The 62,326-nt window shown below is 44.2% G+C and overlaps 2 protein-coding genes and 1 non-coding gene across 4 annotated transcripts; 1 reads left to right on the forward strand and 2 right to left on the reverse strand.

The window, feature by feature from the left end:
• Window positions 1-28,566: 28,566 nt before the first annotated feature.
• Window positions 28,567-30,652, reverse strand: LOC119654963 (actin-5, muscle-specific). Its single transcript, XM_038060624.1, has 3 exons — window positions 30,431-30,652; window positions 28,948-29,885; window positions 28,567-28,879 (listed from the first exon to the last, which is right to left on the reverse strand). Exons 2-3 carry the CDS (start codon window positions 29,870-29,872, stop codon window positions 28,674-28,676), a joined length of 1,131 nt encoding a protein of 376 aa, XP_037916552.1. The 5' UTR covers window positions 29,873-29,885; window positions 30,431-30,652; the 3' UTR covers window positions 28,567-28,673.
• Window positions 30,653-33,215: 2,563 nt separating this feature from the next.
• Window positions 33,216-60,362, reverse strand: LOC119655194. 2 transcript variants are annotated; one of them, XM_038060963.1, is made up of 5 exons: window positions 60,188-60,362; window positions 59,686-59,815; window positions 45,094-45,275; window positions 33,471-33,574; window positions 33,216-33,402 (listed from the first exon to the last, which is right to left on the reverse strand). In XM_038060963.1, exons 1-5 carry the CDS (start codon window positions 60,224-60,226, stop codon window positions 33,288-33,290), a joined length of 570 nt encoding a protein of 189 aa, XP_037916891.1. In that variant the 5' UTR covers window positions 60,227-60,362; the 3' UTR covers window positions 33,216-33,287. The 2 variants fall into 2 exon arrangements, with proteins under 2 accessions (XP_037916891.1, XP_037916892.1); XM_038060964.1 differs by having other exon boundaries at window positions 59,686-60,122; window positions 60,188-60,324.
• A 128-nt stretch (window positions 60,363-60,490) lies between these two features.
• On the forward strand, window positions 60,491-60,563 carry Trnar-ucu. The gene has a single exon. It is a non-coding gene; the product is annotated as a tRNA-Arg (tRNA).
• The last annotated feature ends 1,763 nt before the right edge of the window (window positions 60,564-62,326 follow it).

Here is a 62,326-nt window from a genome sequence, read left to right on the forward strand (position 1 = left end):
CGCTACAAATTGTCGTTCAAATCCTCTTTCCTAATGGAACAAAGGACTCTCCTGTGCATGTCATAAACCACGCTGTTAGCCTTGTTAGTTGTGTTTTTGGCATTGTCACTGGCAATTGTATAATGTTGGAAAATTCTATGCACCCCCTGAAGGTAAAGGAGTTTATAGCACTTGACAGGATGAAAACCTTTTCAAAAACTGAAGTTCATATATGTAGTGAACAGCAATGCAGATGATGCAATGCCCGGGTGTTTTCCCATATCACAGTGAAAGTTCTTGTCTCTGCAAATTGGAAGCTTTTGAATGAGATATGCAAGCCAACTTGTTGCGAAAAAGTACTAATATCTGGCGGGAATAAGGCTCTCTGCAGAGTTCTAATTATACTAATCAATTAAATATCAGAATAGTTTCAAACACATGCCAACATCCACCCTTTGCGAGTGATTAATAACATATTTTCGTTGTGATAGTTTGAAGCTTTTCAATTACCTATCCACCTTTCTATAAGCATTAAAACTCCAAACATACAATTTGAAACCTACTGGAAACCAACCAACTAACTCCTAACATGGATATAATTAGATAGGGACGACCCCATCATTAAAGTTCACCAGAAATATGTGGAGAATTCACTTTACGTGCGCTTTCCCATTATTGTCCCACTAGAAACTGAAATCGAGTACCCTGAATGGTCTAAACAACCCTCATGCATAGTTGATGTTTTACGCCATGTGGCTCATAACTTGGTTGCAATGTTGTACCACTTCGTAAACTTAGTGTCCACAGCTACAATGAGGCTACGTATAAGCAAAGGGAAAAATATACAAAGCAGTGGTAAAAAAGATATTAACAGAGAGCTCATGCGGAAAAAGTAATATAAGCAAATTAAATATTTAGTTGACTAGAAGATTGTTTAAACTGTTGGCTCTATCCCTCGGAATGTGATTACTGTTAGCTATATTTTTCTGCAATTTGAATATTTTTTTGGCCAATGCCTGATTTGGATTTGGTGGGGGATATCTCCTGGAAAACTACAAAGTTTCCCAAGCCTAAGTTGTAATAAAACACCCTAACCCAAAGTATCAAGTCAACCATGGTGAGGAGTAAATCTCTGTATCTCGTGGGACCTGAAAGCAAGGCCAAATAAACCCCTAAATGCCGAGGGAAATGAAGTATCGTTAAACTCATACGTAGCTCAGCGTGAGACGAAATCCTACCCCCACCAAATAAATAGGGCAATAAGAATAATAAAATCATGACAATGAGAAAAGTCATCTAGAGTCCAACCACGAAAAAGATCCAAGGGAAAGAGAACGAAGGAAACCCATTCTAGGTGAAGGTTCACCCATCCTGTGAGAAGACCAGAACTGCCAATGGCAATTCGAATCAATCCAAATCAAAGACATTGTCAAAAGTGGCTGATGGTTCCAAAACTCCTTCAAATGATTGCAAAGCAAGAATCCCCAGGAGGTAAAACCTAGATCAACAGAACCAAGGAAAACCTATAATGAAAGACTAGTCCCACAAAAGACGGGCGTAGTGTTAGAAAATCAAACACAAAATAAGGTAACCGACGAGCCAATCAACATAATGCAAAGAGCTATTCTCTCCAGTGTGGAAATATGAGCTCCAGTCAATATGCAAGTTGGCAACAAAGTAGTGGTCTGGATACTGAATACCGACATCTTAGGTACTGGTGGCCCAGATAAACTACTGGCTTATCTGAAGGAGCTGGAGCAATTGCCTTGGCTTGTCCCATCTATTTTCCAATAGCATAGATAAGTGGCCTGCAATGCTGAAAATAATCGAGATAACCTATCAGGATACGAAAAGCTCCAAAAGCAACAATCATCTGAAAGTTTGGACATACCACTAATCCAAAGGTTTTGTCTAAGGAACGCATAAATTGGCATGCTCATAAATCTTAGAGATTCAGGCAAGCCCAGACAATGTACATTCTACAAATCTGCAATCCAAACACTTCCATTACACAAATATGCATTACAGAGGCAGCACCAAAAGTGGCAAGTACCCCCATGAAGTACACGTAATGCTGGAACATCAGTGTCTCTGCCGTTGAATTCAAAAACTGCAAGTGCTAATGAAGGCGATAAGTAATGCTGACGTTTCTACCATATGCGCCAAACGCCGCCTGCTCGATCTGAATGAAGGCAGTTTGTACGTCTCAGGTTGTTCCTCCTATGATGTCAATATCGTCAGCGTAGGGGCAACAGGTAGGTGGAGCTAAAGAGGATGCTTCCCTCGCATTTACCTCAGTATCACGAACCACTTTTTCAGGGCCAGGTTAAAGAGGACGCATGATAGGGCATCCCCTTGTTGTAGACCGTTGTTGATGTCGAATGGTCTCGAACGTGATCCTACTGCTTTTATCTGGTCTCACACATTGTCCAGGGTCAGCCTAGTCAGTCTTATCAATTTCTTCGGGATACCGAATTATCTCATGACCGTGCACAGTTTTACTCTTTAGAATGGACCAATGATGTTCTGAGCGTATGAGGCTATCCGGGCTAGTAAAATAGCGGAGAATATTTTATAGATGAAACTCAGCAACGTGATACCTCTATAATTGCTGCACTGTGTGATATCTCCCTTTTTATGTATATGAGACAGATAACGCCTCTTTGCCAGTCATCAGGCATTGATTCGCTGTCCCATACCTTGAGCACAAGCTGGTAAACCACTTGGTGTAACTGGTCGCCTTCATATTTAACTAAGTCGGCTATAATTCCATCCGATCCTGGCGACTTATGAGGTTTAAGCCGATGAATTGCAGGGACTGTTCCTCCTATACATGGTGGTGGCAGTATTTGTCCGTTGTCTTCAGTTGGCGGGACCTTCAATTCGTCGAAGTTCTGGTTGTTCAGTAGTTCGCCAAAGTACTCAACCATCGCTCCGGTATGCCCATTCTGTCAGCAATTAGATTTCCCTCTTTGTCTCGGTAGGATAAGCATCGAGGTGTGTAAGGCTCCATCCTGCTGACTTGTTGGTAAAACTTCCGCGCCTGGTGCGGTTGCTCCCTGTACTTTTTGAGTTCACAGACCTGTTGGTTCTCCCAGGCTTCTTTTTTCCGTCTGTGAAGTCGCCTCTCCGCTCGACGGAGTTGGTGATAAGTCCCCGCCCGTGCCCGCTTTCTGTGAGAATGTTGGTATGCAGCATTCTTCCGTTCCGTAGCTAGCTTACATTCATCGTCAAACCAGCCGTTCAGACTATTTTTGCGGCTGGGTCCAAGTATGTTTGTGGCCATATCAATGATAACGTTCTTCAGGTGGTTGTGAAGATCATTTGTTGATGCTTCATCTGCAGGGCACCTGTTAGCTGCGGTTATTGCGGCATCCATTTCCCTCTTATAGGTGTCGCGGAGGGCTGTGTTATGGATGGCTTCAGTATTCACTCTCACCTGATTGTCAGAGGGTATTGTAGGTGGTGTGGTAATTCGAGCTCGGAGCACTATGCCAACGAGATAGTGATCCGGGTCTATATTGGCCCCCCAATATGTTCTGATATTCATCAAGGCTGAGAGGTTGCGGCGTTCAATCAACACGTGGTCAATTTGGTTGAAAGTGGCCCCGTCTGGAGAGGACCATGTATGTTTGTGGACCGCTTCCCGCGCAAACCCGGTACTTCCAACAACCATTTCGTGTGACCCGGCAATTGAATAATCCGCAGTCCGTTATCATTTATGTTTTGATGTAAACTATGTGAGCCAACGTATCGCCTGAATACGGGCTCCGTCCCTACTTGGCTGTTAAAATCCCCAAGTATAATTTTGATATCATATCTGGGACAGGCTTCGAGGGTTCGTTCTACTGCCTCGTAGAAGTTATCCTTCTCCGACTTTGCAGTCTCTTCTGTAGGGGCGGGAACATTAATGGGGCTTATATTTCTAAACTTGCTTCGCAAGCGCAGAGTGCATAGCCGTTCGCTTATGTTTTCAAAGCCGATAACAGCAGGTTTCATTTTTTGGCTTACTAAGAAACCTACTCCGAGCACATAGTTTACTGGACGGCCACTATAATATATGGTGTAGCGGCTTTTCTCAAGGAAACCGGTCCCTGTTCAACGTATCTCCTGTAGCGCTGTTACATCAGCCCTATATTAGGTCAGGGTATCGGCTAGCTGGTTGGCAACTTCATCTCTGTACAGGGAGCGTTCCATGAGAAAATGCGCAAATCATTATTCCTTTGTCGTTGCCGGGTTCGTCGTTGTATAATTAGTCCAGTTCGAGGCTCCTGTTGTGGCTTCGTAACAAGTTGTTTTCCGTGTAGGGTTTTCAGCCCTACCCAGCCCCCAACCTGGAGGACCAGCTGATACAACTTGTCCGTTTTTAGGCACGAAGACTCGCCTTCACCCTTCTCCCTTTGCAGTTTTTCGTAAAGAAAGAACCCCCAGCGATCACCACGTGGAGGTGGAGATAGGGGTTGGTAGTAGAACTGTTGGTGTTGTTTCAGCAGGCGTTTCCCAGGTTTTATGCTTCATCGTGTGTACCCATCCACGTTTCGCCCTGGGACCTATACTACCCTTTGACCGCTTGCTTCATATCATCCCTATTGGGGAAAGGGATTTTGCATATCATGTAATGCCCATAAAGTGAATGCGGTCTATAGGAGGACAACCCTAAGGGTGTGTTCTGATTTCGATTAACATTTTGCCAGATGAAATGACGAGTATATACAATCTGAGGTCAGGGTTATCTTTATCGCAAACGAAGAATACCGAGACCTGTAAATAATTAGCAGGAGCATTGGGACCACGTGGAAAAGAGTCGGTGGATACACAGGCTGATCCCTACCATCGATGAGTGGCGGGGGAGATAACATGGGGAGATTAATTATAATCTCACCCTCTACAGGTTCAAATTAGATAATTCGCCCAATTGTTCAAACTGCGAAGGAGTTCCAGAGAACCCAGAACACATATACTATCACTGTCCGAGGTTCAGCGACGAGAGGAGAAATCTAGAGGAAACTTTAGGTGAAGCACTGATACCGGAAAATGTAGTGAGGAGAATGTTAGCATCGCAGGGGGATTGGGATGCGATCAATTCTATGAGTGAGTCGGGGTGGTTTCGGTGGGTACAATCACTGCGTGTCCAGGCGAGAGTCTTTTGAAAATGTCCACCTCCTTACAAAAAAGCACCTGACAGCAACACTATTTGATCATAATCTTGTCTTCTTGTTTTGTCTCAGGTCCACTTAGTAATTTGTCGACATAAAAGTTATTTTTAGACCCCCTTCTACAACTGGGTATTCTAGTCCTTTATCTTCCACCAATTGATGATCCAAAGTTTGGCTGATCGAAAAAGGAGCTCACCAAAACAACGGTGGTGAAAATGAATTTCTGAACTTCAGCTGTCTTGGACTATGGTAGCTCTTCGGAGAATTCGTCAAATGCTATATTCCACATTATCGGTGAGAACATCCACCCCTGTGTTCATGATAACAGAATTGGTACCTGTTGTTACTTCCACTTATCTATTTTACCGCATTTTATCCTATCCTGTGTATGATGTGTTATTGAAAGCACCTAAGCACCTCCTAATAAAAACGGACGCAAAGATATTTCTTTGGTGTCAATTATATTAAGCAGTATATCCACAAGCAGTATATCTACCACCAGTTCTACCATAGTTGCCCAGGACTTCCTTCAATGCTGTTAGTACGAAGCAAGTCAGACAAATTGGAACTTCGCCATGCTATTATCATAGTATGCTAGTCCCAAGCCCAGGTAAAGGAGGAAGGTTTGAGGCAGTAAAACAACAAAAAACACCCATGACCTTGTACTTATGAATACATAGTTCATCAAACGATTGTCTCATCTTCCTATATTTTATAGTGAGAACAATAAAACGCAAATCGACTATATTCTCAAAAGACGCCGAAATTTTACGACTGTCACTGATTGCAAAGCCGTTCCCTATAAGACCATCGCACTTGAACATCAGCCGTTGATTGCTGTCCTGCGAATTAAGCCACCGATAAAACAGCGTGAGGAACGCAAGAGCCCGCCGCGCAATCAATGGTGGCGATTTCGTGAAAAGAAAGAAGAAACGATCTCACTTACGCGATTATCAACCATTACGAATGTGGAAGAATCGTGGAATTAAATGAAAGACACGATCCACGATGCGGTCTCTGCAGCCCGCGGGGTCACCAAGCCGGGTGAGCGGTACATCAATCGAGATACTTGGCTTTGGAATGACGATGTTGAAATGAAGGTCCGTGAAAAGAAAAGCCTCTACCACAAATTTCTCGACGATAAAACACTGACCAATTAGCAAATTTATAAGAATGCCAACCGGAAAGCAAAGGAAGCAGTCGCTATCACCCGAGCAGACCATTACAAAAATCTGAAGTGGTAATAGGTCAATAAACCTTACCAGGGATATACTGGTACCATGGGAACCGGAATAGCCCCTGAATTCACATACTTCAGGTAAAGTACTGGTGTATGTGCATTCAGCTCGGTTGTTTGCAATTGGCCCCCTAGTGGGAGCTTCATGGGGGTTGTGGTGGCGTTCAAGCGAACAGAGACCTTCGAGTCTCTTCCTGGTGTTGCGTTTCAACAGGGGTGCCGTACTCCTTAGTTCGGTAGAAATTTAGGTAGGTCTTGCATCCACCAGTATGAATGCTAGGCCATGCACTCGCTATAGACTGGTACCGTTATAGCTTGCTGCGGCGGGGCTCTGATTGTGGTCACAAAATCAATCCATGTCTGAAGAGGACCGTGGGATTAAGTCCACGAGACAGGTAACCACGTAAAACACTGTGACGTAACTGTCAGCGCAACTGAAGCTGAAAAGGCAATAAGACGAATTAAATCGGGAAAAGCCACAGGATCTGACGGCATCGCATCTGAGCTCTGGAAAGCGAAGAGCTGGGACCCAACACTGTGGCTCAGTGAATCCTTTAATCGGGTTATTCACGAAGGAAGAACACCATCTGGCTGGAAAGAAAATGCAGTTCCAATATGGAAAAAGAAAGGTAGTCCAGCAGAATGTTCAAATTACCGTCCGACCCGGTTACTTTACCATACCATGATAATTTTTTAACGTATTCTTGACAACCGTATTCGCGAAATCGTTGAAATAATCGTGAATTAAGCCGGATTTGTCAAAAACTGTGGAACTATTGACGCAATACACTCTGCGCGGTTACTCATGGAGAAACACCGTGAGAAGCATCGCCCTCTTTACATAGCATTTCTGAAGTTAGAGAAAGCGTTTGACCGTGTGCCACACGAACTTATCTGGTATGCTTTACGACAACACTTAGTGCCAGAAGAACTTGTACGCTGGGTTCGATTTCTCAATCGCGATCCGAAAAGTAAAGTTCGAAGCATGGCGGGTGTATTGAAACCACTTCGTGTCTCTGTTAGTGTTCATCAAGGAAGCGCCCTCTCACCACTTCTCTTTGTTCTTGTTATGGACACCGTCATACGCGACATCACAATTCCAGCGCCCTATACACTGATTTATGCAGATGATGTTTTCCTAACATCTAATAGGAAAAATTATCTCGACCAACGGTCTCAGATTGAATCTAAACAAAACTTAATTTTTAACGACCGATCCCTTGAAACATGCACAATCCCTGCCAGCGACAGTGACCTGCCCAGAAGTGAGCGATTTAAATATCTCGGTTCAACGCTATCAGACAATGGAGAACTGCGTTATGAAATTGCTTCACGCATTAACGCAACCTGGATGAAGTGGCGTTCCACAGCTGGTGTTCTTTGTGATCGGCGTATCAACTAACGTCTCAAATCTGAAATTTAACGCAATGTCGTCCGTCCCGTCGCCCTCTATGGTTCTGAGTGTTGGCCGGCTATAAAAGACAATGAACGGCGTCTTGCCGTAATGGAGACGAAGACGATGCGTTGAACGAGTGGCGTGACTCATTTTGATCACATCTGCAATTAGGACATCCGTGATCGATATGAGCTTGCACCGGTCGTGGAAAAATTGCGAGAAAGGTGCCTTCGATGGTATGGTGACGTAATTCGCACTAACGAGAATTCACTTGCGAAGATTGGTCTGAACATCGAAGTAGATTGTAAACGACCAAAAGTCCGACCGAAACAATGGTGGCTTGATACGCTGGATAGTGATTTAAAAGCCATGAGACTGCATTCAGATCAGGCATTTGATAGAGCCAAATGGCGAAACCGATCACGGCGAGCCGACCCCGGTTGTGAACGCGACAAGGGTTGAAGAAAAAGGAGAAAAAGTCAGACAAATTGCTCTTTTCTGGATGACAAGGGAGTTTTGGAATGAAGGCGGCTCGTTAGCCTCCATGACTTTAGTATGTATCCCGGGACTAGGGGATACATACCAGCTCCACGAAGGAGCTTCAAATGATTTTGAAGGTCGTTTGGAGCGATGCTGAAAGGATACCACCCGGGTGTTTTGAGAAGCTTCCCTGGCATACCTCTTTAATCACTCATATTTCTGCAAAGAATTTCTGGCAGAAAATATACGTTTTAAACGGGCGTTGCCGGAGTGGAGTCCAGGAAATTTCAGTTTAGTTTCAGAGCTGATTGTCATCATTATTCATGTTTTATTCACATAATGCATTACATATTTTTCAGACCCTATTCACATGTGCATACGCTTGGGCTAGTTGCATCGCTAAGCTCAAAGAAGAATCCTTCCGCAATAGCCTTAATAAATAACTTTTATTGCAACTGAAAGGAAAAGTGTCCTTTATGCATGTGCTCTACCCTTGCCATATTCATCCAATAACAATGCAACATACAAACAAATTATCTTCCACCCTCGACAAATTCCTGTAAATTACCCTTGGCTCCGGTCCAAGTCTGTAGTGTAGAATTGTTGACAACACGAAGACAATCTGATTGTGTTTTCAGATGCCATAATTTTATTTATATTTCATAGGCGTCCCATACATAAGGAATATGCAGTCTTTAGAAAGAATCCTCGCTTGGCTAAGGCAGCCAAGATGCAATATAGGAAAACGTCGAAAGCATACCAATAGTGTCCAGAGAAGACAACGATATGCAGGAAGCGAGATATATGCACCCGGGAGCGGTGCTAAAGAGATTGGTTCTCTGGTCGGCAAACCATTGTAAAGCGTAGAAATTTATACCCGGAACGAACTGCTAACAAACGGAAATTCCATTGTGGCTTCCAACGATTTTACGACCATGCGGTCCACAAAAGAAACCAAGGATAGCCGGAGGGGTGTCTGGTTGACGTAACTTATTCACTAAATATTTTGGAGAGCAGAAGTCTTCAGTTAGTTACGGGGCGAACTGGAAAAAAGTGTGGAAAAATGTCCTTATTTCGAAATATAAATAATCTGTAGTGCCTCCTGCTGGGATCCATTTCAATATGAAATACTTCGATTCGAAACTTCCATAATGGATATTGATTGACATCGAATATTAAAGTTCAATAAATTTAGATGAATTTTCGATGACTTCCCTAATAATTTATTGAACTCAAATGCAACCGGGAACGATAATTGGCCGAAGGTCGATTATGTGACTGAATCCAACACCGCCAGCCTCAACTTTGCCCGCAAGATCTAACTGGCTAGTCCCTGACTGCAGGGGTAGAATTTCTGTTGAAATTGGGAAACAGGATGGACCCGCCGCTATAGGATTTCGTGATTTACAACTTCGGTGGATGGTAACGCTAAATGCCCTCAACAATGCCAGGCAGTGATTCATGCTGGCCAAACGGCCGGGGTCAAGTCCTGCCGAGCGCAAACGATGATGTGTCTGCCCTGTAGACTGGAAGTAATAAAGCAGTGAACATTGATTATGTACGATTGTGCTATTTATAGCCTGACACCTTTGAAATTGAACAAAGTATGCCCCACCATTGTTTCGTATAGATGAAAAGGCAATTTCGGTTAGCTACCGGGGATATTAAGAACTGCGAAATTAGTTGGAATTAGCGCACGAAAAGGACCTTGATACTCATAATGTGTGGTTTGATACAAAATCGCAACAATAAACTAAATTCTGACAGGACTAATATGCCCCAGGGCAGCAAATCTCTTATTCATATGGCACAAATTGCGATACTTATCTGTTCCTCCGGAATGTCCCAAATCCCATTCATATTGTATATCTTACTATTTCGCTGGAAATGTACTACTTATGTCATTTTGTAAATTCTCACATGTTCGCACTCTGCCTCCGGGAAAATTTGGACGGCATGTCTTTTCTATTTCCGCAACAAGCTGTCTGACATCCGTTTTTCTTTTCACACATGCCATCCTAACGATGAACGTGACAAAATTTTGTTTTCCGACCGCGTTCTAGATGACTTTCTCCGTTCGTAAATATCTTGGTTGTTGCCTGTAGCATTAGATACGAGTACGTGTGCGTATAAGTAGAACAAGTGTACATGCTAAGCATACATAGACTGGAGCTTACTACCTTTCCCCAGAAAACCAAGAAACATCCTGAAATTTGACTCCGTATTAGGTAAAAGTTCTAGTGAATATTTTTTCAGGTTTGGAGACAGTGAACCGAAGATAGAGGACGACGCGACGTTATGTTAGTGATGCCGACATGTTGCTCGGATTCGAATGGCGTTTCTTGGATCAAATGAAACTTTCACAGAAAAAAAATCGACATTTTAAAATTCAAAATGCGTTTTCAGATTACTTTTCGAATATATTGCCAACAGCAGGTTTCGGTGCTTGCAGAAAAGTTGGTTAATATGTTTGCAAAGTGGCAAATAAAGTGTGTGCGATGTTTTCCGTGATTCAAATTTCTGAGATGCTTTTTGTAAATGGTTATCAAGTTGAATGTGTTAAATATAAATTAAGAACTTAGTTCTCATCGCTCTCTAGAGTTGGATATAATAGAATAAATTAAAGTGAAAAAAATATCAACAATGCATTCGATGGGCTGGATAGAACCAAAGTGGGGTGTTTACTAATTTCCCATCAGCAATTAGTAACAATGTCGAACCAAGTGTTCTTAACAATTGTTTTGTGTGAAACAAAACCTTATTAGAATCGATTCGACGTCTGTCTGTCTGTCTGTTTTTTTAAGGTTTTGCGTAAAACAAAACAATACCACCGTAAGGTATTACATCATGGGACGGAGTCAGCTCACTCTAGCTTAGTCACCTTTCTTCTATACGAGGCGTAAGTGACCGCGATTTTTTCGTCTCCTCTGCCTTTCACAGTGTGTTTTGGATAGATGCGATGCATCCTAATTCTCTTGATGTGCTACCATTTTCGGCACAAGATTTTCTGGTACCAGCACCTCTCCTAAAGTCTTCTCTTGATTCCTTCTTTCTTCCATAAATCTCGGACAGTGGAAGAATACATGCTCTGGATCCTCCGTGACTCCATCGCAATTTGAACAGTCGGGTGAGGTCTCCAATTTAAACCTGTGCAGGTATTGGCTATATCCTCTGTGCCCTGTGGGAAACTGGGTGAGATTATAATTAATCTTACCGTGTCATCCCTCCAACCACTCCTTGATGGCAGGAATAAACCTGTGAGTCCACCGACCCTTTCTCGAGCGGTCCACCGCTCTTGCCATTTATTTATCAATCTCTAACTCTCAGCGTTCTTCGTCTGCGATGAGCGACAGGTTGGCTTCGCATTGAATTTGTTCATCTGCCAAGATGTCAATCGGCATCATTCCAGAGATGACGAATGTTAGATCATCAGAGACAGTCCTGAAGACAGAGCATATCCTCAAGGCTGTCCTCTTGTAGACTGCACTCAGTTTGTTAGGTTTAACTTATATCCGCAACTGGGATCCAAAATGGGATCTCATAAAGCATGATTGAGGTTACCACCCTGGCTATAAGCAACCTAGAGGTATGCCGTGGCCCTCCCACGTTTGGCATCATCTTTGCCAAGGCCATATTTGCAGTGGATGATTTGTCGCAAACATACTGCATGTGCTGCCTATAACTAAGCTTCATGTCTACCACTCTTCTTTTTCTTCAATCTTTTCGCATTCACAAGCCGGGTCGGCTCGTCGTGATAGGTTTCGCCATTTAACTCTATAGAATGCCTGATCTGGGTGTAATCTGGATGCTGTTAAATCCCCATCCAGCATAGCCACCGTTGTTTCTACCTGCATTTCGCTCGTTTATCATCGATAGCCAGGGTAAAACTGTACACGGCCATGAGAGAATTCGGTATCCCGACGAAATTAATAAGACTGACTAGGCTGACCCTGACCAATGTGTGAGGCCAGATAAAAGCAGCAGGATCACTCTCAAGACCATTCGACATCAACAACGGTCTACGACAAGGGGATGCGTTATCATGTGTCCTCTTTAACCTGGCCCTCGAGAAAGTGATCCATGATGCTGAGGTAAATGCAAGTCCACCCACCCACCCACCCACCCACTACTGGCCTATGCTGACGATATCGACAGCATTGGAAGAACCACCCGAGACGTGCGTGCGAACTGCCTTCATCCAGATCGAGCAGGCGGCGCGAGATCTTGGGCTGCACATCAATGAAGGCAAGACACAATATATGGTGGCAACGTCAGCACCGAAGACGAATCAACCAACAACATCAAACCGCACTGGTCAAACACGAAGAAGAATAAGGATAGGAGAATACAACTTTGAGACCGTTGACAATTTCTCCTATCTAGGGTCGAAAATCACAACCGGTAACAGCTACGATGATGAAATCCGCGCACGGTTGTTGTCAGCCAACAGAGCCTATTTCAGCTTGCAAAGACTGTTCCGCTCGAATCGTCTCACCATAGGGTCAAAGCTCTTACTGTACAAGACTATGATCTTGCCACTCCCCATGTATTCCTCGGAAACTTGGGTTCTTAGCAAGAAAAATTGCGAACTCTTGGCCGCGTTCGAGAGAAGAATCCTCCGAAAAATTTTTGGCCCCCTACATGAGGATGGACGATTCCGTAGCCTACACAATGACGAAATCTATGAGCGATACAATGACCGTCCGGTCGTGGATAAAATTCGGCTCAATAGGTTACGTATGGTATGGTAGAAAAAGAAGACGAAGCAGACCCTGCCTAAGATGGAGCGATGGCGTAGGTCCGGACGCTAGACAACTTTTAGGGATATCGAATTGGTGGACCTCGGCGCAAAACCGGGATGTCTGAAGTTCCTTATTAAGGCAGGCCTAGACCGGATACCGGTTGTTGTGCCGTTGGTGATGATGATGATCATCGATTTCGATGTTCAGACCAATCTCGGCAAGTAAATTTTCGTTAACACGAATTGCGTGACCATACCATCCAAGACACTTCTCTAACAATTTTCCCACGATCGATGCAACCACATAACGATCGCAGATATCCTCATTTCGGATATTAGGTTCTTGAGGATTTTACGTGAACATCTGTCTGGAAGACTTAATCCCACGGTCTTCTTGGGACACGGATTGATTTTGTGACCACAATCAGAGCTCTGCTGATACAAGCAACAACGGTACCTGTCTATACCGAGTGCATGGCTTAGCATTCATACTGGTGGATGCAAGACCTACCTAAATCTCTAACGAACTAAGGAGTACGGCACCCATGTTGAAACGCAACACCACGCCGTGGCCCGAAGCTCTCTTCTCGCTTGAGCATAACCACAACCCCCATGAAACTCCCACGGGGGGCCAACCGGAAATAACCGAGCTGTACTCACATACAACGGGAATTCACCCGAAGTATAAGAGTCCAGGGGCTATCCCGGTTCCCATGGTACCAGTATACCCCTGGTAAGGTTTCGTGACCAAATTGCCACTTCAGACGAGCCCCCGTGCAGACTCGGGTCTGATCGCCCTGATTAGGTCTTTGGAGCATGCGACTATTGCATCACGGCCGGCAAGCCAAAATGAGTAGAGCGTCTCCCGGTGCCACCACTATGGAGGTTCTCCTCGGCCACTTGGTTTTGGTTTGGTCGACAGGGTTGCCGCCTCGTCTTCCTCACCGCTACCTCTGAGCACCCTCATTTCGGATGAGATCAAAACGTGTCACATCACTAGTCCAACGCAACATCTTCTTCTCCATTACCGCAAGACGCCGTTCATTGTCTTTTATAGCCGGCCAACACTCAGAACTATAGAGAGCGTCAGGACGGATGACATTGCGGTAAATTTAAGATTTGAGACGTTCATTGATACGTCGATCACAAAGAACACCAGTTGTGGGGGCCACTTCATCCGGGTTGCGTTAATGCGTGAAGCAATTTCATAACGCAGTTCTCCAATGGTTGATAGCATTTAACTGAGGTTTTTAAATCCAGCAGCCATTTTCCGGCGCTTGTTATTCGATCCGATCATGTTATTTTAACGACATTGGATGCATTTTCTTGGTCGGCTGTCGCGCGACCTATCCCCAACAGAGATCAGGTATTATTTAGCATAGTACAATACCTCCAACTATACTTTATTTATCTCTTTCCCTGATTTCAGCATTTTATTTTTGTTTTACTGAAGATAGTACAAAGTACATTGTCTCAAACCCTCCTCTTTTAGCTGGGCTTGAGACCAGCATGCAAGAGTGTGTCACGAATATTTGATCATTGTCTGGGATACATGAAAAAATCTTCTCGAAAGGTTCTACTTATTTTGAACGACACTCAAAAGTTAGCACGCGACAATTTCACTAAATATTGCATTGCGAACTCCAAAAACGGATCGTCTACCTTCTTCAACAAAATCGTTACAGACGACGAAACTTGATTTTATAAACATGATCCGAAAACTAAATAGCAGTCCAAAGATGGGCCAATCAGGTCACAAAGGCAATAAAATTCAACAACAAAAGTGGTTTTGCTATGTCAAAATTGAGGCTGCTATTCCCCTGGAAACGGTATTGGGCGCTCCCTCCAGCGCCTCATCGACGCCCGCAACCACTGAACCGCAGGCCACACCTACCGTCATCTTACTCCCATGTTGAAACAATTATTCGTGTTAAGGCTAGCGTACTCCACCACTTCCAACGATATTCTGGCCAATATCAAAGGAAAGGCAACTCAACTCTATCACCTCTCCCTTGAAGCTGATGAAGCATGGCTCTCCAGACCGAGTGACAGCTTCTTTCAAAGTGATATATCCCCATGATTTCGACGCTATCGCCCAATCATCCTTTTCGTAGCAAGGAGCCTTCATCAAACCTTATCAGAGGACTGATCTCGGACACAAATTTCCGGTCCACCCGCCTGCTTCGTCGAACTTGAATGAGTGCCATAATATAAACTTTCTTATCAAAATGTTAGGTGCTTAAGGAATGAGCTGTCAGGTTTTAAGTTATCTGTCGTAGCATTCCAACAGCACGTCATCTGCATTACTGAAACCTGGTAGAACAACAGGATTTTAGATTTCGAGCTCCTTGAAGTTCACTCTGTCTTTCATTGTGACATGGACGTGGCGTTTGGCAAGACCAACCGCGGAGGTGCTTTAATGGCAGTTAAGTCGCGGTTCCGCGTGGAAACCATCTTTTCTTTCTCCTCCTCTAACTATGATTCTATCACCATACGAGTCTTTCTGCCAAGCGCATGCCCCTTTATCATATCCATTGTATCTTTTCCCCGCTTCAATCCCTCCTCTGTGCGATGGCGAGGTTTTGTTTGACTATCAGCTTTCAAAGTCAGGAGCGATTAATCAAGAGCGCACTAGCATTTCCTCCAGCAACCAGGATGAGAGATCACAGAGTTTAGAAATTTTACCGCGAAGAGAAAACCGTGGTTGCCACATGATCCCCAATTTCTATCATGAAGGGGCCACACGGGTGTCGACATAATTTCATACTCTACCTATTCTCCATATATTCAAGGACTCAGACCTTAACGGGTCACACGAGAACACCACCATCTGGCTGTACTTCTGCCACTAATTCACACACTATGTGAGTGTGAATCATAATCAATGACGACGAAATCAGGTTCGTGACACCAGCAACTCGTTTGCCAACTGTTTCCCAACTCAACACTTCCTGACTATAGCAAGGAGAAATACTATCGTGAACAGAATGCAAACCTACCGAACTTTGGCGATTCTGCCCCCCAGTTGTGCACTGGTGGCCCAAACACTCGATATGGTGTGGGCATTGCTATCTCTAAAGGTTTCCGTGATGCCATTAAAGAAGTTAAAAGACAATGAACAGCGTCTCGCGGTCATCGAGACAAAGATGTTGCGTCAGACTAGTGACGTAGCACGCGTTGACCACATCCGAAATGAGGATATTCGCAATCGGTATGGGGTTGCACCGGTCATGGGAAAGTTGCGAGAGAGCCGTCTTCAATGGTATGGACACGTAATTTTCGTTAACGAGAATTCACTTACGAGGACTGGGCTGAATATTTAAGTTAATGCGAAACGCCCAAAAGTCCGCCGAAACAAAGGCAGCTTAATTCGCTGGATGGTGATTTAAAGGCCTCGAAACTGCGTTCAGATCAGGTAAACGACAGGAAAAAATGGTGAAACCGATCACTAGGGGCTACAAATAATAGTTCATCTGCTCTCCATGAAACGATCAAGAAACGATTAGAGTTGGCCCTTTTTTAACAGGAACTTACAGAAAGGCTATGACAAGAACCACTTCCTACTGCCTGGCAGCCAGTCTCTGTTCCCCAGTAACGAAGTTCTACGAATTGTGTCAGCTAGTGCAGCGACAAAAATCCTGGAAGGACGATGGTCTCCCTCACGGTGGAACTCTTTTGGAAATCCTCGACGTTAATGGGTGTAGCTAGATTGTTGGTTCCACAAATCTCTGTGCCTCTGCAGTTGTCAATTCCTGGACGCCAAAGGGAAACACACGGGATTCATTCTCTGCTTCAGGTGGTCCTTAGGTTCCACGTTATTGCATCCGAGGACCTTCTCGATTCTTGCGTCGCTATATGCAGCGATGCCGGAGAGAGCGTAAAGCTCAAAGTCATACCTTACGACGCGATGCCCGGCCGCTCGCAACTGGTTGCTGAAGCTGTTCCAATCCCTGCGCCTTGAAAACCCCAGGATTCTCATGGACAACTAGGCAGTTATCAAAGAGAAGGAACCTCTGGCGAATAGCCAGCCTTTCCTGGTCCGTATTAGCGGAGAGTGTCTTGAGGCACAAGAAATAGTATACTTCAAAGTGCGGTTCCGAGTCACGAACACTTTGATGAAAGTACTCCGTACTTCAAAAACACACAGCGATATGGATCCAGTTGACGCCACCAAGGAGTTGTTGGAAGAGATGAGGATCGATGATCAGATGAGGATTGACAAACCCCCACGCACAGGGCAACGCAGATAAATCTGCAGCACTGGAAGTGCGCCTCGGCTAATCTGCTTGTCTTACTCTAGGAGGACATCGCACTAGTACGAGCCCCGGATCGGAGGCGACAGAAACATCAAAGGGCTCCAAACCAAATATAATAATTTATTCCACAGCTCACGAGACACAGATCGGGACAAACCTAGAGCTAGACCAGGTTAGAGCAGAGTACGTTCATATTTCCACGGCATGATCGGTCAGCTCCGCCAGAAAAACTGCAACATTTCACGACCACGATAGGAGGCAGATCTTCCACAACTGCTACAGGCACAAGTATTGGTAGCCATATAAGGACTACTTGAAGAAAAAGAAGAGGCGGTCCTAGTTGGACTATTGTCAGAACATTGACGCCAGTGAATCGGCGAGACTCAGTAAGATTCTATCCAAAGAACATAGCAGCTTTCTTAAAAAGTCGAAAGACTCCCGGACAAAATCTTCTGATGAAATCTTTCAGTTGCTACTTTAAACACACTTCATTGCCGGCGGGGGGGCTGTAAGTTGCCTTGCTTGGAGGGAATGCAGTCCCAGCCATGCGAGACTATCAAATCGGTAATGCGAATTAAATCGGCTGCACTTTAAAGAACTTCTCCGCACATAAATTTCCTATCCAGATGGCATAGTGCCAGTCATGCTAAAGAAGCAGAAAGGGTTGTGCCGTGACTTGTCGAGATTTTCTGGATCTGTATCTCTTTGGGGTACACGCCACAGGCTTGGAGGCGTGCACGAGTGGTTTTCATACCCCAAGTGGACAAGCGTGGACATGAATCCGCGACCAATCAACCTCACCTGCTTCGTATTGAAGATCCTAGAGCGCATCCTGGACACCCGCTTAAGGATGACTATGGAGAACCTACCTTCCTGGATATAGAGGAAGCATTCAACGACGTTAGCACTAAGGGCATCAAGGAAGCCTTGACCAGTATTGAATTGGAAGAGTATCTAGAGCTTTGGATGATATCGATACTATGAATTACGATAATCCAGTAAGATCTGAGAGATAGCCACTTGACCAGAACTGTGAACAGAGGCACGCCCCAGGGTGGCGTTATCTCTCCAGTACTTTGTGTGATAGTGACGAATGGGTGGAATTCTAATCATATTAGATAGGAGCGGATGCTGGACAGTGAAGCCCTATGGTCACAGTAATATCCTATTCGAAGTACCATGGGAAATCTGTTGAATTTCACGAAAAACTTTGCTGTGGAATTCTCAACTAGGGGAGAGTGAATGACCGGCGTCATGTTGCAAACTTATGACACAGTATTCTCCACCGACGGATCAAAGATGGTCTGTGGAGTCGGTGCGGGTGCGGGAATTATCTCGAATACGCACAATGTGCCCGAATCGTACGATTTTCCAGGTCTCGCCTGTGAATTGCAAACAGAAGAACCGGCGATAGTCTAGGCGATCCCTAGGCGTTACATAGCCGTCCTGAACGGTAGCCAAACTCCCACTAAGGCCTTGTACTCAGCAACAACATCCTCCTGGTTAGTGAGGCAGTACAGAAATGCACTGAATCGTGTCGGTGGCACGCTCAAGATCAGGCTCCGCTGTCTTCCCAGTCATGGGAACATAGAGTGGAATGAACGGGTTGACGGACTGACCAGATAGGGCTCAGCTCTTGATAATCCTTCGGCGGGTGCAGTCTGTATCCCGCTGGCAACTGTCAAAGGTGTAACCGATTCGGACTACTTATTAGTCGCTGACCTAAATCAAGAATTAAGCCCCCCCCCCCTCCCATCGCGAGAAATCTTGTTCCAGACGCGTTCAAATGCGTGCAAGATTGCGACGGTCTGCACGGGTCGCTGGCCTATAGGGGAATACGCCACCATGCTCGGCATACGGCACAATTTGCATTTCTCAAGCTGGGAAGAAGTGGGAGATACCCTCAGGCACTTCCTTTGCGGTTGCCCAGATCCAACTATTGTCAGGCTAGGGACACTGGTATACCATTTTTTAAGGACTTCAGAGGGATCTCTAGCTGCGGGGTGTGAGAGCTTCCCTCCTTCGTAAATGCTACAGTCTAGCCCTGAAGATCTGAACTAGCTGGACTCTGTCTCCTTGTTTGGATAACAGCACTCATGGTCTTAGCAGTTTGTGGCTTCAAAACAACGCACCACGGCGTTAATTGTGCCCCTCATACCTACCTGCCTTCCCTGTAGTTCTCAACTGGATGCCCATTCGACCGGGCACAATATTTTTCAATTGAAACTTTCCTCGATTGCAGCACACTTCTCAGTAAGGTTGTTTAAAGAAATACCGCTGGCTATCTGCAAGATACTTTATGATCCCTAATCCATTTACAATGTCTAAAGAATTACGTTGCAGCATTGCGGATTGTATATGCAAATTTCTCGGAAAAAGAGTTATTACTTTTTTATTCTTAAGTCAATTTCCCTCTCTCCATTACTTACGACGATTCTTGGCTAAATTGCCTACTCATTCCAGGGTTCCCTAATAAAAGTTACAAACATTTCTGAGCCCTTCCTCCTGTAACAAGTTTTATTGAAGAAACCATTTCATGTTATGTTTATTTTGCGGATTCATCCAAAAATTTTATTGCAACTTCCGAAACATTCAAGCACCTTCTGGAAAACTTCACCGAAGCTTCAAAATACAATAACCAACAACCATCCGCAGTTGTTGATTTACATTTCGCAAGACTGACGAAAGTCAGTCACTGAGTCAGTCATTAAGGATTCAGCAATGAACATGCTTATCCGCCACAATTCCTCGCAAAGATGATTTCCGCCGCACAGATTAACGAACTAAAACACCTGGATGGTATCCCATGAAAGTGAAATTTACACGTCGTCCTTGAGCTCCGCAGCCTATATACGAAAATACGCCAAGTAGCTGGCCTGGCCCATCTGAAACTTACAGCTTAGAATTTTCTCAAGCGTTAAGTACATTCTAAAGAAGTAATGGAAATTTTCATTTTTCCGTTCTTTTTTCGCAGAGCACTGCGTGGAAATTGTTCGCAAAACGGGAATGGTGAGTGTGGTTTCGGGGTGGAATGATAAGCAGATGAAGTCATTTGGAGTCGAGAAAATTTATGCATATTCAAATGAATGATTTCGGAGTGAGGCGATGAGCAGCTTTATTTTGCGGAAATAACCGTTCTATTGGGGTCGTTCGAATTCAGCTCGAATCTTTAATTTGATGGTTTTGCTTTCCATCAGGGAATCAAGTGGACTTTCTCCCATTCTCAACGGATTCCATTATCTGCTTCATGGACTTTTCCGTGCTCCTATTAACACTCGTACCACTCGCATGGCTCAAACCCGTATCCTTTCTTCTTTACGAAGTTTCATGTCTACCCAATGTGGTCCTCATATGCAAATGACTATATTCCTTTCAATAACATGTGTTATAGCCATTACTCAAACTTTTTGGCATGTACCGAAGGTCGACAACGCATATATCCTCCGGTTCCATGCTTCATGCATAAAGAAAACATGATCCCGTCCTGTATTCCATGGAAAACAAACAATCTGAGCGACACTGTTGGTCAACTTGAAAAAATGCCATGAGGAATTTTCCAGTCATAACAATTAAAACAGACGCTAGTCGCATTACAGAGCAGGGGTCGTAAAAACATACAAATGCAACCTCCAACGGAAGTATCCCTTTCAGAACGTCGGCCATAGTGGAAATGGAGCTGAAAAACTGTGTACTCTTAAATTGCATAGATTTCCAAGTACTTAAGAATGTGTGCCAAGAAAATAATTGAATAAAGCCGTTATGGATTTTAGAGGATTTCGGAAACTTTCTGGAAGTTATGAAGTTATTGGAAAGCTGCTGAATAATATGACTTTCCTGCTAAGAGCAAGCACCATGTTCGAAGTGCTCCAGATGGGCGCCTGGCCAACAGAATCCAAACATAAATTGGCAGGTTACTTTTCCATATAAGAAAGTATTTCTTTCATAAATCTAAGTTCCAAATCAAGAGATCCTTGCAGGGCCTGTGAAAGTATACTGCATTCTTTCTGACACGAATTGTACAGCTCCTGCACTTAAAAGTCTCCTACATGACCCCCGGTATTTTGTTCACTACGTGATTAGAATTCAAGCATCTTTCCACCACCTCCCCGGCTCTAATTGCTATTGCCAGCGAAACTTAAAGTCCACAACAGTGGTAGAACTAAAGATTCATGGAAATGAAAGATGCCGGGAGAGATTTGACGATGTTAAGTGGGAGCATGAAATGGATCTAAAGGATTATGGCGGAAACGGAGGACAAATGATTTCTGTTTTTTTTCCCGTGGATCCCTTTCGACATCTTCTACTAATGCCGCTATGGAAGGAAGAGCCACTTTGAATCTAAAGTTTCCTTAATTGCAAGTTATTTGTAACACGATCTGTTCTGTGGTCAGACATTCTTAAGAAGGTTTTTATGTGAAATGAAAGCATTTGGTTTTCTTGTCACGTGGCAAATGGTTATGATAGGAGCAGGTCTTGAAAATTCTTAAAATGTCCTCTTTAAGTTTAACAATGTGGGGTAAATGAATGAACATTCGGAGAGCTTTAATGTTTTAAAAGGTTTGACTTGTCTGAAATGGCGGGGCTTCCGTAAATAGCAAATTAAGTATAATAAAAATTGATTGGCTCTCAATAAAAAAATACAACCAACTGAATTTGATGGGCCATATCATATCTATAGTGAGGCTTCCTTAAAAAGTGTGTATGCGACGTATATCGGTAATATTCTCTGTTTGATGTTTGGATTATGGGCACTCATCTGTAACATGTCTGTCGGTCAGGCAGGCTATAAAGCGAACACCTGAAATGAAAAGGAAAGCTGCGTCCTATGCAGAGACCCTGGCGCGACTGAGGAGACCGTTGCCCAAACTGCGGACTTGGGGTGGTATCCAATCTTCAGAGCAGAATTGGAAAGAGCTAGAACGTGGTCAACATGATTCTCATCCTACAAATCAATATGCATCGGAGTGCAAAGGCTTACGAGTTGCTAGCGCAGTTCGTTGCGGAGACCAAAGCTACTTTAGTACTCATCAGTAAACAGTACCCAAACAAGGACCCAGTTTGATGGCACCCTGACATATCAAGTACCGCTGCCATCTGAGTTCGGGACGGCACCCTTCTTAGGGTTCTTACTCAAGGCCGAGGGGACGGTTTTGTGAGGATTCGGTGTTCAGGAATAACGTTTCTTACACCGAATAAGACGATGCTGGTCCTGGTCGGGGGTGACTTCAGTGCTAGGGCACTTGAATGAGGCATACCTCAAACAGACTCCAGAGGAAAACGAATTCTGGAAATGGCGGCGAGAACACGATTGGTAGTTCTAAACACCGGATCCACCCCAACGTTCTAGCACCCGGGTTGCGAGGGAAGCATTCCAGACGTAAGTTTCGCGTCGGAATTACTGGTGTCGCTGTTGGATGGGTGGCGAGTTCTGGAAGACTTCTCGGCAAGCGACCGAGTGGTGAAAACAAACTTTCGGTGTTCGCCACTCCGGCGCTCTTTCTGTGCATGGAACGTCGCGAAAATGAGCACCGAGAGGTTTGTCCAAACTCTTGGAACAGGTAGGGCCTGGGGGCGATGGCGATGCAGCCGACACTGTAGTAAATTCAGTTATGAAGCTGCCAGCGACGGCCTACAGAGCATACATGTCCAGCAGGACATCGAGACGTCGCAAACGCTCTATGTATTGATGGACAGTGGAAATCGCAGGGCGCTGGAAGAAGTGTCACGGGCTTCGCCGCTTAACACAACGTCTAAGCGGCCTGGAGGGGGGCCCGTGAGGACTCGGTTACAAACTTGTAACCCAAAAAATCGGAGCTCTGCGGAAACTTTGTTCACTTAAGGCCGAAAAGATGTGTCCAGATAATTGAGTGGTTAGAGCACAAGGCTGTCGTATGCGAACTAGGTTTAAATCTCACTGGTGACAGTGGAATGTGTACCATGATTTGACTTCGGATGCCAGTCGACTCAGCTGTGAATGAGTACCTGAGTCAAATCAGGGTAATAATCTCGAGCGCAATGCTAACCACATTGCCTCCTACAGTGTACTGTAGTGTAACGTTACGGTCTTGAATGAAGCAAACAAATGTCATCAGCATAGTCGAGGTGTTTGAGGAAAAATGTTTTTGCAAGTTGAAATAGGCTCTGTTGACAGCCAACAACCGTGCGCGGATTTCATCGTCATAGCTGTTATCGGTTGTGATTTTCGACCCTAGATAGGAGAAATTATCAACGGTCTTAAAGGTGTAGTCTCCTATCTTTATTCTCCCCGTTTGACCAGTACGGTTTGATGTTGTTGGTTGGTTGGTTTTTGGTGCTGACGTTGTCACCATATATTTTGTCTTGCCAGCCCAAGATCTCATCTCGATCGCCGCCTGCTCGATCTGAATGAAGGAAGTTTGTACGTCTTGAGTCGTTCTTCCCATGATGTCGATATTGCCAGCATAGGTCAGTAGTTGGGTCGACTTAAAGAGGAACGTACATCTGACATTTACCTCAGCATCACGGATCACTTTTTCCGGGACCAAGTTAAAGAGGACGCATGATAGGGCATCCCCTTGTCTAAGAACGTTGTTGATGTCGAATGGTCTGCTGCTGTTGAGTAATCCTGCTGCTTTTATCTGGCCTCGTACAATGCGCAGGGTAAACCCAGTTAGTCTTATCAATTTCGTCGGGATACCAAATTGTCTCAAGGCATGTATAGTTTTACCCTAGTTGTGCTGTCATAAAAATAATAACCGTTGGCGCAACAATCCAATTGGATCAGGACCTTGAAGTATTTTAGAGCACTTCATTCAAGGCCGTAACGGTACACTACAGGATCACAGTACTATAGAAGGCAATGTGGTCAGCATTGCGCTCGCCTGAGGTTATTACCCTGATTTGACTCTGGTACTCATTCACAGCTGAGTCGACTGGCATCCGATATCTAATCAAGATGCAAACTCCACTGCCACCAGTGAGATTTGAACCGCGACCTTCCGTATAACAACTCTAACCACTCTGCTATCCGGACACTATGCTGTCATAGGCGGCTTTAAAGTCGATGAAAAGATGATGCAACTGATGGCCATATTCCAACAATTTTTCCATTGCTTCCTCACATAGAAAATCTGATCTATTGCTGGTTTACCTCGAGTGAAGCTTCTTTGGTATGGACCAATGATGTTCTGAGCGTACACGGCTATCTAACCTAGCAAGATAGCGAAGAATATCTTATAGATGGTACTCAGCAACGTGATACCTCTATAATTGCTGCACTCCGTGATATCTCCCTTTTTACATATGGGACAGATAATGCCTCTTTGCCAGTTATCAGGAATTGATTCGTGGTCCCAAACCTTGAGTTGATAAGCCGCTTGGTGTAATTGGTCGCCTCCATATTTAACCAATTCGGCTGCAATTCAGCTCCTAGCGACTTATGATTTTTAAGCCGACGGACGGACTGTTTCTTCGTTACTTGGCGGTGGCACTATTTGTCCGTCGTCTTCAGTTGGCGGGACTTCCAGCTCGCCGAAGTTCTGGTTGTTGAATAGTTGGTCAAAATACTCAACCCATTGCTCCAATATGCCAATTCTGTCGAAAATCAGATTTCCCTCTTTGTCTCGGCAGGATGAACATCGAAGTGTGTAAGGCTTCATCCTGTTGACTTGTTGGTAAAACGTCGACGCCTGGCGCGGTTGTTCCCTGTGCTTTTCGAATTCACAGATATGCTGGTTCTCCCAGGTTTCCTTTTTCCGTCTGTGAAGTCGCTTCACCGCTCGCCGGAGTTCGTGATATGTTTCTGTGCGTGCCCGCGTCCTTTGGGAATGCAGCACTACTCAGTGTGCAGCATTCTTCCGCTCCGGTGCTAGCTTACATTCATGGTCGAACCAGCCGTTCCGATTCCTTTTGCGGCTGGGTCCAAGTCTATGCACGATAACGTTCTTCCTTGTATGCATGCCCTTTTGCCCCTAATTGATACTCCCTACCCCGCCCTGGGCCATTCTTCTGACTCAGTGGAAGGCTGATCGAAGGTCACCCAGTTCACTCTACTACCACCAGTTTTGTCTTCTGCTGGAGAATATGCATCTCCTAGGTACGGGCACGTCATATGTCTTAAAGACCCATTTTATGGCAATCACCCTTCCATGAAGATGTGCTCATCCAGTACTTTTGCATACCAGCCCGGTGTTCCTCTCAGGTTTCGGTATGTTATTTGCCTACCGTGTGGTTGTCTCCTTAATTCAAAGATAATTTTCAGCTCATCGCTGTAGGTGTAGTCCTCGCTAACGTGCCATTTCATACAGTGCGTCTATGCAGGGCTAACAAAAGTCAGGTCTACGATTGAAGTAGACTCTCCTTTCAGAAAGGTACTTACATTGCCTGCGTTGGCCAGAACAATATCTAACTTGACCAAAACCTCTAATAGACTTCGGCTTTTGCGCTATTATCTCTGCTTCCATATTCCAGAACCCTCCTATTAAAATCACCGGCAATCACCTTCGAATTTCGTCCCCTTGCATCGTGAACCAGGTTGACCTCTGTCTTCAAACTCAGACAATGTTAGACTGAGAGGGAACGTTGCACGTACACACTGCTCATTTTTGCCCAAACTAAACCACTGGCGGACTGACTCGTGGTGCATTGAATAGCCTGTCTACCGCACGTCAATATTGCCGCTTCACTAGTCGAGTCTTTGACCCATACGCTCCCGTGACAATTCCTGTATTGTTCATTTACGATGTCAACTTCGATCTCAGACTCGTGGGTGGTCTGCTCAAGTAAATCCTGAATGACACTGCAATAATTGAGGTTTATTGGAATGAACCCCATTTTTTCATTGCAGTCAACGTCTTCCTGAGTTCCGGGCATTTGCTACTTCCGGCAATATTTCGGTTCTCCCATTCCTTCTTTTTCTCGCACAATAGACATTGCATTCTTTGGTAATATGGCCTTTCTTTCCGCACCTTTTGCATCGGTCGGACTGATCGACCCATTGGTGCATCCCTTCGCAAAATGTCCAAACATAAGGCACTTGAGGCATCTCTTTAATAAAATTTGCTCTCTCAGAAGACAGACAACCCAACCGATTCACACTTTTCTTGCCACGAATAGCTCCTGCACTGGTAGTCGCATTGTTCATGGGGTCGCAAGGGTACCACCATAGGCTTTCTTCATACTCACAATGGATTCTTCACAGAGTTCCGCCAAATAGCTAAATATTTTATGTCTGGGTCAGCTCTCCGCGTACGACAGATTTCCCTTGCTGGAGGTAACTATTGCCTCTGGGCTAATACGTGCCTTCGATTTATTTTTCGCCATTTTGTGTGTGACCATGGTCCTTCCACCAATTTCGCTTCCCTTAGGTTTCGCTTCAGTCGCCGACGATTGCACTAAAGGTTCAGGCTTCCGCGTTTCTGTACTTTTTGCTCCATTCTTCTCGTAGACTGATGATTCGCTAAGGAATCACCAGCTTTCTTATGCACTGTTTTGGTTGGTGGCAGGTTGATGACACTTTTGTCGTCTGTGACAAAATTGGGGCGGCCGGTTTCCCCCTTTGTACTGGGCTAACTTTTCTCCTTCTACGACCTATTATAAAGAACCCTAATAGCTCTCACTATGTTTTTAATAGCTTAGTGCACGTTGCGCTTGCTCTTGACGAACTCGGACAGCGCGACTATTTTTGCTTCAAGCTGTATGAATGATTGTTTCTCCATGTCAGAGCTCCGTTCTTGATGAGTCCTGACCGGATCACCTTTTTTAAACACTCCGTCACGCTTAGTTTTTACGGTGTTTTCCAATCCTTTTGCCATCTTTGGTATTGGTGGAGATTGGAGAATTGAAGAGCTGAAGGGGTCAATCCCTTGATCTTGGAGTATCTCCAACGATCGTGTTTCTTGGGCAGATGCGATGGGGGTTAAAACCGCCTTCTTTGGCCAGTGATTTCCTTTCAACCCATCATTTGTCGCCATCGTTTTTAGTGTTCTTGGCAAGGTCTTGCTTCGCTTGAACAGCTCTTTCTCCAAATCTGAATCACTTGTAGCATTTGATGCCACGGTGGCCAAGTTGTCCGCGATCGAGGCACTGCGGTCGAGGAATATCGACGGTGGGAAGCTAGGGCTCCAAGACCCTGCATCATAACTCTTTCTCATTTCTTCCATCTTCGTTTTCTTTTCTAGGTATCCTTCCCATAGCCATTTTGGCCCACGCTGTATTCACTATGGTTTGTTGGCCGTAATGCAGATGGCGGATGTCCTGAAGCCACGCACAACGGTTAACAGCAGCCCGGCGCAAAGCTGTTGGTAAAATCGTCAAGTGCTAGATTACGCTTTACATATTCGTATCGTAGTGTATAACCACCAACACACGTGCGGTATCCAACCGTACCACAATGACCTCCAATTTATTGGAGGACGGTTCACCGGTTTACCGGGGACGGCATAAGCTGTTGGATCTTGGAGTGCATTCCGAATCCACGCTTAGGAGGAATCTCTAGCGAACGCATGCCTCGGGATTCAGCAGCGGTCCAGACATGCTTCATATGTGCTGAACGGTGGGGTTGGACTCGAGGTGGTTGTAGTGTTAAACAAGTCAACTTGCTAGAGTTGCACCTCCGATGAGGATCTTGTAAGGGCGCACCCTTCGAGAAATCTTCCATCTGGTTCACCCGAAAAGCGCCGTCTCTTCAGAGTGGAAGCCTGGCCGAAAGGCTTAGGCCCATGGCACGTGCAGTAGACACCAGATCCCTGCCCCTATCCGCCGCCTGCAGTCATGCCTGAAAGATCAAACAACTCCTCATAGGACGGTGGTACTTCTGAACGGGAAGGACTACTTCCACCAAGCATGATTCAACCTATATCCAATCTGAGGGTTTTGTTCGGACACTCATCCAACGGCAGAGCCTCCAAGTTGCCAATACGTGAAGAAGACAGGATGTCTTAACCGTTTGGTTAGGTGAACTTTCCTTCAGGTTGCCAAAAAAACTGTAATTCAGTTGAACGGGGGGGTCCCATTATTGGAATCTTATCCTGAAAGTCATGCGATGCAACTAAATGCAAACTCAGGACGCCTTCAATAAACAAACAATTCTCAATAACGAACTGAATCCAGGAAGTATTTCAAGAAAAAGCGTTATCCAACCCATTGAGGTTGGCGCCCTTTAGGCTATTTGACAGGTAGCCATCCACTATTCCAATGAGCTGGAATATCTTTTGTTTTCCGAGAAACAAAATGGTGAAATATCTTTCAGGGACCTCCGTAATAGAAAGATCGAAGAAGTCAATAAGCGAAACTCAGTAACAGTTTACCAGGTGATCTCAAAAAACCAATCAAAGCTAAGAAAGTTTCCATCTAACTACTTATTATATTCCAATTGGTTTGCCCTTTTATATATACATCTTTTGAATTTAAATTAAATTCACATTCTATCTGTGAAATGCAGACCACAATTCTAGAAACATTTACGATGTACGATGCCCGGGCCGGATTCATCGTATTCCTGCTTCGATATCCACATTTGTTGGAAAGTAGTCAAAGAAGCCAAAATCGATCCACCGATCCATACTGAGTACTTCCTTTCTGGGGGTGCAATGATCTTGATCTTAATTGTCGAAGGCGCCAAGGCAGTGATTTCCTTCTGCATACGATCAGCAATACCTGAAAAGAAAGGTAGTCGTCAACGATTTTTTCTGTAAAAAAAACTTAATTTTTTAGTTGTTTTTTACCAGGATACATGGTGGTGCCTCCAGACAAGACATTGTTTGCATAAAGGTCCTTCCTTATATCAACATCGCACTTCATGATTGAATGGTACACGGTTTCGTGGATTCCGCATGCTTCCATGCCCAGGAACGATGGTTGGAACAGAGCTTCTGGGCATCGGAAACGTTCGTTGCCGATAGTGATAACCTGGCCATCAGGGAGTTCATAGGATTTTTCAAGAGAAGTGCTGGCGGCTGCTGTAGCCATCTCCTGTTCGAAATCCAAGGCAACGTAGCACAACTTCTCTTTGATGTCGCGAACAATTTCTCGTTCAGCGGTAGTGGTGAATGAGTAACCCCTTTCGGTCAGGATCTTCATTAGATAGTCGGTTAGATCCCGTCCAGCCAAATCCAAGCGTAGGATAGCATGTGGCAAAGCATAACCTTCGTAGATAGGTACTGTGTGGGAAACACCATCGCCTGAATCGAGAACAATACCAGTTGTACGGCCGGAGGCATATAGTGACAAAACAGCCTGAATAGCAACATACATTGCAGGTGAGTTGAAGGTTTCAAACATGATCTGGGTCATTTTCTCGCGATTTGCCTTTGGGTTCAATGGGGCTTCTGTCAATAGGACTGGATGTTCTTCAGGAGCAACTCGCAATTCGTTGTAGAACGTATGATGCCAGATCTTCTCCATGTCGTCCCAGTTGGTGATAATGCCATGCTCGATGGGGTATTTCAAGCTGAGAATACCTCTTTTACTTTGGGCCTCGTCTCCAACATAAGCGTCCTTCTGACCCATACCAACCATAACACCTTGGTGCCGAGGACGTCCTACGATTGATGGAAACACAGCACGTGGAGCATCGTCACCAGCAAATCCGGCCTTGCACATGCCGGAGCCATTGTCTACAACAAGAGCTGATGCTTCGTCATCACACATTTTGAAGGATTTTCTGAAAAGAGTGCAAACACGACGATAATTACTGGAGGAAACAATGGAACCTGCTAAAACTGTTGCTGTCTAGCAAGACGACAATGGGAGAAAAGTTTAGCTAGTAACTCAAAATTAAAAGTAATTCGCGAATCTAAAAGTCTCCTCAGAAGACAATGTTCCTCTGTTCCGGGTTCCATACACTAAACGCTGAGCACACGAAGCCACATAAGAAAACTGCACTCCTCTTGAATTGCTGTCAAAGAAAGGATACTTTCCCCGATCCCTATTGTTCTAGTTAGTACAAAGTTTTAAAGTGTTTTCAGTTGTCAAGAGGAATTTGGTATACTTAGCAATTAATTTGAATTAACGAGCGAAACTTCCTGTAGTCGTACCGCCATTGTCCTTGCTGCACCGTTTTCCTTTCCACGTCTCGCATACAATGTTGTACGTCTTAAGATACGGCTAAGAAGGTGCTCCAGTTCGAGTGTCTTTCATTTGATCAAGACTAGCGGAGCCTTCTTATGAATTCTAGTCGAGTGGAGGACAAGAGGGATGGAAACTCACCTGTAAAGGTTTCGACCGTAGACAGACGAGCAAACGGATAGTAACTATTGAACGGGTTTCCTCCCACAGCGGATGTTCTGGTCCTTGTCGCAAGATTATCCCCTTGGGATGTTCACGACTGTGCGATTCGTGTGAATAGTTTCGCAGTGGCACCGAAAGTGAATTGTCTTGCTAGATTGCAGCCTCTTTTACATAATTTATAGAGAAATACCCGTCACCCCATGTTGTGGGCACCCGGATAGAATAGAAATTTACATTCGTTCCGCTGGTATTTACAGAAAATTGCTAAATTCTATGCGAACAAGAGAAATTTCAATTCTATTTAATTTTCTTTTGAGATTTTGTGGTGTGGCATTGTTTTTTGAATTTTGCAAAAGACATTGGATTCATTGCGTTTAACCCTGAAGTTGGGCTGCTGCACTTTTAGTCGAGATGCCTTGAACTAAAACGCTTTTCTAAATCATCACCAAATTTCATAAAATGAATCCTTATTATCTTAAAATATCCAATCAAACCAATTAGTATCTCGAGTAAAACTTCAATAGGCCCCAGTTACTCCAACTGTTTCAGATAAAGTATAGCAAAACCACATCGAAAATAGAAGGACCTTCGTTAGCCGAATAAAAACTTACTGGAAAATGTTCAATACGGAGAGCACTCTATTGCCACGAAAGGGACCTTAAGCACTCTCCCTTAACAGTGTCAAATCAATCTTAAAAAAGTACTCTCTCATCATTAAAACACAATTCTGATTGGAAGAGATACAAATGGGTTAAATTTAAGATGATTGAACAATGCCAGCCAGGGAATCCGGGGCGGAGATCTTCAAGATGATATGAACTGATTCCTCAGTAAATTCAGGCACTTAAAATAAACCGAATGATGCGTTGAATGTATTGATGACAGGAATTTGATTTTGACGAATTACCCAAAATGGATTCGATCAGAATGGGATGAACGAATGGATGCGGTGCCAATTTAATGATTAAATATGGTTGCGCACATAAGCACAGAAATGAGGTGTTTGCATCGGGTTGAGGCGCCTTGTAGGGACACCTTTCAAAATTGTATGTTAGGATACAGTTGATCTTAGATTCTATCAATCAATAGTCGAAAAGTGGATATTCTGGGTTTCCGGGAAAATAAATAGTTCAAAATCAAAACCCAGACGGGGTGGCTCCTCTTCATGGGGAAATCTTGCAATTCGGAACTCGATTTTCCGGAGTTCTTTGTTTGTTGTGAGTGAGTGAGTTCAAAATATGGCATCTAACCGAGTTCAATAGTTGCTTCTTCCCGTTGCCCAAGTGTGGTTTGGAATGCGACAGGAACTCTAGGCACCCCAGTCTTCCAATGAGGTCCTTCAAAGCGACATGTCAAAAATAGATATTGCTCTTCAGCCCTCCGGGTTGGACCATCCTCAACCTGGGAACAAGTTGCACGAAACAAGAACTTTCACGGTACAACAACGAAAACGAGAGATATCCCGGAAAAGCGACATCCAGAGAGAAATTGCCACGACCCCCGAAATATTGTCCGCAATCAACGCTCAGAGCACACGACAAAAATTGAAAATTTCCACGAACACCGGGGGTCATAAAAGTTCTCAAAAATCGGCTAAAACGCAAAATCGCCGGATTTCCACTTGCGATACATCGCCCGAACCGGGAGGCGACCCAGATTTAGGAAATGTAAGAATTTTCACGGTATCACATCGGGAACGCAAGATATCGCGAAAAATCAACGGCCGGAGGACCTGACCGACATCCATGAAAATTGAAAATTTCCACGACCCCGGGTCGTAAAAATCTTCAAAAATGGGCCAAAATGTAAAATCACCGGATTTCCACTTGCGATACCACGTTCGAACCGGGAGGAGGCCCAGATTCAGGAAAAGCAAGAATTTTCACGGTATGACATCGGGAATGCAACATATCGCGGAAAATCGACGGCCGGAGGACCTGACCGAAATCCACGAAAATTGAAAATTTCCCCGACCCCCGGGTCGTAAAAATCTTCAAAAATGGGCCAAAAAGGCAAAATCGCCGAATTTCCACTTACGATACCTCGTTCGAACCGGAAGGCGGCCCAGAGTCAGGACATGCAAGGATCTTCACAAGGCATCGGGAACGCCAGATATCGCGGAAAATCAACGGCCTGACGTTCACGAAAAAATCGAACGGGGAGGCGGCCCAGTTGCTGGAAATGCACGAGTTTGCACGATACGAAACCGAGAACACGAGATATCGCGGAAAACTGGCAGTCATTGGGACTGACCGAAGTCAGCGAAATTTGAAGATTTTCACTAGCGTCGGTTCGAAAAAATTTTGAAAAATAGGCAAAAAAGCAAAATCCCCGGATTTCCACTTGCAATACGTCATTGGAACGGGGAGGCGACCCACATTCAGGAAACTCAAGGATTTACACGCCATGACATCTGGAGTGAAAGATATCGCGGGAAGTCCACGGGCGAATGGCCTGATCAAAATCCACGAAAATTGGAAATTTTGACGAGCTCGGGTTGAATTATAGACAGAAATGCAAAATCGTCGGGTATCTACTGGCGATATCTCATTCGAACCGTCAAGCGGCCCAGATTCGTCTGAGGCAAAAATGTTCACCCTAAAATGTAATTAAATCTGATTTGCATAAGCTCTTTCTCCAATTTGTTAGAGTTACTAGCCCCTCCCCCCTCTCTGTTTTTCTTAGCCTGTCTTCGTTAATTGTTTCACAGCTTAAACAACCCTACTACCTACATCTTGTTTGACCCAAACAATCTAAAACACTATTTTGCTTTCTGTTTGCTTTATTGCTTCCGGTCTGTATTAAGATAAAGTCATTTCAATGCCATTAGGAGGATCTATGCATCGGTGTCCGCTTGCTTCTTCTTGTTACAGTTCATCCATTTAAACCAGGGCTTGCAAAAGAGAACGAGTTCCAATGGTCCTGAAGCCGCACGGTCCGCAGGAGATACTCTAGAGTTATGGATAACGGAAATAGATATTAAAGTATCGGATGAAAGGTGTACAATAGTTATATTTACTGTAGAAGATTTAATTGCGATTCTGTCGGATGTACGACAATAGCGTCAACAGTAAAGGTTGCATGCAGCATAAAAGCAAGGCCAGTAATCAGCGACACGATACTCTGAAAAAATGGTTCCGTGTTATACATTAAGTTGCAATGTAGTATTATTATCAAAAGGAAAGTAGGCAAGTTGAGGTGAAATTTCATTTTCTATATTTACTTGAAAGCATTTAGGCTCGTACGCATAGTCACAACCAGACTATATGAGAGAGGACATCAAAGGAAGCTGTGAACAATTTGAGTACAATAACTGTAGCTGACAATATTATCGGAACTGAAACTGCTCGAGACGGCAAATTTCTTTAATTTCCCGAGCTAGAGGCTCATAATCTTCCTATGCCCTCCTGGCCCTCCCTCCCTAATAACTCGACCCACCCTTCCCTTTCTCTATCCACTTTCATGTACACCTGTGGCGTCCTCCACTTTAGCGTTTGTAAAAACCACTTAGATCGCACTCTTCACCTTGCCGTCTCTCACCTTCCTATGCGTTGTCTTTCCCAATCCCTTAATGCTCCGTGTTACGTTGTCCCTTACGCCCATCATCCTGCTCTCGAGTTCAATGTTCAGATATCCCAACTCCACTCTCCTGTCGCTCGCAAACCTACCAAGTTCAACTTTCGTCAGGCGAACTTCGAAGGTTTGAACTCAGCCCTGGCGTCAATCAACTGGGTCCCCCTCCTCTCTCCATTTACGTGTGACCAAACACTCAACACTTTCTATACCATTTTATCTGATCTTCTTCCTTGTTATGTTACCTCTTCTCCTAAGTGCTTACGCTCTTACCCCGCCTAGTTCACCACCGAAATTCACAAAAAACTACGTTCAAAACAGACTGCGGGAAAGAAGTTCCTGTCTTCTAGAAACGTTGCTGACTTAGTTTTTTTCAAATCTCTTCGTTCCTCGGTCAAATCCTTAATACGTAAGTCAACACGGCTCCGTTAAACGTAGGTCCACTGCCTCCAATCTGCTTGACTTGACTACTCTGTCACCAAATGTCTAAATTCACGGCAAGAAATGCATGCCATTTACATTGACTTCGCGAACACTGTAAATCACAAGATACTTCTAACCAAACTCTTGTCCCTAAACGTTCCCATACCACTTGTTTTATAGCTTGCCTCTTACCTTTGCAACCGATCCTGCCGTGTCTCTTTTGACGGCTGTACTTCCCGCTCCTTCTCTCCCTCTTCTGATGTCCCACAGGGATCTATTCTGGATCCTTTGTTATTTTTATTTTTTATTAACGACCTTCCTCACCTCCTTACTTCTCCCTGTTTGCTCTATGCAGACGACCTTAAGCTGTTTTCCCCTATATCGTCGCCTATGGACTGTATTTCCCTTCAATCTAACCTGGACACTCTGGTTCGTTGGTGCTCGACTAATGGTTTAGCGCTAAGCGTCAGAAAGTGTCACTATATTTGCTACTCCCTAAAATCCTCATACACTTCTTTCTCCTACTCTCTTAACAGGCATTCCTTATCCTGGTTAAGCTCCAATCAAGACCTCGAAGTCACTTTCGACAATAAGCTCCGTTTTGACATCCATTGCCTCGATGTCATCAATCGAGCAGCAAAATTGTCAGGCTTTATACTTCGCTCCTCCTCTGATTTTGACTTCATCCAACCCTCCTTAGCTCTCTTCAATTTCCTCGTGAGGGATACCTTCGAGTATTGCCCCGTGATCTGGTTACCCTCCCGTAGCTGTGACTGTCTTGCCCTTGAAAATGTACAACGTAAATTCACCGGTTCCCTCTTCTTTAAGAAAAGCTTCCCTCGTGTGTACTACTCCTCCCGACTCCGCTATCTGAACCTTCCCTTCCTACAACAGCGTAGATCCTATCTGGATCTATGCACACTTTTTAAACTTTCTTCGGGTCTGATGGACTGCTCCGCCGCTGACGAGATCACCTGCCGTCCTACGTCTTATAACACACGTAGCGCAGACATTTTCAACGTGCCCTACGCAGAGCTCGAAGTCTACTTTCATTCCCCGATTCCTAGGCTTTGCCGAAATTATAATGCAGAACAGTTTGGTCCTTCTAATTTCCTTACTTTAAGTAGTTTTAAACGTAGGATAAGTTTTTTGCTTTCTCCTCCTCATGAGGACAATAATTAATTGGAATTTACTCTGTTTGTTGTCCGTTAAATTAAATACATAAATAAATAATTAACCTTCTTCTACACGTATTTCCGTTGAATTATGGGGGATAGCAACATCAATAATATACGCTGAACGACCCCTCTTATCAACTAACAGCACGTCAGGCTAGTTGAGCGTTGCATGACGATCAATTATAGATCTTGCCATTCCCAATTATCATCATCATCATCAACGGCGCGACAACCGGTATCCAGTCTAGGCCTGCCTTAATAAGGAACTCCAGACATCCCGGTTTTGCGCCGAGGTCCACCAATTCGATATCCCTAAAAGCTCCATCTTAGGCAGGGTCTGCCTCGTCTTCTTTTTCGACCATAGATTTTGCCCTTATAAACTTTCCGGGTGGGATCATCCTCATCTATACGGATTAAGTGACCCGCCCACCGTAACCTATTGAGCCGGATTTAGATTTCGTCATTGTGTAGGCTACGGAATCGTCCATCTTCGGAGAATTCTTCTCCCGAACGCGGCCAAGAGTTCGCAATTTTTCTTGCTAAGAACCGAGAAGTTTCCGAGAAATACATGAGGACTGGCAAGATCATTGTCGTGTACAGTAAGAGCTTTGACCCTATGGTGAGACGTTTCGAGCGGAACAGTCTTTGTAAGCTGAAATAGGCTCTGTTGGCTGACAACAACCGTGCGCGGATTTCATCATCGTAGCTGTTATCGGTTGTGATTTTCGACCCAAGATAGGAGAAATTGTCAACGGTCTCAAAGTTGTATTCTCCTATCCTTATTCTTCCTGTGTGACCAGTGCGGTTTGATGTTGTTGGTTGATTCGTCTTCGGTGCTGACGTTGCCACCATACATGCCGTAAACAGAAACATCGAACTCTGCCTGCCATTCATATCAGCAAACCGGATATGTTCCCGTGATCAGACCATGTTTGTATCCGAGGTACTGGTGAATCACGTTACATACAGCATTATGCCTGTTCCCTTATTTCACTGACATCATAACAGTGCAGCCAGAAATGAGATGGCCCAACCTCTCTTACACAGAACCACAAATTCTGCACTGGTCGTTCGCCATCCGCTCGTTAATTATGAGCTTTTGATAAGCTCGGGTGCGACTTCGCTGTCCTGAATGGCACACATAAATCCCTTTGTTAGTATCCTCGCCCAAATTCCTACACTCTACTAATGTTTTGTTGGTTTAGCGCTTCGCAGCAGTCTTTACTCTTAAAAGATCCCCAGTTGACAGTTGTACATTCTTTATCTGCCTTCCTCTGATTGTGCTCCTTAGAATTATTTAGCTTTGCTGAAATACCAATGAAACGGGAGTGGGCAGCTCTCTGGGAACCCTACCGGTGCTGTTCGGGGATTTTAGAAGCCAGTTGCTTTAGAGCCTCCCTTTCCGCCGATTCTCGATCCCTTTTCATAGCGGCGTATATTAATGTTAGTCTCACTTGGATAGAGAAACTCAGTAGCATCCCAATATTTGCTAGCACTGTGTAGGCGATCCAAATACATCGAATACCTTTTGACAGAAAGCCTTAAAAATTCAGTTGTCAAGTTTCAACATAGTATGGTGACAGCTGCTTCTTTTTAGATAACTATTTTACATGGTGTGGAATATTTACCTCAAAAATGTCGTTACAGTGCTAAGTCGACGTACTGGGGGCATGTTTTTGTCATTACCGTATACTTTCATTCACCTTTTTTCACGGTATATCAGCCCCCTATCGAGTTAGTTAAGGATGGGCTTAAGAAATGTGTCCGAATAGCTAATTGATTGGAGAACAAGGCTGTCGTACCGCAAGTCGCGGTTCAAATTTCATTGATGGCAATGGGATTTGTATTGTGATTTGACTTACTTTGACGAATACCAGTCAATATAGCTGTGAATAATCACCTAAGTCAAATCAGGGTAATTATCTCGGGCGAACCCAATGCTGACCACATTGCCACCTACAGTGTACTATTCACTGTAGCTCCATGAATGAAGTGCTTCAATACACTTTAAGGCCCTGACCTAATTGAATTGTTGCGCCCCCGATTATTATTATTCCGAGTTATCACAATCTCGGCAGATGCCGGATTTTACCTAATACTAGCACTTAGTGCCAAGCATTTAGGCTCGGACAATCCTACCTACTTAAAAACTAAAGGGGCGCTGGTGGTGGTGGCCGGTGGTAGGTCAGTGGGAGAATCCGTCGAGTACTCCCCGCAACAACGAGCACGTATGCAGAATGGTGTACTTCTGCATGGTTTGAACCAGACTGTGCGAAAGTCCCAGGACATCAAGGAAAGCCGTGAGGGATTTAGGTACAATACCTGTAGCTGACAATATTATGGGAACTACAACCACCCGCTCGAGACGCCAAATTTCTTTGATTTCCCGAGCCAATGGCTCATAGTTCACCTTCTTCTCCACGTATTTCCGTTCAATGTTGCTATTATGGGGGATAGCAACATCAATAATATACGCGGAGCGACCCGTCTTGTCAACTAACAGCATGTCAGGTTTGTTGTGTGGAGCATGGCGATCAGTCAGAACTTGCTGGTCCCAATACATACATACAATACAATACAATACATGCTGTAAGCAGAACTATCAAGTACTGCTTGCGGCTCATATCGGTAAACCGGACATGTTTCCGTGATCAGCCCATGCTTGTATGCAAGGTTTTGATGAATAACCTTACATACAGCATTATGTCTGGTGATGTATTGCACCGGTGCCATAACAGTACAGCCACTAGTCATTCTCCACCAGTTCTTTCATGATGAGCTTTTTATAAGCTCGGGTGGCTACCACGCCGTTCTGAATGGCACACATGAACCCCTCCCAGCACACAGCCATCTGTTCGACAAATGCAAATCGACAAATGGCTGCCAAAGACAATTCACGTTCCATTCATCGATCCGCTCTTGGTCCGACTTCACCCCACTCAGAGAATTGAAAGATCGATCCTTCAAGTTAAGTGGAGTCAGCCCACAGTCTGTCTTACAGGCAGCCGCATGCAAGCGACTTGCCTGCTTTTTTCTGTAAAAATAAGCGCGCAGCGAGTCGACTTGGCGATGATGTTGTGCCGCCACGTCAACCACGCCCCTACCTCCGGTGTCACGAGGCAGGTTCATCCCCTTCGCGGCAGACTTTGGATGATGCATTCGGAATTTGGACATAGTTGTCCGTACCCGCCGCTGGACGTTTTCCAGATCGGTCTTCGTCCACGGCAATATTCCGAATGCATAAGCCAGTGGAGGGATAGCGAATACATTCAACGCGCTCATTTTATTCTTCCCCGAGAGATGCGATTTCAGCACCAGCATTACACGTCGCAGGAATTCGGACAGCAGAACATCCTTCAGATCACCAACTCGAGCATGGGTTCCTTGCAGAATTCCTAGGTACTTGTAGAAGTCTGTCTCGGTCATAGCTTCGATGTGGAGGTCACCAATGCTATGTCCGGCATGCGGCTCGTGATGACCTTTGCGGATGGCTTGGATTCGACACTTGTCTAATCCAAACTCCATCCGAATATCACGGCTGAATATGTCTATTATTCGCAACAGACTTCTAAGATGGTTGTCAGTACCAGCATACAGCTTGATGTCATCTAAGTACATCAAGTGTGTCAGTTCGCACTTAGCACGTTGGCCATACTTTATTGCAAAACCATGCCCTCTAGCATCATTCAGTAGCCATGAAGGAGGGTTCAGTGCCATACAAAACCAAAGGGGACTCAACGAATCCCCCTGGAAGATGCCTCTTTAGGAGCTTCCATTCTTTTTATCCATTACAGCTGTTCTTCATTTATAAGTTTCACTTAGGAAAGAACACACCAACAAAATCTCCCTGTGATAGAACAAGACATGATAAAATCCCGATAGAAATCCTTCTACTGTATAATAGTGGTACTTATTATTGACTAGAATATCAGATCAATTAATTTAATTCAATATAATTATCATAGTTTGTTATACACTTTAAGTACTCAATTACAACTAGGAGATGCGGAACTCCGCCATGCTATTAACATAGTATGCTGGTCCCAAGCCCAGGTAAAGGAGGAGGGTTTGAGGCAACGTACTCTGTACTATCCTCAGTAAAACAAAAATAAAATGCTGAGATCAGGGAAAGAGATAAATAGAGTATAGTTGGATTTATTCTACTATGCAAAATCCTACCTGATCTCTCTTGGTGACAGGCCCCGCGACAGGTCGACCAAGAAAATGCATAGAATGTCGTTACAAACATGATGATCGGATTAAGTCAGAGGCCTCGGAGAAATGCTAGGGCGTCCACCTCAGTCGACGCGGCAGGACGGGCCCCGGTCCTGTCGAGAAATGGGCAAGGGTTCTTGACGCATGGACGGCGTCAGGACGTAAGCAAGTTAGTCCGCACACAACGAACAAAACAAATACGTGTCTGCACGCTAAATGTTGGTACCCTAACTGGAAAGACCGAGGAACTCGCAAGAGCCCTTCGGAAAAGGTGCATTGACATCTGCGCTCTGCAAGAAACCCGATGGTCTGGTGCCAAAAGCTGCGACATTGAACGCGAACGCGGTAAAAATGGCTACAAACTTCTCTATTTTGGTAACCCACACACTCAATATGGTGTTGGCATTGCCATCTCAGAGGGTTTCCGTGATGCCATTAAAGAAGTCGAACGATTTGATGATCGGCTGATGAAGCTCACCATTATATCAGCTGATCGCACTATTCACTTCTTCACCGCGTATGCACCACAGACAGGTCGACCTGATGCCGAAAAAGATGCCTTCTGGCAACTTCTCGATGAAAAGACTTGTCACGTGCCTGCTGATGATTACATAATCATTGCCGGCGACCTTAATGGTCATGTGGGTGAAAAGGCAGACGGTAGCAGGTGCCATGGGGGAAAGGGGTTCGGAGCGCGCAATGAAGGTGGCGAACGTATAATCGATTTTGCGGACACCCATGACCTTGTACTTATGAATACATGGTTCATCAAACGATTGTCTCATCTTCCCACATTTTATAGTGGGAACAATAAAACGCAAATCGACTATATTCTCATAAGACGCCAACATTTTACCACTGTCACTGATTGCAAAGTCGTTCCCTATGAGACCATCGCACCTCAACATCGGCCGTTGATTGCTGTCCTGCGAATTAAGCCACCGATAAAACGGCGTGAGGAACGCACTGGCCCGCCGCGCATTAAATGGTGGCGATTTGGTGAGAAGAACGAAGAAACGGTCTCACTCATACGATTGCCAACCATTACGAATGTGGAAGAATCATGGAACCAAATGAAAGACACGATCCACAAAGCGGCCTCTGCAACCCTCGGGGTCACCAAGCCGGGTAAGCGGTACATCAACCGAGATACTTGGCTTTGGAATGATGATGTTGAAATGAAGGTCCGTGAAAAGAAACGCCTCTACCACAAATTTCTCGACGATAAAACGCCTGCTAATTGGCAAATTTATAAGAATGCCAACCGGGAAGCAAAGAAAGCGGTCGCTGTCACCCGAGCGAACCATTTCAAAAATCTTTACGATAAACTGGACACTCGGGATGGCGAGAGAGATCTGTACCGACTTGCTAAAAGCCGTGATGAACGCACACAGGATATCGAACACTTCTGTTGTGTTAATGACAAGAACGGTACTTTGCTTACTGATCGTCGAGCCGCGACGGATAGATGGCGAGAATACTTCGAGCAGATTTCAACTGAAGAATTTGCTCATCCTCCACTTCCACAATCATTGCCGACATTTGGAGCAGTTCCACCAGTCAGCGTAACTGAAGTCGAGGAGGCAATAAAACAAATGAAATCGGGGAAAGCAACAGGACCTGACGACATCGCATCTGAGCTCTGGAAAGCAAAGAGCTGGGACCCAACACCGTGGCTCAGTGAATTCTTTAACCGGGTTATTCAGGAAGGAAGAACACCATCTGACTGGCAAGAAAGTACCACTGTTCCAATATGGAAAAAGAAAGGTAGCCCAGCAGAATGTTCAAATTACCGTCCGATCCGGTTACTTTCCCATACCATGAAGATTTTTGAACGCATTCTTGACAACCGTATTCGCGAAATCGTTGAAATAACCGTGAATCAAGCCGGATTTGTCAAGAACTGCGGAACTACTGACGCAATACACACTGCGCGGTTACTCATGGAGAAACACCGTGAGAAGCATCGCCCTCTTTACATTGCCTTTCTGGATCTTGAGAAAGCGTTTGACCGTGTGCCACACGAACTCATCTGGTATGCTTTACGACAACACTTCGTGCCAGAAGAACTCGCGCGCTGGGTTCAATTGCTCTACCACGATCCGAAAAGTAAAGTTCGAAGTATGGCGGGTGTATCAAAACCGCTTCGTGTCTCTGTTGGAGTTCATCAAGGAAGTGCCCTCTCACCACTCCTCTTTGTCCTTGTTATGGACACCGTCACACGGGATATCCAACGTCCAGCGCCCTACACACTGCTTTATGCAGATGATGTTTTTCTAGCATCTGATAGCAAAAATGATCTCGAGCAACTTGTTCAAAAATGGAATGATCGCCTCATGCAACACGGTCTCAGATTGAATTTAAACAAAACTGAATTTTTGACGACCGATCCCCATGAAACAGGCACAATCACTGTCAGCGGCAGTGATCTGCCCAGAACTGAGCGATTTAAATACCTCGGGTCAACGCTATCAGCCAATGGAGAGCTGCGTTATGAAATTGCTTCACGCATTAACGCAACCTGGATGAAGTGGCGTTCCACAACTGGTGTCCTTTGTGATCGACGTATCAACGAACGTCTCAAATCTAAAATTTACCGCAATGTCGTCCGTCCAGTCGCTCTCTATGGTTCTGAGTGTTGGCCGACCATAAAAGACAATGAACGACGTCTTGCGGTAATGGAGACGAAGATGCTACGTTGGACTAGTGGCGTCACACGTTTAGATCACATCCGAAATGAGGATATCCGCGATCGTTATGGGGTTGCACCGATCGTGGAAAAGTTGCGAGAGAGGCGTCTTCGATGGTATGGTCACGCAATTCGTGCAAACGAGAATTCACTTGCCAAGATTGGTCTGAACATCGAAGTCGATGGTAAACGACCAAAAGGCAGACCTAAGCAACGGTGGCTTGATACGCTGGACGGGGATTTGAAAGCCTCGAGATTGCACCCAGATCAGGCATTCGATAGAGCCAAATGGCGAAGCCGATCACGACGAGCCGACCCCGCTTGTGAACGGGACAAAGGCTGAAGAAAAAGAAGAAAAAGAAGAAGATGCGGTCGTCGAAAAGCCTTGGCATAATCGATAGAGCAACTCAAAAGGTTTCTTTGGCCTCTAGTTGCTTGTCCTACAACTACCGAGTCGAAAATGAGCTGCTCTTTGCAACCCCTTGACCCAACTCGGCAGCCCTTCTGCTCCTCGGCCAAAATGTTGTTGGTCTCGAGGTGCGCATTGACCCTTCCACTAATAATGGAAGTGATGAATTTGTAGAGGGTTGGTAAGCAAGTAATCGGTCTTGTGTCTGCAGGGTCCTGTACCGTGTCCTTCTTAGGGATAAGGTAGGTTATCCCCGCAGTGAGGAAGAGTGGAAATTCCTCCGGCCGCCTCATGACCTCATTTATACTGCGTGCCATTATTATCAAAAAATGGTGTATAATATTTAATTTTTTACTATCAGTCCATCATTCGTCATGCATTCTAATTCGAAAGTGAATTTTCAACACAAACGACGGTACAATAGTTGAGGTAAGTAAGTAGAGTTAAGCCTTTCCATCTCGTTGGCCAGAATGCAAATCTTGGTTCTAAGAAATATTTGTTTTTGGCTTTGTGCTTGGCTCGCTGTTATAAATCTAATACTTCATTATCACCAACGGTGCAATAACGGGTATCCGGTCTAGGCTTGCCTTAATAAGGAACTCCAGACATCCGGATTTGGGCCGAGGTCCACCATTTCAATATCCCAAAAAGCTGTCTGGCGTCCTGGCCTACGTCATCCCTCCATCTTAGGCAGGATCTGTCTCGTCTTCTTTTTCTACCTTTTTCTTTTTCCTTTTGGACTGGATCATCCTCATCCATACGGATTAAGTGACCCGGCCACCGCAACTTATTGAGCCGGATTTTATCCACAACCTGACGGTCATCGTATCGCTCATAGATTTCGTCGTTATGTAGGCTACGAAAACGTCCATCCTCATGTAAGGGGGCAAAAATTCTTCGGAGAATTCTTCTCTCGAACGCGGCCAAAAGTTCGAAATTTTCCTTGTCAAGAACCCAGGTCTCCGAGGAATACTTGACGACTGGCAAAATGATTATCTTGTACAGTAGGAGCTCTGACCCTATAATAAAACGTTTCGACCGAAACAGTAGTAAACAGTAAGCCGAAATAGGCTCTGTTGGTAACCAAGAACCGTGCGTGGATTTCATCGTCGTAGCTGATATCGGTTGTGATTTTCGACCCTAGATAGGAGAATTTATCAACGATTTCAAAGTTGTAGTCTCCGGGCTTTATTCTTCCCGTTTGACCAGTGTGATTTGATGTTGTTGGTTGGTTGGTTTTTGGAGCTGACGTTGCCACCATATATTTCATTTTGCCTTCATTAATGTGCAGCCGAAGATCTCGCGCCAATCAATACCTGCTCGACCTGGATGAAGGCAGTTTGTATGTCTCGAATTGTCTCATGATTTCGACGTCGTTAACATAGGCCAGTAGTTGGCGGACTTAAAGACGACCGTGCCTCTGGCACTTACTTCAGCATCACGGATCACTTTTTCCAAGGCCAGATTAAAGAGGACATATGATAGAGCATCCCCTTGTCTTAGACCGTTGTAAATGTTTAATGGTCTCGAAAGTGATTCTGCTGCTTTTATCTGGCCTCATACATTGATCAGGCTCAACCTAGCCAGTCTTATCAATTTCGTCGGAATACCAAATTCTCTCATGGCCATGTACAGTTTTACCCTGGCATGCTATCATAAGCGGCTTTAAACTCGATGAAAATAAGTCAAATTTGACTATACACGGTTACTTTCATTAGCCAGTGCATATTTGAAAGTACATAAGTTAATACAACGAAGTCAAACTCAAACCATCATTTATTAGCAAGGACGACCGATCAAAACCGAGCTCCTCGCCACACTCAAAAGCAATGAATACTTTTGATTTTATTATTGTTCAAATTTAGTCAACAAGATTGTTTACTAAAGATGAAAGTACCGCGAACCCAAGAATCTGGCGAATATGTCACGTAACCTCATTATAAAATACAATTACACTTGGCGATACCCGCGCCGTCTAGCGTTAAGCTCTTAATTTTCAGGTTTATGTAACCGGTTGGCTTCAAAGCTCTCTATCTAGTTCCGGTTAAATACAAGAACACTTGAGGAAAAAATCACAGATGGCGCAATTATCGTTAAGGGGAAACTTTTAAAGCGCTCACAAAAATAATTTTGAGATAATCATTTGCATACGAACCTGTGTCTTGCATATTACGAAAAACTCGTGCTCAGATTCTTCAACATCTGAAAGATACATCAGATGGAAATCGTTCTCCGCGTGGTACATTGAAACGATTGAACCGATAATGAAGCACGCCGCTGCTATACCATTGACAGCAGCTTGGATAATTAGATGCACGTCAATGTGGAAACATATCACTGAAATAGAACATGAAAATTAAATTAACAAAGAAATTGATAAAAATTGTCTATTGGCAGCAAAATATGATCGGAATTCTGGGCCCAATTTACGAAATCACCCACTATATAATGTGGAGGGATATTTGAAGATAGCAGACACGTGTTTCGGACACAACATGTGTCCTTCTTCAGTGCTGGTTTTGTAAAACCTGTAAATCTATAAAAACTGCTGCTAATAATTTTTCCTATCTAGGGTCGAAAATCACAACCGATAACAGATACGATGATGAAATCCGCGCACGGTTGTTGTCAGCCAACAAAGCCTATTTCAGCTTACGAAAACTGTTTCGCTCGAAACGTCTCACCAGAGGGTCAAAGCTCTTACTGTACAAGACTATGATCTTGCCAGTCCTCATTTATTCCTCGGAGACTTAGGTTCTTAGCAAGAAGAATTGCGAACTCTTGGCCGCGTTCGAGGGAAGAATCCTTTTAAGGATATCGAATTGGTGGACCTCGGCGCAAAACCAGGATGTCTAAGTTCCTTATTAAGGCAGGCCTAGACCGAATACCGGTTGTTGCGCCGTTGATGATGAGGATGTAAAAACTGCCATCCTTAAATAAATAAAATCTATAGTTAAACTGGAAATTTTTCCTTTCAATAGTTTTACTTAAGAAGAACTATAGTAAACAAAAGGACTATTTTTATAAAACTTAATACAAATCCCTTTGCAACCAGTGACATTTGAACTTTTGTTTGTTGCAACAGGCTAGTGCTCTAATCACTAAGCAATCCAGATACCACATATTTCTTCCTAAAATACTAGATGTAGGACAATAAGATGTTTTACAAATGATGCTGTGGACTAAAATATACATTTCTACTAAATTTTGTCATATCCCGGTACGCAAAAAACAGCATGTAACACATTCGGAGTACTACTGAAAAAAGTGACCAACCCGGAAACAAATGTTTCTACCACCCAAGAATCTTCTAATTTTAAAAATTCCGAATTCTGCTTTCGCCACGAGGGAAATCGGCAGACTAAGGGGGGCAGAAAAAGAAAACGAGACCCTGCCTGAGATGTAGCGATGGCGCAGGTCAAGACGACGAAATATACTATGCAATTGGATAAACTTTAAGGGAATGTTTCTAATCTATTATCTTTGTGACATTTTTAAGATATTACTAATTTTCCCTCAAAACTAGAAAGTTGAAAAATAACGAAATGGAGGAATACCCGTTCAGACAAAAAAAAAAACCGATAGGCGGGGGTATACGAGCTAGAATACTGTCAACCTCGCCGCCCTTGACCGCTGTTTTCCCGGTGGTCGCCGTCTTGTTTGCATTCTTCGTCCACCAGTTTCATTCTCTCTGTCTTCAGTTACCCTCCTGCCGAGTGATCGGCTTGTCTCGTTAATAGATTTATTATAACATCTTGAATGGTTATGCTGAGTAGGATGCCTTCCAGATAGTCTTATACTCTCGGTTGAACATCTTTGAAGTTAGACCGTAGCCCGGTTTAAGGGGGTCATTCCGTGTGTCGGATTCGCGGAATTGAATTTTTTTTGGCATCAATTGTATCTAGATATAGTGTAGAAATATAGGCAAAGTGATTTTTTGATATTTGGAGTCGTTCGGAAATTATAGTGTTAAACATGTGATAAGTCTCATGCCAGATTTATGTGGATTGCCGTAATAAAGCTCGTATTTATCGATCCGAATGACGTTCGAATGACTTCGCTAAAGGACAAAAATTGAAGCCAAGACTGTACATGTGTTTCTTTGAGAAACCTAAGGTTTATAGATTAGGTATCGCAGGTTAATGGTCAGTGAAGGTTTTATGGCTAAAAATCCCATTCTGCTTTTTAAATGCGTTTTCCTCGAAACTGCATGTTGAAAATCGGCTGCCACCATAGCCCAAAATCTATCCGACTTATTCAGAACATATTTCTACGGTCCGCAAACTAGGATAATTGCGATTCATTCAGTAGTTTTTTTATTCATTGAAGAAGCCGTGAAAAAACACCAAAATTCACAAAAAAAGTTTAACACGGCACCAACAATTTATCTTTTAATAGTTTTTAATAATCCTAATTTGCGGACTGTAGTTAAGTCTGTACGTTAAAATGCCGTTTACTTTTTTTCTTTAAGATGATCACGGCGCCCTCTAGCGTGGCAGCAGAAAAACACCTTTTTTGGAGGTGGGTGTATAAATTGCCCTGTATTTCAATAACCAACAACACGATCGGGGTGGAAAAATTCCTATGCACGCTCAAGATATTAATAAATAAATGGTGAAAAATTCGTATTTGTATTTTTATCCAGTTTTTCATAAAAAAGCCAAAAGAATAACCTTCACAGGGGGTGACCCCTTAAGACTAGAATCTATCCCAAAACTTCACATGAATTTGCTTCTTACCTAGCTTGATAGCTGGTTCATTGTCAATCTAGTGTAGTTTGATCAACTTTGACGGGACTTCAATCTCGGCCAATATTGCTTATGGTTGCTTATAGTCCACGAATGTCTGAAGTATACTTTCAGTATTTCGCCAGGACTTATTTCACTGGGAGTATATAGTTGATCGACGATTTGTTTGGCTGGACTCGCTTTAGTATTTAACAATAAGAGTAACTTATGCAAAATAATGAAAAACTTCTGATTTTCCGAAGCATGTTTCCTCTTTTTACAGAGTCCGACAAAAAGCTCGACCATATTTTTTTGTTGAGGTTGCAGGGAGTCCTAAGTCCGCATGCCCTTGATGGCCGACCGGACCACTTGAGAAACAACTGACTCTTTCTCTTGTGGTCCACGGACCCCTTTTTGTGGGGCCAAACACCACATGGTGGCTTTCAAAACCTTGAACACCAAGGCCAGATCTGTCAGCAATAAGACCATGCTCTCAGTCTTGTGGGGCCAAGGCCCAACAAAACAATTAATACCCAACACTATCCCTAACCCCTAATGGTTAATGTAAATCATATAATAATCGAAAAACGACACCTTTCCGCACAGTAGTCCCAGCCATTAATGAAGCTTGTTTATTGGATACTGAGATAGCCGTCGGACATCTAGAGAAACTATCGATAATCCTGAGGCAATATTGATACCCATATACCCATGGAAGCTTAGTAAGGTGTTTGTGTAAATGGTCAAAGTGTCTGGCTCGCCGAACTTTCCCAGAGTCGAGAAGTTATGGCGGTGCAGCTTAGTGCTGTGACTGGACTGACACTGCCGTGATAATCGAATGAACTCCCTTTTGATACCCCTTCGCCATGATGCTCCGTACCATAAAGTGTACCATAGCTTTAACACTGAGTTACTTCCTGTTGTGGAGCACTTTGGAAGATGCATTGCGTGTCTGTGGCTGGGAACTATGGCTATATATATCCTGTTGTTACATTACCCGAAATGGAGTAGCCGCCGATGATTAACGACCAAAGGTCAGCGGTATAGCGTTTGGAACGGAAGGAGGCATCTCTGCAACATCTGCTTGTATCCTCCATCAGCGATAAGGTTGTCCTCTATTATGACGTATTCAACTGACGTGTTTGGCATGGCAAAGTCTTGCCTAAGCGTTGTTAGAAAGTGTATATGAGAAGGCTAGGTACACAGTGAAAGGAAGCCTTTCGATGAAACTGTAAAATTGTTTAATTGCAACATAGACGGTCCTTGAAATAAGCGGCACACCTAAAACGCTGCTTTCCTGAGTTGAAATGGGGTCTCCGCTTCTATTGTCTTCCTTTACTTGACTGGCAGACTATTAATCAGTTCATTGAGTTAACTTGGTGATTTACGCTACTTTGGGAATATAGCGTTTGTAAAAATTAAACATCCCGAGGAAACGACAAAGTTTGTTAGCAGACTAGGGGTTCCGGGAACTCTCGATAGTTTGGATCTTGTAAACTGGAGATTTGGTTCTATCGTGCCAAAAAAAAGCAAGTATTTGGCCTCACTGTTACTGTATACGGCCTTGTAGGGGTTTAAGCGAAGCCTTTTGCGTAGAATATGGAAGGATTGATGCAGATGTTGGGGATACAGCTCATTTGAGAATAGGCAGTTGCACAAAAAGACAACCCATTGCAAGTTGAGAAAGGCTAAGTCACGTAACTAGCGAGTAAATTCAAGAGGCTGAATGGAATCATGAAAGCGACCTTTGGGCCGACGATTGGCAGTACGTATAGGTCCGAGCTAATCTGTATCCCCCGTGACTCACCATGAAGCACCCGCCCTCAGAACGAGGTAGAACTGGCTCGCCAACAGGCGGGATGAGAGCGCACAACATCCTGTTCGAGCAGTTCCCTGAATTTCTCCTTAGCTGATTTTAAACCAGTGATATCAATTAGCGAATTAACTAGAACGAAGAAAATAAAATCTACACTAATAAGGACTGAGTCGGCGTCTACGATGATAAACCACCAGGGGTTAAGTGGATGTAACTCCAGACTGAGAATCAACACGTGGGAAGTAAAAGAAATTGGTGAGGCGTTGGCTGCACCCAGCATCTGAGGTTGACGCTGAAACGACAAGCTCGTCTGAGAACGTAACCGGTTCATCAATCCTGGTGGATTTTGACACTTTTAAGAGAGCATATCTAACCATATGATTAGGAATACGTCTTTTCTGATTGCCTTCCTAGTATAGATTACTCAACTCTAGCGCCGTGAGTAGTCTATGCACACGAACCGGTGAGGTGACCGAAGATGTTTGCCTTCAAGTTTCCGTAATTTCAGATTGCCGAAGGGGCAATAAGTATGTCTGTAATCTCCTGGATGACCTTCAGGTCAAAAATTGATGCGATTAAGTCATTTCTGCTTGTATCGGGACGAATCCTATTTTCGTTGGAAACTAAAACAACTTGATTTGATAAATCTTAAGTACGAAATTCCAAACTTTTCACACGCAGCAATTGGCGACTATCAAGGTAGTCTACGGGGTTCGTCGATCCATCAGCGACTACTGATATGGGTCCATTTCTTCGTTAGAACTCAGAAATTTGCGCGATATAATATCGAAGTATTGACCACGATATTCCCGAAATTATATTCTTGTGGGACAATTGCGTCCCTCAATGAAGGTTCCTCCGTCGCAGGCCACGCAATACGTGCTTGGTGTTTGTGTGAAACGCCACGTATGTTGTTACTCACACTTTTTTCAGTTTAGTGGGAGGAGCTGCAGCTTCAAGCAATCAGACCTTTGCTAGGGCCATTGTACTATCCCCGGAGATCGCGTATTCATCGGCCTCTCACTGACGGCGTTCACAGGCTTTCGCGAATCTGAGAACATTCTTCAGAGACAGAGAATGCGCAGACTCTTCGTTGACGAAAACCTTACCAAGGTATCTTCGTCTGAGGTCTGAGGAGGGCGGGCAGTTACATACGAAGTGCAGGGCTGTCTCTTCTTCCTCCTCGCATTGACTGCATATAGCTGAGACCACCACTCCGATTTTTTCCATGTGATAGTTTAAGCGGTAGTGTCCCGTTAAAAGCCCTACTAGGGTTGTCATGTCCCACTTCTTTTTTCGCTTTTTTTAGAAATTGTTTGTGAAGAACTGGATCAAGATACAAATACGAATTTTTCACCATAAATTTATTAATATCTTGGGCATGGGTAATAATTTTTCCATCTCCAAAATAAGGTGTTTTTCTGTTGCCACGCTAGAGGGCGCGGCAATCATCTTAAAGAAAAAATGTAAACGGCAATTCAAGGTGCGGACTTAACTACAAAGTAACTTAACTGCGCAAACTAGGATTATTTAAAATATTAAAAGCGACATTTTTTTGTGAATTTTGGTGTTTTTTCAAAGATTTTTTAATTAATAAAAAAAAGCTACTCAATGAATGGTAATTATCCTAGTTTGCGGACCGTAGAAATATATTCTAAATAAGTCGTGAAAATTTCCAAGAATTTCGATGGATAGATTTTGGGCTATGGTGGCAGCTGATTTTCAACATGCAGTTTCGAGGAAAACGCATTTGAAAAGTAGAATGCGATTTTTAGCCATAAAACCTTAACTGATCATTAATATGCTATACCTAATCCATAAACCTTAGGTTTCTTCAAGAAACGCAATTCAATTCAATTGCTTCAATTCTTGTCGTTTTAGCGCACTTTATTACGGCGATCGACATAAATCTGGCATGAGACACGTAATAGTTTAACACTATAATTTCCGAGCGACTCCTAAATCAAAAAATTACTTTGCCCATATATTCCACATTAGATACAATTGATGCCAAAAAAATTCGATTCCGCGGATCCGAGACACGGGATGACCCACTAAAGGGACAACAAAAATGCCGCTCCGGCAACCCCAGGTTTTTTTACAAGGATGTCCTTCTGTCTTCTTTGGTAGTGCTCAGAGGTGGCGGTGAGGAAGATGGGGCGGCAACCCTATCGGCCAAACCAAAACCAAGTGGTCGAGGAGAACCTCCATAGTGGTGGCACCGGGAGACGCTGTAATTACTTTGGTTTGCCGGCCGTGATTCAGTAGGCGAATGCTCCAAAGACCTAATTAGGGCGATCAGACCCGAGTCTGCATGGGGACTCATCTGAAGTGGCAAATTGGTCACGAAACCTTACCAGGGGTATACTGGCACCATGGGAACCGGGAAAGCCCCTGGACTCACATACTTCGGGTGAATTCCTGTTGTATGTGAGGACAGCTCGGTTATTTGCAGTTGGCCCCCTAGTGGGAGTTTCATGGTGGTTGTGGTTGTGCTCAAGCGAGAAGAGATTTTCGGGCCTCGACGTGGTGTTGCGTATCAATACGGGTGCCGTACTCCATAGTTCGGTAGAGATTTAGGTAATTCTTGCATCCACCAGTATGAATGCTAAGCCATGCACTTGGTATAGATTGGTACCGTTGTTGCTTGTCTCAGCGGGGCTCTGATTGTGGTTACAAAATCAATCCGTGTCTTAAGAGGACCGGTGGATTAAGTCTCACGACAGGTACCTACGTTAAACACCATGGACGTAACTGTCTTCTTTGCAATTTCCCCCTCCAGAGTAGACTCACAGTAGATGGCCGGATGCCAAAAGCTGGTTCTGGTCTCATCATTGTGGTTTAGGACCTTGACGAGCCAGTCTGTCAGCCCCCTCATTACCAGCGATGTTTAAGTGCCCTGGCACCCACATCAGGAGTGGTTCGTTCAGTCGGCCAAGTTTCAGCAGCACTTGACGACAACTCCACACCAACTGGCTTGATATGTTTAGTGCTGAAAATGCTGACCGACTGTCGGAATACATTCGAATGATGCGCCCCCGCCATTTTTGTCGTAAACATTCTTCTGCTGGTAATAAAATGCCATATATCTCCGCCTGGAATATGGTCGTCATTTTTCCAAGAGATCGAGCTAGTTCCATAGTCGGATTTCTCGAGAACACTCCGGCACCCGATCCATTTTCCATGACTCACCATTCTTCTCTTTTGATGATTACGACAGAATATGCCTTTTCGAAGACGATCCTGGAAACTATATGATCGGCGAGCATCAGAATCACGTGAAGCTTGCCAAGAAATTTTTAGACGGATGCATGACCGTATGATTGGCCCCCTTTCCACGTGCCAATAGTATCAAGGCTATAAGCGTCGTTAGCTGCTTTCCGTTTTACCTCCAAATGGATTGGGGATAAATTTGGTGGAGCTTCGAGTGCAACAGTCGGCGCACTACTCATTGCTCCAGTAATACTTAGGCAACCGAGCCTCTGAATCTGCAACTTGCAGCTGTCAGCAAAGTTCAGTCGCGACCACAAAGCATGCACGCATACATCAAAATGGGCTTTATTATGGATGGTGCTTCCACGTTAACCTAGAGCCGAGATGTACTCCTAAATATTCGACTGTTTGTACCAGCTGGATTTCCACCCCCGCTAAGGTGGGTAGCGTCTGGTTGCCCCTCCTGACGTTCCTAGTGAACATAACTAGTTCAGTCTTACTAGCGTTTACCGTGAGTCCATTATGGAGACACCAACTGTAGGTTACATACAGTGTTGCATTCAGACGGTCACATACTGGGTCCGAAAACTTGCCTATAATTATTACGGTTGTGTGAAGACCTTTGTGCAAGGTGTCCATTACCAGGAGACATAATAGAAGAGAAAGAAACCCTTCCTATGGGCAACCCCTAAGATAAACTGCCTCAATAGACTTCTGTCCAACCAATATGCGAAACTTTCTTCACTCTAGCATATGAAGGATCCAACTAATTAACAGCGGATCGAATGCACAATTGAAGGCCCCTGCGATGCCCATAAATGCGCCTAAAGCGTAGTCTTTATCGGACATTGCCTTCTCAATTTTGGCCGTTAGTTCGTGGAGTGCAGTCTCCGTGGGTTTGTCTTGCTGGTAGGCATATTTCCTAGTATGAAGTGTCCGCTGAGGGATATATGTATGCCTTATCAATCAATCTACTAGTCTTTCCAGTCCTTTTAGCAGAAAGGAAGTTAGACTGATCGCTCGGAAGCTTTTTGCGTCGGTGGGTTTCGCTGGTTTGGGAATAAATATTAGCTTCACATCACGCCAGCTGGTTGGAATATAAGCATGTGCTATGCAAGCGCAGTATATATTCCGAACGCGTAGGCTCAGGGCAACCATTCCTTTTATTATTAGAGTTGGAAAAATAGCATCCAGACCAGCAGACTTGTATTCATGGGACATGGAGGTACAATGCATATTTCACTCGCTCCTGTGAAACTCCTTTGTATCCTAGAGAACAATCTTTCGGTTGAGGGCTGTATTTATCTGTCGACCCGAGATGAGATTTTGCATCATCATCATCAACGGCGCAACAACCGGTATCCGGTCTAGGCCTGCCTTAATAAGGAACTCCAGACATCCCGGTTTTGCGCCGAGGTCCACCAATTCGATATCCCTAAAAGCTGGCTGGCGTCCTGGCCCACGCCATCGCTCCATCTTAGGCAGGGTCTGCATCGTCTTCTTTTCCTACCATAGATATTGCCCTTATAGACTTTCCGGGCGGGATCATCTTCATCCATACGGATTAAGTGACCCGCCCACCGTAACCTATTGAGCCGGATTTTATCCACAACCGGACGGTCATGGTATCGCTCATAGATTTCGTCATTGTGTAGGCTACGGAATCGTCCATCCTCATGTAGGGGGCCAAAAATTCTTCGGAGGATTCTTCTCTCGAACGCGGCCAAGAGTTCGCAATTTTTCTTGCTAAGAACCTAAGTTTCCGAGGAATACATGAGTACTGGCAAGATCATAGTCTTGTACAGTAAGAGCTTTGACCCTATGGTGAGACGTTTCGAGCGGAACAGTCTTTGTAAGCTGAAATAGGCTCTGTTGGCTGACAACAACCGTGCGCGGATTTCATCATCGTAGTTGTTATCGGTTGTGACTTTCGACCCTAGATAGGAGAAATTGTCAACGGTCTCAAAGTTGTATTCTCCTATCCTTATTCTTGTTCGTGTTTGTGTTTGACCAGTGCGGTTTGATGTTGTTGGTTGATTCGTCTTCGGTGCTGACGTTGCCACCATATATTTTGTCTTGCCTTCATTGATGTGCAGCCCAAGATCTCGCGCCGCCTGCTCGATCTGGATGAAGGCAGTTTGTACGTCTCGGGTGGTTCTTCCCATGATGTCGATATCGTCAGCATAGGCCAGTAGTTGGGTGGACTTGAAGAGGATCGTACTTCTTGCATTCACCTCAGCATCACGGATCACTTTCTCGAGGGCCAGGTTAAAGAGGACGCATGATAGCGCATCCCCTTGTCGTAGACCGTTGTTGATGTCGAATGGTCTTGAGAGTGATCCTGCTGCTTTTATCTGGCCTCGCACATTGGTCAGGGTCAGCCTAGTCAGTCTTATTAATTTCGTCGGGATACCGAATTTTCTCATTGCCGTGTACAGTTTTACCCTGGCTATGCTATCATAGGCGGCTTTAAAGTCGATGAACAGGTGGTGCAACTGTTGTCCATTTTCCAACAGTTTTTCCATCGCCTGCCGCAGAGAGAAAATCTGATCTGTTGCTGATTTGCCCGGAGTGAAGCCTCTTTGGTATGGGCCAATGATGTTCAGGGTGATGGGGCTATCCGGCCTAGCAAGATAGTGGAGAATATCTTATAGATGGTACTCAGCAACGTGATACCTCTATAATTGCTGGACTGTGTGATATCTCCCTTTTTATGTATGAGACAGATTATGCCTCGTTGCCAATCGTCAGGCATTGATTCGCTATCCCATACCTTGAGCACAAGTTGATGAACCACTTGGTGTAACTGGTCGTCTCCATATTTAAGATTTTGAGATTTTGCATGCTGTCTGAGAAGTACATTTCGAGCAAATGGTTTGCCGTTTCTGTGTAACCCCCCGGTCTGTAAACGTAGATAACTCAATTGCTGACTGGTTCTTTGACAAGGATCCGCTTTAGCTTTGAGGTCGGTTTTAAACCTCTTTGCACCGACTCCAGCAAGCGGCTGAATCACACTTTAGAGTTCGATTGAGGAGCCCCCTGGTCGTTCTCCTCTGTTTCGCCAAATCCGAATTGCAGCATGGTGTTTTACCCTTCTTTGGCATTATGAGTGGGCAGCTCTCTTCGAAAACTTCTCTCATTCTGACTGTGACCATCTGTGTTTTCTCTATTCCAACAATGGATTTGATGCGTCTCCCAGGGGTTGTAACTCGGGCGCTCAGTTCTGTTTTGTATGTCGCCGAATCTGTCTTACGTGGATTCCGAAATGAAGAGAGTGGAGGTAGCGCTCTTCGGATATTGCTGGTGGTATCGAGGTGCGCATTGAATTTTCCACTAATAATGGACATGGCCTTGTAGGGGGTTTGTAGGCAAGTACTTCCGGTCTTGTCTCAGCGGAGTCCTGTACCGTATCCTCTTTAGGGATAAAGTAGCTAATCTCCACAGTGAGGAAGGGCGGAAATTTCTCCGGCCGGCTAATGACTTGGTTTATGCTATGTGAATGAAGCGACCATGTATACTGGTGCACTTTTTGTACCAGAAATTCTGCATCCGGTCCAGTTCCTTGGGGTAAAATCAAACCCGACATTCTTTTAATTTGTGAGCCGTTGCGTTATTTAAACAACTAAGCCGGTTCCTTGGGTATGTTACATACTGAATACGCCTGAATTGGTTTTCGCCATATTGCCGTGAGCGACTGTATATGCCAGAAATTTTCCGTTTGAGTGTGTCTAGAATTTCAAGTATGGATGTTTCACTGGGATGATATAGTATGGCGGTAAATCCTCTGCACTTTATTCTTTAACAGATTGCTGGCTTTGCTAGTGCTGATTTAAGTCAGCTTAGCAAAGTCTTGCCTCAGTGAGCCACATCAGCCTTTCAGAGGGTTTCCAATTGGAATCTCTTCGGTCACGGAAATCAATAAAACGAAAGTAATCCTAAAACTGGTCATACCGTGCTTATGAGAAGCCCCAATTTCAAAAATTCTATCTACGCTCGTCGTAAACCTCAGCGGAGACTTTAGTGTGATGGTTGAGAAGAGTGCTTTTGTCGAGCACTAAAACTGCTAAGTTCTGCGTGACTGGGCGGTTTATTGCAGGAAACACTCGACGAATCTCCGGCGCAACAAGAGGCTATTGTACTTATCTCCACCACTGTACTTTCGTGGTAGCGACGGAAGTTCACTTTCTCACCCCATTCCCTTTTCTGTCTACACAAATCTACTGAATTGGTTGTGATAGGTTATGACGACGCAGCTGCAACCCGCAGAGCTATGTTCCCGGCTATGTGGCACCTAGACCCAGAACTACCACACGATAAGCGATTTCGACGCAGTGCTCTCCCAACCCAGCCCGACCCAGTCACCAAGTGAGACAACCGGACCTTGAATTTCTCCTTTTCAGAATGAAACTCCATCTGAAAGCCCTCTGCAAACTAGACTTAGGATTTCCGAATAGCCATCGCTACAAAGTTTTCAGGCGCAGGATTTCCTGAATAATATCGCCTGAGAGGGTAATAAAGCTTCCGTAAATGGGAGTACTTGTCGGCACGAGTTCATTGCATACTTTCTAGATTGTTCTAGTGCACTGGCAAATTGTACTGCCTATGCTATTATTTCATACTCAGGGATTTTGAAGAAGTTGATTTGGCAAGCCAGCTGACATTTATCCATCCCTCAAATGGTTAATGTTAGCTGGCCTTTATGAAGTTAGGTGCTGTTAAAGGCGGTGGATCCATGCTTAGATCAGGCACCCGCGTATCCCATACGCTAGCAATAGGGACGGTTCTAAGGCTGGAAACGGGTTTGTTTTTTGTTTTGTGAAAATACTGCTATTTGTCAGGAAATAACGGAGGTATTTTAAGCAGGAAACGTCAAGCTAAAATAAGAAATCTTATGTGTAGCGAGATAGGTATTTATAAAGATGCAGCTTGAGAACGGTTATATTGATATGCATAAGTCCCCAACCAGGAGGGGAAGCCAATGAAACCGAATCTTGACGTGATTTTATTAACATGATAGCACCTTGAGGGCACTGTGTAATAATGAACTTATCTGGGTCTAGTATTGTGGTACGTCTTGCACTAGCTTCTATCATCTCGGAAGAGGTTAAAAAATGGAGTTCTACAATGTAAATGCTGCCTGATTTTACACAAAGTTCTATTTCATTTGAATATAACAAAACTATCAATTGATGGTTTCAAATAGTCGTCTCAAAATAATGGAAAGCTAAGAGTTTTCGCAAAAAAAAAGAATGATTTTAATTGTTTAATACATATGTTCACCCTCTCTATAGTCTCAAAAATATATAATATAACCAAAGCCTAAAATCCTAGGCTGCATCGGTATTCGGAGGACATGTACTAGTAATAAGAATTAGGAATAGGAAGTTCTGTGAATAGTAATGGAATGGAATGTTTATATTGAAATTGTGGAAGGATCGAGGCTTTTCGGAGTGCAGTCATCCAGAGATTACAGGAACTAAATGGCGTAGCCTACTCGAAAAATTGCTGCTATTTTCGTCGTTAGCGCTGAGGCAAGTTTTTTGATGGTGTCTGACCTCCACCTTGCGGACCAGTCTGTCTGAAAGCAGCTGAAGGTGTGTTGGCTCCAAATATATTGATTCGAAAATTTGACATGAGTGTGAATCATATGGAGTTGAACTCCGCAGGGCAGAAATTGACACCCTCTGAACAGTTGTCTCTGCCTTAACGACGACTAACAAGTTTTTGCTATATAACATACACCATTTTGTTAATATTGAAAGCTAAAGTCGAGGTTGAGTCGCATCACCCTCTGAAACTGTTGCATTGGGTTCGAATCCTCGTCGACGAAATAGATCTTGATGTTTATCTATGTGTTTCTTTCAGAACCAGGAACAGAATGCAGTAGTATTATATGCTTGGTGATGGTAAAAATCAGAGAAATATAAAGTGACCAAGTATAACTTAACGTTCGCTAGTTCTTGATTTGAAGTTAGAAATTGAAGACCCAATTTTCTGCATTGTTCTATATGTCACGCCCCACTTGAGAAAGGCAATCAGATCCGAGCCCGCAAGAGGCTCATCTGAAATGGGTCTTAGGACGAGGCCTCAACGAAAGTTATCTGGTACCATGGGAATCGAGATGGCGCTCTGAGAGTATATGCTTCACGGGTAGTCCAGGTGACCGGTTATTTGCGGTGGGCCCTGTTGCGGGAGTTCATGTAGTTGGGCCCATAGCGCGGGCAGAGCCCTTTGTGGGTTCCAACGCAAAGTTGCACTGTAGAGCTTGAGAGTTGTGTCCGTTAATTGCGGGAAAAATGGTAGATAGGCTATCCACTGGTATAAATTCATAGTCTGCACTCAATGTAAACTAAATCAATTTTTTTCAAAGGACCAAATATAAGTATTATATACCCATTACGAAATCAAAGGGCCTGTGATCTGAGGGTGTGATATCGTTCGATATTCTGCAAGAGCCCCAATGTCAGGGAATGCCACAGTGATGTCGATAACTTCTCGCCTGACCACGTTGAAGAAAGTGGGTTCATTACCCAAATTGAGTATCTGCAATCCAGTTCCTACCTGATACTCAGGAAGTCTCGATCCTCTCGCATTGTTGGTGGAACTTTCCCAGCATATATGGTCGGCGTTAGCATCCTATCCTATTATTCTCATGCCTTTTGGCATATTGGTTAGTTCTGATGAATGTTCCATTGGGAACTTCATCTACCTTAGAAGGGAAATAAGTAGAGCGCCATAGGATCCCCTTATCTTCCTGTTGGCCTTTTATGGTTATGGTGTCTGGTCTTTTGTTAGGTTAAATGCGTTATAAATGCGATGTCCACTATTTAAAAAATATTTTTTTTGCCAAAATGCTATTTTACGAAAGTTGCCTTAGCCTTACCAGTCGCTAAAGTACATTTTCTTTAAAACGATTAAATGAACTAGTTTTATAAGTGCAAGCGAATATTATTGAAACGGGATACTTAGTAAAAGGAATTATTTTACTTACTTGCCATTGAAAATATGGAAACCAGCGTGAAAGCGAAATATGTCCCGCAAAAGAACATCTCATGGGGTAGAGGCTCCTCATAGTGCAGAAAGCCACGAACGTGCACCCCGGCTGCTACTAATCCGAGGAACTGTCCTCATCGAATAGCATACGTCGCACCATGGTCATCAGGTCCATCAGCAAACAAACCGCAAGCAGTGAAAGGAAAATCACACAATAAATTTTTATTAAAAGGCAAAGCACCATTTCGGCAATTCGCAATCACTTTAGCCCTAATGCCGTCTCTCAAAAGCCAATAACCTTTCAGTCAGGACTAGTGCAATTTGCGCTTCGATTCGAAATGAAAAAATGCCAAAAAAAAAATTTTGAATTTAGAAATCCGGTAATTAACGGAAAATTTTCAAATTGCCTACGTAGCCGGATTACACGCCATTGAACTGAAAGTGAGAGCTTTCGAGAGTAAGAATGCAAGCCAAGCCACTCGCCCTAAAGCTCAACTTACCGCCTCGACCAGATGAAAGACGAAGAAGACTTCCCTCATGCTTCTGAGCTTTTACCAGTTGAAGTTCTTCCGCGTTAAAGTGAGGATTGCGTCGTGGATAAAAGTTAATTGAAAAAGTAAGAAAAGTTCTAGCGTCGAAGGAAAATTTGTAAGTTTTCTAGTCATGGAAGAAACATAAAAGTGAATGCGCGTTGACGGGAAAAGCGATGGTGGGTGCGATGAAAAAGTTAGCAATCGTTGAGTGTTTGCTGAAGTTCTAGGTGGCAATACTGATGTACTGCTTCTGGCAATGCTAGAACACGTGTCCCTTTGGCGCAGAGGATAGCGCGTTGGACTTCTAATCCAAAGGTCGCGGGTTCGATCCCCGCAAGGGATGTTGTGGGTTCCTCCCACATTTTTATTACTAAAATGAACAATTGAATTTAAGAACATTCAGAATCTCTTAGCCTCCAACAAGCGAGTTGTTTCCGGTGTGCGGTACGGTAATACCCGATTAAGGTGAATGATCCAAAGCAAAAGTGGCTAACGCTTGAATCATGCACTTTTTTCTATCAAAAATGCTGAGCACTCCGATATTTGTAGGTTCTTAGCTGATGTGTGGAAAGTATGGAATCAACATATTCTAGACAATTTCATGTTGTTAATGATATGCACGAAAAGTGAAAAACTTATTTTAATAATTAGGAAAGAACTTAATATCTACCACGGTAGTAGCGGTACAAAAAGTCCAGCACATTTTTTGCGAAAGGTGTTTTAATTTGTTTTGGATTTATTCGCAATAAAGGGCAAACGTTGCTTCAATTGATGAAATAAGTGAATTTGTAATGAAAACGATGGTCTTGACAGAAATGCAAAAAATTAATGTGGCTACTTATAAAAGGGAATTTATTGAAAACTTGTATTTATACAAAGGACAAATGTTGCTGTATATAACAAAATTAGGTGCATTGAATCATCAGTAAGAACATTTTCGACGAATTATTTGAAAACAGAAAGTTTATTGCCCCAGTCTGACATTGGCTTGATTATTGTCAGAACATCGAAAGCACAAGTGAATCCGTGAGGCTCAGCAAGATTCTGTCCAAGGAACATAAGAGCCCATCCTTTCTTAAAAAGTCGGGAGGCTCCTGAACGGAATCTTCTAGCGAAACCTTGGAGCTGCTGATTCAAACGCACTTTTCCCCCAGCGAGGAGGACGTTAAGTCAAAACCTTGCTTGGAGGGTTTGCGGCAGCCTCAGCTGTGTGAGACTATCAAATCGGTAATTACCGAGGATAGGATCGGCTGGGCTATAAACAGCTTCTCCGCATACAAGTCTCCAGGCCCAGATGGCATAATGCCAGTCATGCTACAGAAGCAGCAGGAAAGGGTTGTGCCGTGGCTTGTTGAGATTCACCGGAGCTGCATCTCTTTAGGATATGAACCGCAGTCCTGGAGGCGCACACGAGTGGTTTTCATACCAAAAGCGGGCGGGCGCGGTCATGAGTCCGCGAAGGACTTTCGACCAATCGGCCTGACCTCTTTCGTGCTGAAGACCCTAGAGCGTGTCCTGGACATTCACTTAAGGACAATTATGGAGAGAACGCCTTTCTCTAAGTCCCAGCATGCCTACCTCAAAGGAAAATCCACAGAAACAGCCCTCCACGAGATAATTGGCACGGTCTAGCGGTCGCTGCAGTACAAGCAGTATACCCTTGCTGCCTTCTTGAATATAGAGGGAGCTTTTAACTACGTCAGTACCAACGCCATCAAGGAAGCCTTGACCGGTATTGGATTGGTCGGGTACCTCACGCATTGGATTATATCCATGCTGAGTACCAGGATAATTCAGTCGGATCTGGGAGACACATGACCAGAGCTGTGAACAGAGGCACGCCCCAGGGTGGCGCCATCTCACCGGTGCTCTGGTTAATTGTAATGGACAAAATTTTACGTACATTGAATAGCAGCGGGGTGAAGGTGGTGGCGTGTGCCGACGACTTGGTGATATTAGTATCAGGGATGTTTCTGTCCATTATGAGCGACATCATGGAAGGAGCATTGCCAAAGGTGCGCCTGTGGCCCGCAAGATGCGGACTCAGCATAAACCCAACCAAAACGCAACTGATGCTATTCACCACCAAGACAAGGATACCTGAAT

Source organism: Hermetia illucens, chromosome 4, assembly GCF_905115235.1.
Source record: "Hermetia illucens chromosome 4, iHerIll2.2.curated.20191125, whole genome shotgun sequence".
Classification (NCBI taxonomy): domain Eukaryota; kingdom Metazoa; phylum Arthropoda; class Insecta; order Diptera; family Stratiomyidae; genus Hermetia; species Hermetia illucens.

Excerpts from the sequence above, each read along its gene's own strand:
- LOC119655194 (XM_038060963.1), bottom strand. The coding sequence starts at position 60,226 with ATGAGGGAAGTCTTCTTCGTCTTTCATCTGGTCGAGGCG. Across the intron at positions 59,816-60,187 it reads TCTTTCATCTGGTCGAGGCG|TTCCTCGGATTAGTAGCAGC; the intron begins GTAAGTTGAGCT and ends CGATGAGGACAG. Across the intron at positions 33,403-33,470 it reads TCGCAATTAAATCTTCTACA|AGTATCTCCTGCGGACCGTG; the intron begins GTAAATATAACT and ends CCATAACTCTAG.
- LOC119654963 (XM_038060624.1), bottom strand. The coding sequence starts at position 29,872 with ATGTGTGATGACGAAGCATCAGCTCTTGTTGTAGACAATGGCTCCGGC. Across the intron at positions 28,880-28,947 it reads AGGCACCACCATGTATCCTG|GTATTGCTGATCGTATGCAG; the intron begins GTAAAAAACAAC and ends CTTTCTTTTCAG.